The sequence below is a fragment of the Centroberyx gerrardi genome, chromosome 12 (assembly GCF_048128805.1).
Source record: "Centroberyx gerrardi isolate f3 chromosome 12, fCenGer3.hap1.cur.20231027, whole genome shotgun sequence".
Taxonomy (NCBI): Eukaryota; Metazoa; Chordata; class Actinopteri; order Beryciformes; family Berycidae; genus Centroberyx; species Centroberyx gerrardi.
The window spans coordinates 21,479,452-21,549,376 of record NC_136008.1 but is presented as its reverse complement, the minus strand read 5'-3'; the positions used below and the strand labels follow the sequence as shown (position 1 = coordinate 21,549,376).

At 43.1% G+C, this 69,925-nt stretch overlaps 6 protein-coding genes across 13 annotated transcripts in view; 2 read left to right on the top strand and 4 right to left on the bottom strand.

Annotated features, from left to right (window-relative positions):
* Positions 1-1,948: 1,948 nt before the first annotated feature.
* On the bottom strand, positions 1,949-11,026 carry dcaf13 (ddb1 and cul4 associated factor 13). The gene is made up of 11 exons (XM_071902458.2): positions 10,853-11,026; positions 9,678-9,877; positions 9,481-9,588; positions 9,307-9,396; positions 8,938-9,093; positions 8,098-8,175; positions 7,917-7,999; positions 7,638-7,802; positions 7,096-7,231; positions 4,445-4,608; positions 1,949-3,168 (listed from the first exon to the last, which is right to left on the bottom strand). The coding sequence occupies exons 1-11, from the start codon at positions 10,920-10,922 to the stop codon at positions 3,081-3,083; spliced, it is 1,338 nt and encodes a 445-aa protein (XP_071758559.1). The 5' UTR covers positions 10,923-11,026; the 3' UTR covers positions 1,949-3,080.
* Positions 11,027-12,357: 1,331 nt separating this feature from the next.
* On the top strand, positions 12,358-17,727 carry LOC139914200 (solute carrier family 25 member 32). Its single transcript, XM_071902457.2, has 7 exons — positions 12,358-12,814; positions 13,373-13,523; positions 13,835-13,920; positions 14,501-14,655; positions 15,349-15,462; positions 15,678-15,823; positions 16,309-17,727. Exons 1-7 carry the CDS (start codon positions 12,634-12,636, stop codon positions 16,433-16,435), a joined length of 960 nt encoding a protein of 319 aa, XP_071758558.1. The 5' UTR covers positions 12,358-12,633; the 3' UTR covers positions 16,436-17,727.
* Positions 17,728-17,831: 104 nt separating this feature from the next.
* On the bottom strand, positions 17,832-22,993 carry LOC139914206 (collagen triple helix repeat-containing protein 1-like). 3 transcript variants are annotated; one of them, XM_071902463.2, is made up of 5 exons: positions 22,859-22,990; positions 21,571-21,648; positions 19,481-19,699; positions 18,776-18,992; positions 17,832-18,314 (listed from the first exon to the last, which is right to left on the bottom strand). In XM_071902463.2, the coding sequence occupies exons 1-5, from the start codon at positions 22,967-22,969 to the stop codon at positions 18,172-18,174; spliced, it is 768 nt and encodes a 255-aa protein (XP_071758564.1). In that variant the 5' UTR covers positions 22,970-22,990; the 3' UTR covers positions 17,832-18,171. The 3 variants fall into 3 exon arrangements, with proteins under 3 accessions (XP_071758564.1, XP_071758565.1, XP_071758566.1); XM_071902464.2 differs by lacking the exon at positions 21,571-21,648 and having other exon boundaries at positions 22,859-22,993; XM_071902465.2 differs by lacking the exon at positions 21,571-21,648 and having other exon boundaries at positions 22,901-22,991.
* A 629-nt stretch (positions 22,994-23,622) lies between these two features.
* fzd6 (frizzled class receptor 6) lies at positions 23,623-38,026 on the bottom strand. Its single transcript, XM_071902415.2, has 8 exons — positions 37,896-38,026; positions 35,906-36,335; positions 31,141-31,337; positions 29,968-30,547; positions 29,416-29,835; positions 27,839-27,993; positions 26,667-27,110; positions 23,623-26,175 (listed from the first exon to the last, which is right to left on the bottom strand). Exons 2-8 carry the CDS (start codon positions 36,089-36,091, stop codon positions 26,013-26,015), a joined length of 2,145 nt encoding a protein of 714 aa, XP_071758516.2. The 5' UTR covers positions 36,092-36,335; positions 37,896-38,026; the 3' UTR covers positions 23,623-26,012.
* A 3,509-nt stretch (positions 38,027-41,535) lies between these two features.
* Positions 41,536-63,526, top strand: klhl32 (kelch-like family member 32). 6 transcript variants are annotated; one of them, XM_071902431.1, is made up of 10 exons: positions 41,536-41,558; positions 43,001-43,181; positions 47,764-47,871; positions 52,617-52,715; positions 55,687-55,902; positions 58,657-59,383; positions 59,604-59,662; positions 60,817-61,009; positions 62,666-62,760; positions 63,365-63,526. In XM_071902431.1, the coding sequence occupies exons 1-10, from the start codon at positions 41,536-41,538 to the stop codon at positions 63,524-63,526; spliced, it is 1,863 nt and encodes a 620-aa protein (XP_071758532.1). The 6 variants fall into 6 exon arrangements, with proteins under 6 accessions (XP_071758532.1, XP_071758533.1, XP_071758535.1 ...); XM_071902432.1 differs by lacking the exon at positions 47,764-47,871; XM_071902434.1 differs by lacking the exon at positions 55,687-55,902.
* A 1,956-nt stretch (positions 63,527-65,482) lies between these two features.
* Positions 65,483-69,925, bottom strand: part of mms22l (MMS22-like, DNA repair protein) — a 21,954-nt gene continuing 17,511 nt past the window's right edge. The window contains exons 20-26 of the mRNA XM_071902456.2: positions 69,143-69,299; positions 68,649-68,794; positions 67,820-68,031; positions 67,402-67,568; positions 66,637-66,733; positions 66,186-66,353; positions 65,483-65,992 (exon numbers count right to left, since the gene is read on the bottom strand). Coding sequence (XP_071758557.2) covers positions 65,917-65,992; positions 66,186-66,353; positions 66,637-66,733; positions 67,402-67,568; positions 67,820-68,031; positions 68,649-68,794; positions 69,143-69,299 — 1,023 coding nt within the window. The 3' untranslated portion in view covers positions 65,483-65,916. The remainder of the gene's footprint in view (positions 65,993-66,185; positions 66,354-66,636; positions 66,734-67,401; positions 67,569-67,819; positions 68,032-68,648; positions 68,795-69,142; positions 69,300-69,925) is intronic.

Here is a 69,925-nt window from a genome sequence, read left to right as displayed (position 1 = left end):
AAAAGAAAAAAAGAAAAAAAAGAAAAGGACCATCAACCAGCAGCATTTTAGGTGATATTTGAACATGTCATGCTGTCAAATTCAAAATTATGCGTCGGGGTTGTGGGGCTTAGAAATAGAGCTGGGGGCTCCATTGCCACAGGCTGCATGCCATCTCGGTTAGGACTGTCATATACAATACACTGTGCTGCAGAAATAAGCGTCAAAATGTTAATTACAGGCTTCATCCTCATCTATTAGCGGTCAGCATAAATGCTCATGACAGGGATATCAAATAAGCTGCAGCCTATAGCGCCTTGTGTTATCCCTGCAAACAGGGAATTCGCTATAGTCAAGCAATTGCAGGCTAAATCGCCTAATTTGCAGATAACACAGGGTATTCCAAAATAGAAGAAAACTGAGCATTAGAAATAGATGTCCTTATAATAAGCACGGTAGCACAGAGCACAGGCTATAGGCTACAACCTTCAGGTTACTAGTATTCCAACATGAGCCCCCATGCAGGGATGAGGAGTAGAAAAATACAGAGGCTAGGGATAAAAAAAAAAAAAAAAAAGCTCTTGCCTTTTATTTTGCAATCATGTTAAATCCTGTCTAACCCATCGCTGCCATCCTCTAGAAAGGGTTTACTCGCATGCTGGAATAAAGATGCCCGGTCCGTCCTTGTTTGTTTTCCTTTCGAGTCCTAAACCCCCCTCTCTCACTCTGCTTCTCGCTTTCCTCCAGGTTGGTAATTCTTGGAGATTTCTTAAATGCACAAAAATGGATGCAATGAAAAAAAAATCCAGATAGGAAGAGGAGGCGGAGCGTCAGAAACACGTAGAAGAATAAAGCCGAGCGGCTGAGAGGACGCACTGGATGTTCATTGACAGCAGGCAGATAGCAGCCGCAAAACACGGACTGGACACTCCGCAGCTGGAGCAGCACAGTACCAGGAAAGCATCATGCATATTTCATAACCAGATCAGGGGCTCGGTGAGAGGGAAATGTGAAGTGGCAAGGTAAATACAGAATATGAGTAGGAACAATGACTCTATGCGTGACTCCATGGTTCCCGTCAACCCTGCTTTTATGTAGGCTGCTGTAGATTGGCTACAGATGTTGCCAGTAGATGTGAGAAATTCAGTGTTGATAAGTAAATGAAAACTATAAGCCCAAACAATTAATCACACACGCCCTGTGGGAAGGGCCTGTCAGTTGTGTTGTTGTATTGTACAACGAGAATCAGACTTCATTGAGGCTTCTTTTGAGCATGGTGGCTGCAAGATTCATCAAGACCGTTTAAGATTTTAATTTTGCCATTGAAGTAAAAGTGAAAAAGAAAACAACTGTGGACATATTAAAATATAGGTCCACTTGACTGGGATCACCAGAAAAAAAACCCAACATTTATACCTCTAGAACTGAATTGAAGACTTCAGATTCTATATTTACCTTTAATCAACACCTTTTAAGGCTTTGAGTTTGGATAGTAGGCCTATAACTTAAAACATTGAGTTTTTCAGGACCTTCACACACCCTGTTTTGGATCAAACCACTTTTCTTTATATCATTGTGTAAACTCAAGACTCCTTCACAAAGCCTCTCGTCCATCTTTGCCCCTTACCAAACCCCATACTCATTAGATTACTTCACCCCTACCTCTTATTTCTCAGCTCTGACCCCGGCTAAAATCCCTCCTCTTGATCCCCAACCCTTTCCCCAAGTCAAACCCCTCTCAGGCTCCAGGATTGATAGGATTATCAAAGACGGCATGTGCATGGAAGGTTAAAGCCTGCAGAGATTAAGAGGATAGAGTCTCTGCCTCATTAGGGCCGCAAGTAAATTAGCACCAGTAGAGTGATTTGCCTGCAACAAGTCAAACAACAGAGGGAACTTGATGTCAAGTCAGCATGCTGAATGATTTAGCACATGAAATCTTCCAAATGACACAAATAAAAAGCATAAATTAGTTTAGAAGTTTATTTACAAATACACAAAAGTAGGTAAGCTATCAAATCCCATATTATAGTTTACAAGTGTAGTATTTTCTCGGTCAAAAAAGTGGTGAAGACACATTCCAATGGTCACGATAATATATCATTACAGTCAGTAATGATTTGCCCGTGCTTTAATCCAGGGTGTTTATGGGAGTTTCAGAATGAATATTTCACAAAAACCTTAGGAATCAATTTCCGGCAGACTGGCAAGTGTCACTTAAAAAGCAAGAAAAGGGAAACAGGAACTCCGCCGAGAGAAAACACCTCCCAGGGGTTATCGAACGTACCACCGATGGCAATTTTAAATTTGACTGGAACACATTTGGTGAACATCCTACAAGTAAATGATACCAGTATTGAATGAAACCATGATGAAAATGAATTGTTCCAAGTATATTAATAGGTACCACGTAAGCTCACACTCTTATGTACTTTGTTATTTCTTTTTATGTGTCAGAATTGGCATAACCAGATCAAAATAATGTAATCTTCTGAAGTTGTTGTGGTGGCTGTGGCTTCTGTGATGGCAAGTGGCCACTTGATAATCTTAATGACAAACCTGCTCTCACTCACTCCCTCTTTTCCTCCAAAATACAAGCCAGACTTCTACATGGACGCTCACCCAAATAGCACAAGGCATTGGAAATAATTTTTTTCTGGACTCACCACATCAAGGCACGGTGTTATTAATAACAATGACACATATTTCACATGAGGAGATTTAGTTGATCTTGGAGGCTAAAGGAAAAGCTTTCCCAGTTGTGTGTTTGTATGCATTTACAGTGTGTGTGTGTGTGTGTGTGTGTGTGTGTGTGTGTGTGTGTGTGTGTGTGTGTGTGTGTATGTGGACAGAACAATGCAGTGGTCCTTTTGCCCTGTATAACACGTCACTTCAGAGTCCCTCGCACAATTACAAGATGCAGCTCACTCTCAAAATTAAAAAAAATATCTTGATTGTATTCAGAACCTTCCCTAAGACAAATGTCACCAAAGAAAGTTTTTTTTTTATTTTAAGTGAGAGCTGCGTTAATATGTCCCCATGTGGATGTCTTGGGCTCCACCTCATCTCTTGATGGCAGCCACTGGCTCTTCTATTCTCTTCTATTTGACCACGGTCACAACGTGTTTCTCCTTCTCCGACACCACTGGGACAGTTCCGGGTTTGCTGTGTTTGCGAACGTTCATCTCCCTGGAAAACACACAGAGGAAGAGCCATGAATAACCCAGCCGAGGAGATCTGCTGGTGAGAATATTCAGGAACGGACGGAGGAGAGAGGGAGGAGGACATCAGCAGAGTAAACAGATGGAGGAGGAGGAAGAGAGCGAGTATGAGACTGAACGAGATTGTTGACCTAACACCTACGTCACACTAACGGGTCCTGAAAATAATACATAAACCATAGATGGTAAATCATTCACAGTCCAAGCACACGTCTGCGTATCATAATAGTGTCAGTATCTAAAAAAACAAAGAAAAGCCACGGACTGAGCTATGACTCACTGGACAGCAGTGCAAACTGGGACAATCAATCCACCATGCAAGCTGTAAATGAGTATGTAAGGCCTATCTAGACCAAGTCATAGGGGACAGTCCCATCGGTAATATTTTCCATTAGGCTGGTGTGACTGCGTAGGTCGGACCCATCCTGGCAGCAGTCCAAGTCACCAAACCCGCTACATGGACACAGTGGGGACTTCCTGCCACTCCTGAGCAAAGGTCAGGATGACACTTACCTATGTTGAAAACAGGGATTTGAGTCGGTCTGCACTGGTGATGTTGGCCAAAAGCTAAAATAGTGGCAGTAGGGTTACTCTAGTTCACTTTTGTGCGACTAATTTCCTCAATCTTCACCATCTTCAAAAGCCAAGTGAGTCACTGCAGTTTCAAAGGTTTAAAAACGCTCTTAAGATAAGACGACTGGTTCTATGTCTTAAAGTAATAATCCAGGATATTTTCATGTAAATGTCCATTTTGCTACTCTCTACCATCGATTGAAATTGAGTTCATGGAAGTTGAGAAGACGGTATCTCGCACTTCAGCCAGTCCACAAAGAGAGACCAGTGCTCTCAGTGTAGGACAATCCAGCTAAGACCGGTCTCTTCACATGGACTGACCTAAAGGAAGCACTTACCAGTTCATGTAAGCTTTTACCTTTACTGTTCTAAAACACCCGGTGTCTGGTAGGTCTTTCCAAAACAACAACAAATAAAACCAAGCGACAGGATCTCGAGGATTACCTTTAAATCTTATCAAAACTAACATCATAGTAATTAGTTGTTGTGATATCTATGGCAGCCAGTGTCTGTTGTTGGCTTCTCACACTCACTGATCCGGTCAAGATGTTGGTGGTAACAAGACCCATTTCACCAAAGTGTCAATGCCCTAAACACTCCCTAGTATATTTAGACAGGGAGCCGCCATGCTGAATTAGTGAGGAGGAGGAAAAAAAAAAATGAGTACATACTTCCTGCGGCGAGCCTCTTTCATGATTCGCAGCTCCTTGGTCTGGCTGAAGATGGACTTGGGTAGATGGCGGTGTCGAGCGACGCGTCGGATCTGAGGGTGGTGCTGGAACTTCTCCTTCAGCTTCTGACTGTAGTTCACGGCTTGCCTCTCTCGGGGGGCCAGCTACATGGCGGCGGGGGGGGGGGGGGGGGGGGGGAAGGAGGTATGAAGACAGGGTGTAGAAGTGAAGAAAAAGAGAGAAAATGATGGGAAAATGAAGAGGGAATGAGAGTGGATTTGGAAAGAGAATAAGACAACAAAGCGAAGCAAAGAGGATAAATATACAGCACTGATCCCTCAAAACACCTCGACTTTTCCAGTGACTAACAGTCTTCACAGTGATTAGTTTCAAAGGTTTTTTCCCTTCATTTTTTGACTGCAGGAGAAAGTGGGCAAGATGCTTCATTATCTGGTAGGACCGCTTAACTGAAGAGGGGAAGGATGGAAAGTAGATAGCAGTAGAGCAGATGGATGGCTAACAACAGAAATCAGTACTGTTCATGTATGCAGATGCCTCATTTGAATAAATTAATAATCTACTGTACAGACACGAGGGGCAGCTTCAACAGAAAAAAACCTGGAAGTTTAAATACAACTATATAAACCTAAAGATCAGTAGCTTATATCCCTTGGGAAATTCAGCACAGACAATGTTGTCAGCAGCAAGATATGCATGTTAAATACCTGTGTGTCATTTCACCATTAGTGACAGTTACGGTATGCTGGTTCACATCATAAAATGTTGGCCAGTACAGTGAGCAGTAACTTCAGCTTGACAACCTGCACATTCAAATCTGAATCAATGTCTGTTAAAAAGCGAAGACAACAGCTCAACAACCTCCCTCCCTCTCCATCTCTCTCATAAAAACCATCAGCCCCTCTGACTCTTCTTGGCCGAGGCTCTGTAAGTGCGCCCTCCTCCAGGGCTTTTATTCTAATTAAAAGCAGTGATTTTTCTCAGATTCAATTTGTTTGAGAAGAGCTCTTAGCTGCTGATCCTGTTGGACCAAACTACTTCCCCTGGACACACTGGTCAGCCCGTTCAACGTTGTTCAGGAAATTCTCAACCACGTGGTGATGAGACAGAAAAGGAACAGGGTGACACCGACTGGTCCTGCCATGTCAGGCCTTCGAATCACAAGGTTCAGCCTTTGTTTAAAAGAGTCATATTTAATGAGGGCCTACATTACCATACTTATTTAGCAGAAACGTTAAAAAATAACATAACGAAAATATAAATTTTTCTGACAGAAACCTTCAAAAAATCCTACATCCCCCAGAAAAATTGCCTTTAAAATAGCATACAACACATTTAAATATGACATAGTGACATAATGAGCATTTTAACATGAAAAACTTTGCCCTTCAAAGATAAAAATCATAGGAGGTGCTTCATTCGCCACCTTAAAAAAAAAAAAAAAGACTAATGTACACTGTGGGGTCAAATGTCACTCCATGGAAAGTCGTGAGAAAACAGTGATATGCAGCAGCTGATAGAGGAGTCAAGACCAGTCCAGTGTGATGCCTTCAAACAGAGACATAGCCTTGATTCAGCATTTCTCCGTAATTAAAGACCCCTTCAGTACAACTTGATTGTTAATGCTTCATTATGTTCAGAGTGCCCCGCTTTAAGTGATTGGCCGATTTAAACTGCTGATAGGAGCAGGGCTTGTCTGATCTATTTAAGTGCAAAGCTTGCGAATAAATCTCCTCTTACACAGTGACAGTAAAACAAGTGCCAAAAGTTGGCCAATTTTCCACTCTGAAGCTGCATTAAGGGAATAAGCAAGAGTGAATCCGATTAAGAATGAAAGATGGCTATTGGAGATGGCACACAAGATGCCATTGATCTTTATTATTCATCCATAACTGGCATTTTGGGTATTGGAACACTTCCCAGCATTTTAAAGAAGCTTTATTAGTCAGTTGGGCAAAACATGACATTAAAGCCTACATTTCTGCTGACATAGCCTGCTTATGTTATCTGAAAATCATATACATGTGATGCTCACAAACTAAGATATTAAAGCCGGTGGAGATTTGCCTGAAACAGGTTTCAGTCTCGCAGCTGAGTCTTTCGGAAGTGATTTGTAGAACAACTGCACAAGCTTTTGAGTTTTTTGGACTTCCATCTGCCACGAGGGCCGCTGTGCCAATTGGTACATTGTACTTATTGAGAGTGATTCTGCCCTAAGTCAGCATCCATCAGAGCACTTGGCAGCAGCACCGCCGCTGCTCCTGGCACATTCGCCCATTCTTACCCTGCTGAGGTGGGCACAGGGCCACGGCCGTGTTGAAGAATGCAGCTAACTCATAAAACAAGGTCAAGCACAGGTAACCCACTAGAGGGAGTCCGGCAGCTTGTTTAATGCATTGACCATGTGGTGTGATCATGAATTACTAATCAATAATTAGTACCTGTCATATGGATCACATAAAGCTGAAAAAAGGAATGTATGGCCAACTAGCCAACCTGTGCTTACATCAACAATTAAATATATGCCAGAACTTAAAAAGGTGCCATCGTGGTCTGTTAACCGGCTAAGCCACTGGATCTAATCCTGGTGTGACATCTCCCCCTGTGTTGAGAGGAGGAACGGCAGGACTCACCACTCCCAGTTTCTCTGCTGCGTTGGCTTTCCACATTCGAATGTTCATTTCATCAGAGCCACTCAGGATGTACTTGTTGTCTGCCGACCACTTGACGCAGATGACGTGCTGCATGCGTTTGGTGTGGTAGACTTCCCTGATCATCAGAAAGGCAAACACACACACACACCAGACACACTCAATATGGTGACAACAGCTAATGCTTCATAATGACTTCTTTGGCTGTTATAAAGCAGCCAAAATATGCAGTTATACACAATCCTGCTGCACGATGCACGGGATTTATCATGCTGGACAGGAATGATCTCCCACTCATCATAAGCATCCTATATAACTGATGAAAATAATGCATTTGATTCTGGTAATGGTTCTTAACCCACATCTTGATGAATCAACGAGCAAGAGTAGTAAAGTTTAAATACATGTGGCAAATCTATAATGAAGTACTGTAAAACAAAAGTATGTAACAGTAATACTATCATAATAAAATGACAAAGCAATGATTATGGCAATTTTTGCCACGTGTTAATGGTCATACTGACCTGCTGTGGCCGCTGTCCTTGGGGAAGATGCGAATGGTCTTGTCAAAACTGGCCGAGACAAACTCCCTCCCAGTCGGACAATAATCAATGTCCAACACTGCGGAGACGTGGTCCATGTGCACTGAGATCGGCTGATCCAGGTGCCTCATGTCGTATGTGTACAGACTGGTGACAGACAAAAAGACAGCCAAATTAGTCCTATTAGGAATATAGTTCTTAAGAGTCAATGAAGAAAATACATGTGCTCTCACTCTCTCACTCAAGTAATCCTCAACTCACTTGTAGTCCTCATTGGAACATGTGAAGTAATATGCTTCCATAGGGTTCCAGCATAATGTGTTGCTCCTCAAATTCATGATAACCTGAAGAAGAAAATGAAAACTTCAGTATGTTTACATCACATCCCCTCGTGGAGAAAAGATAAGGGGAAGAGCTTGTACAGCACATGGTGGAGGCCTACCTTTTTAAGTGGTGCTGATTCTCTCATGTCATACAGCACTATGCTTCTGTCAGAGGCGCAGCTTGCAAGAAGTTCAGTCTGAGGAAAGACAAAAGCTGTTACTGTCTTAAACTTTAAAAGCATCAATGGGATTTTCATTTATACGTGTTGAGGTAAATGCCAAACGCTGCCTTCCCTTTCCTCAAAATTTAAAAGCAGCGGTTTCCTAGTGTTTCTATTATACTCTGTCCCCTCAAACATACACAAAATATAAAAGACAAAATAACAGAAAGGACTTAAACTTTGAAGTAAATCACTACTTTTATATATTATATTTTCAAAACAATGGGGCAATTAACAGAGCTCCAAAGAGGCCCAATAGAAAGGGGTCTTGAAACAGTCTTGAAAATCTTGACAACACACGCAAAACAAGTAGGTCTGGCTCCAACCATTCAACAATTCAACAATTCAGATATGCGTTCATTAGGTTGACATTCAAAGCTAAATTTAGGATTCCAATGCACCGTCTCAACAAAAACTATACTTTCGTGAGCTTCACAAAGCTGGTATTTACGGCAGGGAAGCCATTTAGTCACCAGCGTATCCAAGGCCAACACACAAAAGTGCACATCCTGGTGTAAGGGACACAACACCGGGACCCCTGAGCAATGGAAACCAATGTAATATAGCCTGATGAGTTCACACACAGTGCAGAACTGAAGCTGTTCTGAAGGCAAAGGCTACTCCTTAATAAGTACTTGATACTCATATAGGGTTAGGTGTTTCCATTATTTTGTCCCGCCTTGTAGATAAACGTCTATGTTAGGAGGCTGGGCTGCCTGTTGTGATATGGTGGCTCACCTCCACGGGGTTGAAGCGGACCGAGCTGAAGCTGTCTACACCCCAGGTGAAAGAGCGGATTGGGCTGCTCCTCTGCTCGTCCCAGATGTCCACCTGCTGGCCGCATGTCGCAAACACACCGTCCTTCTGGTGGTGGTCCAGCCCCGTGAAGACCGACTGCAGGGGTGAAGAAACATTTCAATCATCGTAATAATGTGATACTTTATTGATGCCTGTAGGATCACTTGCCACCCCCTCCAGGGAGGTCAGAGGTCAGGGCGAGCTACAGGACAGCCTCTGTGGAGCTGGCAGGGATTCAGTGTCTTGCTCAATGACACTTCACAGTAATAACTTGACAGTAATAATGATGCAGATGCCATCCGACCATACCTTGCCCAGGATAGTGTTGAGTGGTTCCTCTTCCTCTCCATAGCCCGGTGCTTCCATTTTCCACTGTTTGATTGTTTTGTCGTCACCAACCTGTAACACACAACACACCACTGTGTAAAGCATAAGCTGTCAGTTGAAAAACTCTTAACAATCATGAATCTTCTTAGCAGTTACCGTAAAGAAGGAAGTGCCACAGAAGCGGACGACCATTCCCCGAACAAAACCTTCATGTGCTTGGAGTGTGCGGACACATTCGCGTTTGGTCAGATTCCACACTTTCACCTGAGGAGCAAATTAAACATTTATCATTGGAAATCACACCAGGATCAAGAAAAATGTGCAAATACTGATGACATTGTATGCATATCTACCTCCCCGTCACAGGAGCCAGAGAGCAGGGTGGAGAGGCTCTTGGTGTGCTTGGCCATGCAGTTCACTCCGTCTCTGTGGCCGTCCAGGGAGGCCAGGAAAGGCTTGGCAAACACCCTCTCCAGCTTAGTGGCATTCAGGGCCCGCGTGTATTCTCTGGGCACCTCAAACGGGTGGAGGGTCGGGTCATAGTTTCTGGGGACTAAAAACACACAATAATGGGCTATCAGGTAATAATCAATGTATTAAATACTTATCTTACAAAAATAACTCATAAGATGCTGCCAGCAATACAAGTTCAAAATATTTGTTAACTAAATATTATCATGCTTTGTGCCCCTTCTCAAATTTTTTTTTTTTTTTTTACTCTGTAAATTTAATATATATACATATATTTTTTTTTACAACACACACCTAAACACATACTGTATCGAAGGCTTTCTGCAATTATATGCATACTTTACATACCCTGTATACATGCTGAAAATTCACTTTTTTTTTTTTTTAGGAATTTTCCTATATTTTCACACTGTATATATTTCATTTTTTGTTTATCATATGAACATATTTTTCATTAATTTCTCACTTGTCTCAGTTTGCTCTACTGCTGTTATTTTGCACTCTGTGCGTTATAATTCATAGTGTTTCATTCATTAACATTAGTTAATGTGTTGTAATATTGTTATTGTCAGTTACACTATATATAAATACGATCCATTTGCTTTATTGTTATTTATACTGTATTTTCCTTTGCAGTACCCTGGTCTTCTTTGCTGCAAGAACACAATTTCACCACAGAGACCACTGAAGTTTGTTATCTTATTTTCGTCATAGCTTAATGGACTGTGTGTATCTTACAATACAAATTAATGAGCAGCTGTCAGCAATGCAAGTTCCAAAAATTAGCAAACTAAATATTATCGAGCCTGCTGCCCCTTCTGTATGTAATAAACATAACGTTATCGATTGTAAACGTGATGTTTGCATGAACATTTGTCGTGTGACATTGTAATTCATCCATTAATCTGAAGTAGTGAGGGTATCTGACTCTTTAATGAAACATATTCTTAGCCGGTGAGAGAGCTGAAGGTTTCATGAGGTGGCTAGCCTAACGTTATACGTCTCAGTATTGCTACTGGCAAACTCTGGTTAGCTTAGCTTAAAGTTTACCACTCACCACGCTGGATATCCAGTTTAGTCTCCCGGACATAATCGTCCGGATTCCTGGAGAGAACTTTGACTTTCATTTCGTGGCTGAACAGAAACGGACGTACTCTTAAAAGGTTTAGGTTTTTAAATATATTTATATAAGAAAAACTAGCAAGCGTTGGCTTGTTTGGCCATGTGTTGGTTGGTGTAGGTGAAATCACGTGACTTCATCTGGCTGTGTTGCATTGTGGGATATCCAGTCCTCCAGGTTGCGTCACTTTTCCTAGGCGCAGAAGGATAAGAAGCTGCGTCAAGTTACTAAAATTAGCAAGCGCAAGGCAGGAAGCGAGGTGATTTGGCCTTCAAAATAAAAATGAAACTTGTATGCTTTTGACAAAAAAAAAAGTTGTGTTTTGGTCATGAGTGTCAATTCACTGAGACCCTGTATCTAATATAATTTGGCAGCAAAATTTCCAAACCCTCTTATTTTGACTAAATTTCTGGGGACAGGCACGTAGCCTGACGCGTTGCAGTTAGTGTTTGCTGCCACTTAGCGGCCAAATTGTGGAACTGCAATCAAAGTAGTTTCTCCCATCGGATTGTACTTGTCGAGACATTTTATTTGGCGTGCTGACTGACTGTCGGTGTAGTCAGTATCAGAGCCAAGTGGCATGATTGACTTGACATTAAAAATAAATCTGTTCCTAGAATGTATCAGTTTATTGGTGGATATTTATATGTATTCACATTGAGAAATGCTGTTTGGGAAGGACATTGTGGCCAAATACACATTTTATCACAAAAAATGACTATTTTAGGAATAATTGGTGAAATCTACAAAAGAAAAAAAAAATAGTACACCCAGAAGGCAAAATACCCCATTTGTTTACTTGTTTGGCACTTGGAGTCTTCAAGTGTCCTTTTGGTGAGGCCGCCTAGACATAAAAGCAAAATGGTCTCCTTTCATTCAGAAATAATCAAAATTTGAAAATGTACTGATGTGATGTTTGGGAATAGAAAATGGTCTCCTTTCATTCAGATATAATCAAAATTTGAGAATGTATTGATGAGATGTTTGGGAATAGTTAAGCTCACCACACAAAGCCTCATGTAGTTATTTACTCTCAAAAAAAAATTTTCCATCCAGAAAAAAAGTTTGAATTACAATGTTTGAATTAGGCTACTGCTGCTCTGATCTATACTGTGTTTCTGACAGTTCAGAAAAAAATGTTGTCTGGTGGTTTCGAATATATTTTTGGCAGCCCTGTAGCATATGTGGCATCTTGCATAGGCCAATATGGTTGTTAATAGGCCTATATGCTATGAAAAGGACAAACGACACAAACTGTATTTTTACATTTACTACAGATTCCTGTCCTAGGTCTTTGTTTTCACTTCTGTGCTCTTTTGCTACTCAAAAAACGTCGAAATACGTGTTCGTCAATAAGGGTTTTATTTTGAAGGTTGTAGCCGGAAGTTTTGTTCTTCTATTCTAGCTGGCTTGACACTAGTACCAGCAACAAGGTCGAGCTGTGGCACTGCTTGACATGCATAATCTACAGCATGTAAAAAACGTGGTTAACTAACATGAGTTGAAAATGAAGAGGCTACAAGAAGTTAACAGCGTTAGCATGCATTATTTACAGTTGACAGCAGTGTCATTGAAGTGTTACCGTCAACCGCTTCAAAACTAAAGAAGAAGAAGACGACTTGTTACCGTCTGTATGCGGTAGAATAAGACCTTTGCTAGCCACTGGAGTAAACAAGGTGTAAACATAGCTGACGCTAGCTAGCGTTAGATAGGTAAACATGAGCTCCACTACAGGAGCAGGATCCTCCAGCCAGTCCGACTCGGGTGTCTCTATAGTCGGACACATCCAGCAGGTCTTCAGCCATGTGAAGATAGAGAACCTGGTTGCAGGACTCAGTGGAGGAGTGGTGTCAACACTGGTGCTTCACCCTCTGGATCTGGTCAAAATCCGGTTTGCAGGTGGGTGTGCACTGTGCAGTATGACATTGTGCTAAAATAACTGATGATTGTGTTTTGTAATAGTAACTAAGTTATCTATTGCACTATAGTCTTGCCAGTTGCTGTAACGAGTCCTGTTAAGTATTAACCTAGCCCGATATGTTGCGTTCTCTTGAACGGAAACACCTGTAACGGTACGCGAAACTCCATTAAAAAATATGGCATTTTAAAGTTAGCTTCCTTGGCAAACGTATAGACCTGGTAGAACATAATTTAAGACCTCTTACGAATCATAAGGGTCTTCTGGTAAATTCGGAATAATTTAATAATTAAACAAAATCTAAACTTTTAGAACTATTTTACACTACTCGGTGAAGAGAGAACGGGTACCTATTGCGGTTGCTATTCCTCATACTTCAAACCGAAACTGCAATGTTCAACATGCTTCAATGCACGCGGAAGTGTTTGCTCCATGTGTGTGTAGTCCCATGTGTGTGTCACACACACACATGGGACTAGAAACATACCAAACTAACTTGTACATGCATTGACAGTGATCCTCAATCTCCTTTCATGTAGTAAGTGACGGGCTGGAGTTAAGACCTAAATACAATGGCATTTTGCACTGTATGAAGAGCGTCTGGCAGCAGGAGGGGCTGAGAGGACTCTACCAAGGAGTGACACCCAACATCTGGGGTGCTGGAGCATCATGGGGTCTCTACTTCTTCTTGTACGTAAGCTAAAGGCCTCTCGGACCATATTTTCCCCAAGCTGCTCAAGGACACACATGGCAGAGACACAGCACTCTTAACTCTTTCATCATTGCGAGAATACTTTGTCCTTTTCCTGACTTTATTATGAACAGTGATGACACCATTACAACATGATTATCGTCACTTGCGTTATGTTCTCAGTCACTTTGCTGTATGCATGTATGTGCGTGTTTCTGACCGTGCATGCTTGTGCACATGTGCTTATGTGCTCTGCTCGTGTCTGCCAGCATTGTAACGTGTCTTATTTCCCACGCTATCTCTTCCACAGCTACAATGCGATCAAAGCATACACAAAGGAAGGTCGTCAAACTGAACTGAGTGCCGCGGAGCACCTGGTGTCTGCAGCCGAAGCAGGTTAGCGCTGCCTCTATCCCACCACTGCTGCCCTACACTGACACACTCATGATCAATACTGGGTTCACAATAACAGCCAGATAATACTGCAGTGAGCTGGCCGCGGCTCACAGAAGGCAAACACGAATTAGCCCATAGCCTCTCTGATCATTTTGGTCTCACAGAGTCACATGGATCAGTTTCCTGCACGCCTAACCGAGTTAGGGGTTGAATGTAAGCCGCTCAAAAGCTTAATTGATAAAAACTGGTGAAGTCACGAGAGAGAGTGACCTCTCTGTGCTATGACACTGATACGTTTTAATGAGTTAGGTGTGAGTGCGGGATCTGAGGTCATCAGTGCTACACAATACCAGCTTAGAAAAGCAAAAAATGATTCACATGTGGTTCATCCTTAACGTTTGAACTTTCTAACCTAATTTAATCCCAGCAGAGCGTAGATTTGTAATGCGTCTGTTAGGATAATATGACTGTTCGGCTGCATAACTTGCTGTGGTCCCATAATGCTGCTATCATACATAAGAGAGCCTGTGTCTTTGGCACCTATTGTCAGCCTAATCTTAATAATGTACTACTTGTCTAGGTATACTGACACTCACCCTAACCAACCCAATCTGGGTGACCAAGACCCGGCTGGTGCTGCAGTACAATGCTGACCCAACCAGGAAACAGTACAAAGGGATGCTGGATGCTCTGGTGAAGATCTACCGCCATGAGGGAGTGCCTGGACTATACAGGGTAAGACTTCAGTGTATCTTTGTAGTTCCATGTCACACTACAATACATGAGGCGCTTTTCAGCCACTGTCAGCTAATACTGAAGTTATTTTGTAGAGGACTTAGAATAGCAGCAGTGCATCAGCCTTTTTGCCTGCTGGGTTGAAATCAAGTTCCGTACTATTCCATGGATTACCACTAGAGGGCACTACTTTTCCATGTTGTAATAAAGCACACATACTGTACACATGTATGATGCAAAGTGCAGCATTGTAAGTCTTTTGTAAGGCAAGGCAAGTTTATTTATATAGCACATTTCATACACATCGGCAATTCAAAGTGCTGTACATAAATAAAAGAAAAATAAAGACATAAAAGAAATAAAAAGTGAAAGTGCATTAACATTACATGTAAAAAGACAATGCAAAAAGATTAAAAAGATATAGAAGATATACAGTATATATATAAATTAGTAGCTATATATATAAGTTGTAGCTAATTCATTAACTTTATGTAAATTTGATTTAGCCAGGCAGCAGAATTGATTCCAAATTCCTCAATGACAACCTGGCCAAGGGTCTTTTGATAAGACCGGACTACAGCTACAGTGTGTGGGACTTTGCTATTGATGCGTAATGCTTACTGTGGATATTTGCTTGAAGTTGAAGGAGCATGTCCGGCACATATGACTAACGGAGCATAATGCTTGTCAAAGGGCTACATTCCCGGTCTGTTCGGTACGTCTCACGGAGCGCTGCAGTTCATGGCCTACGAGGAGCTGAAGAGAGACTACAACAAATACAAGAAAATGCCTTCAGATGAGAAGCTGGTGAGTCATTAACCCCGTAAGCCACAAACGGTCTGGAAACATGTTCAAAGTTTACATGTAACCCTGGGGCATGTGGCTCGTAAATCTTCAGATTAATAAGAATGAACCCACAATTGATAACTAGGAATAAAAGTGACTCATTGGTTTTCCTACTCTGCTCTGCTCACTTCTCTCTCTCTCTTTCTCTCTCTCCATCTATCTCTCTGTGTATACAGAATCCATTGGAATATATCACAATGGCGGCGTTATCCAAAATATTTGCTGTGGCTACAACATACCCGTACCAGGTGGTGCGAGCTCGCCTGCAGGACCAGCACAATAAGTACAACGGGGTCATCGATGTCGTCAGACGGACATGGAGGTAGAACACCGATCCACTCACACTGCCATCTTAGGCAAATTCTCTAAAGTTGGGTGCCTAAAAAAAGAAAAAATGGTATTGTCCGGTTTGAACACACTTTTTAGATGCTGCACTTAAACTCTCACTGGATATTAAAATTCTGCATACCCTTTAAAATTGTCTAGTTTTTATTTTCTTGAAGCATGAAATGAAAACCTATTATATCAGACTTTCTCACTTTCATTTGGATATAGTAACCAGCAAAATCAGGGTAAAAACAAAGGCTACTAATTGTTGACACTGTTTAAAAATGGAAAAGTTAAACACCTTAGTTAACTGCTGTTACTGTACAGTGTCATGCGATTCCCTTAATCTGTCATCTGTTTGAAGTTTTTCCCTGCAGTCTACCGGGGCCAGAGGGAGCAGTAACTTTTATGCGGCATTCTTAATTATTACCATATGGGGTTATCACAGTGCGGTAATTATTTTTCCAATCTCTCCCCCAGGAACGAGGGCGCCGTGGGTTTCTACAAAGGCATCATCCCCAACGTGATCCGCGTCACCCCCGCCTGCTGCATCACCTTTGTAGTTTATGAGAACGTGTCTCGCTTCCTGCTGGGCCAAACCAAATGAGGCTCGACGACAAAGCACGGACAGCAGCAGGTAGTCCGGGCCCACGCCGGCATGTGGGTGCCATGACGGAGATGGAGAGAAGAAACTCGGCACTGGTTACGCATGCATACACAGAGTCACCCCGGCTTTTGACCATACTCTGGTTCAAGTCTTATTCAGGTTAAGCTGTTGAACCTTCGATACCCAGTGATTGAGTCTCCCTGTTTCCATCAATAAACCAATTAACAGACTATTCCTGTCCCCGGATAGAACAGTCCGCCTGCAAAAACGGATGAAATGATGATCCAAATTGTAATAATAGTAAATGTTTGTCACCATGGTTTTTGTTGACATCAAAATGCTGTGCATAAGCCAGACATCTTAAACAGGGTAACCGGTATTCGGAGTACCAGCTCACCCAGGTTACATGCATCTACGTAAAACCGTGTTCTTTGAGTAACCGGGTTACGAACAGAAAGCTCTGTGCGTGTAAGCGTAGCCGATGTGTGAGCCATTCATTTGCACTGAAGACTTGTAAAGTTGCCAAGTAAAGCAACCATGTCAACATAATTTCTGCAAGACTAACCAGCAGCAAAGTCCAATAATATGGAGTGGATTTTGCTCTGAACATGAACTCTGGATTCTCGGTGAAATATCACGGTGTTGACTGAAGAGAGATGTCTGTCTCGCAAAACACCTTTGACTTTGGGGAAGAAGGATGCTGTAACGCACATTGGAGGCTGCCATGATGGTAGTCATTTTTTCAAACTATGACATGTAAATAAACATGTCATGCCCATATTAAAGGAGGTGGATAACAATTCAAAGATTTCATCATAGTTTTGTTTACATTATATCCATTCTATGTGACAGAAGAAAGGAATATAGGCCTGAACGCACAATGCTCCCATTCTATACAGCAAAAGACATCTTCTGTTCTCAGGTTTCCAGCTGCATGTATGTGTGATATTAATTTGTTTCTATTTAAATTATTGTTGTATGAGCAAACGGTAACCATAACGTCTGAAAGGAAATTAATGGAAATGGCATTTGGTCCCAAACATCTTAGTCCCTTGTTTTCAGAGGAATCACAAGTCATTCAGCATTTGAATTTAGCATTGAACGTTTATCCCAAAATATTAGTTTTTGTGGAGAAATACGTTTTTTTTAAATCATTTTTTTTTGTTGGGATCATCCAATTTTGTGATTGCATTGTTTTAGCAGCATTTCTTATGAACTCTGAATTGTGCTTACCAGCTTTATCTGCATTTTCTCCTGTTTGACACACTTGTACATTAAACGTTTTATTATTTTGTGGCTATAAATGGATGAATTCAAAGTATTTCAAAACATGTTAAATAATGCAGTGATTACAAGGAGTCGCATACTAATTTGATTAGTTAAATTCTTTAAAAAAGATGACTTTATTAACAGTAATAATGCATATAAACAGGACACATTCACTGCATACTCTAAAGCATTGCCAAAAGTTTTGCTACAATATTTGTTGATTGGTTATACCAACAGTACCCACAAGCAGAAAGACTACAGTACAAACTTTGTTATTTCTGGTAGACAGAATGATACAGTACTCTTGTTTATAAGCCATCTAGTATAGTATTAAAAAAAAACATTCAAGTTAACATCAGTCACGCTGTTATGCTTCAGCGAACCACACCTGATCATTTTGGATGGCCAGATCACATACTGCTGTACTTCCAGGACCGATCCCTCCCTTTCAGTTAGGATCTGTGTCTTTATTTAGGCAGTTCCTCGATGATAACCCTGGATACTGAGTTCCATCCCGTAGATGCGTCACCTCTTGGATAGTCGGCGCAGGTCCCCACCCAGATGGCCACGTCCACCAGCCCCGCCTTGACGCCTTCACACATCCCCTCCACTGGTCGGGCAAAGAGAGCACAGTGCAAATTAATCTCGGGGGAACGCCCAAACCGCCTGCCGAGACGAGGGCCGTTAAGTGGTTTGTTTTCTGACACAGTGGTGAACTTTCCAGCTTCTGAGAAACAAAACGCCTAATTGGAAGAGTGTCACTTTGCTTTGAAGTCTGAAATGTGTTGTAAACAGACAGGCAAAGTTTTTCCAGACGGGTTACAGCTTCACTGTTGTTGGATTCTCATTTGTCAAACTTTGGGGAGTCGCCACATTGGACTTTTGACTGGACTGTGAAGCATTGTCAGTGCATGCACTAAAATTCAGTGAGCACCGAATACATATATTTACACAAGAATGCACAAGAAAAACTTTCAAGATCAGACATTTCCTGACCTGGATGTGATCGTTGTTGGTGCATTTACTGTGTCACAAAGCATACGGCCTCAGCTCGCTCCGCTCCGGTCTTACCTGCGGACGTTCTGTGGATGTTGATGGTCGAGTTGAGCTCCGGGCTGCCTTGGTCCAGGTAGATGATAGACTCTATGGGGAGAGGTCCCGTGCACTCGGCCCCGTTGAAGGTGAAGTACCACCTCTGGCAGCACGCGTTCTTACACTTGAGTCTGAGGGAGCCGCTGAAGAGCACTCTGAGGGTGCTGTCCGAGCGCAGCTTGGTGAACGTACAGTCCTGCAGCACGGGGAGGGAGAGGGATCAGGGATGGAGGGAGGGAGGACTCTAGCCCTGCAGAGTTGCCCTTTCATTTATTTAATTGATGCAAATTGCTTATTTAGGTGAGATCCCCTCACAACCCTCTGGGGGGGGGTTTATCTCACGATTTTGTACTAGCCTAGACTGAAAAATACTTGTGGTATGCTGGTGGCTAGTAACATTCCCACCCCTTTAATGGATACAGAGGAGAATGTAAAATATAGCACAATTAATGCCCAAAATGCAAAGGCACAGAGAGTGGTGGTGTTTTTGTAGAACAAATTACAATTTTATTCTATTGTTGGAGTGCTGTACAACTTGTGCTTTGTGCTGCTTTAATGCATTGTGGTGGTTTTATATGGTATCACATTTCTGTCTTTTTGTGTGTTGTAAAGTGATCAGTGAACTGCATCTTTACACCCCCATTTCCCCAAAAGCCTGCCATGCTGTCATATCAGGACACTTACAGCTACTTTACCCAGGTCAATCCCATAATTCAGGGAGTTCCAGGCGCACTGCTTGTAGTTGGGTCTCCATGGCTCCTCGAAGATCTCGCTCACGCACTCGCCTTTCTCCCCTTTAACCCCGTCCCGCCCGGGGATGCCCGGCGTCCCCGGGATGCCGTTGGTGCCGGGGTTGCCCTCTCTCCCAGGGGTGCCGGCTGGGCCCTGAATGCAGCTGCCGTACTGGAAAACCAGGGAGAAGAGGAAGCGGAGGTGGTGGGTGATGATGATGAGAAGGAGGAGGAGTGCAAGAAAAAGAGGAAGGGCGCACAACAGTGTCAGCAGTGTCTATTGTTGTCCAATTTCCTGTTCCAGACTTTGTGTGTTTTTTTTTCCTGGAGTATAAAGCCCTGTATGGGCTGCATGCTCTGCAAAGACCGAAATGTTGCCATCCATTCAACCATCACGCACAAGAAGGCGGATTATACCTCATTTACAAGTCATATAAACAAATAGACTGCTGTGGGGCTGATCCCGGTTCTTGAGTGTAAATACGATAAGTGTAAAAACAGATGTGATCAAGACCAAGCCAAAGCATTAGCCACAGCATTAGGCCATAAAGTGAGTGAGTGACAGACCGTGTTAATGAGGAAGGCCTGATGACAGTCTAAGTGAGTAGGTGTGTGGTCAACGTCTAGCCACAGATCTCTCAGTGTGATTCACTGTCCTGCTGAATGTGTCCTGCTATGTTTAAACAGATGCTGCCTCTTACTCAGGCTGACTCAAACACACACAGATAGACAGACTAGCCTGCCAAAGTAGCCATACCACATACAGAGAAAGACACAATGCAGATCCAGCATGACTTTACATCATGTGGCCTTCAAAGAGAGATTTAACAAGAGGCCACCAACAGAATGCAATATGTAGGTTTTTCATGCGGAGATGGATTTTATTTCATCAGTTGGATGATTTAAGTGCCATGGACCCATTCCCTATCAAACAGAAAGTAGCAGGACAGACATAAACTGACACGTAGATGTCCAGCCTTGCCCTTAAGCAAACACTGATGCCAAAAGGATTTGGGTCTGGGTTTGTGAACATTGTTGCCCTTTTGTTCAGCATGCAGCTGTGCAGGAGCAGGGGCACGTGGCCAAAAGGCAAAGCAAATGAGTCCCCAAGCAAGAGAAATAACAAAGGCCTTTGACTCCAGTTTCAAAATCCTGTCCTGGCTTGAGTCTCTGGGGTGAGGGAGGCAAATCTATTTCAGATGATGTGAATCTGAAGAATGCAGCAATCTAGTATAAAGAAAGGATAGAGAATTACAGTATTCCAGTCTCAGCTGCTGTGAGGCAGATGGCTCAGTGAGGAGCCCACAGTCTGTTTTAGCCATTAAGTGGCCATGCTGGAGCAACCTGGAGACGTGATCTGCTCTGGTGGAACAATGATGTCTGACATCATCCATATATAGGAAACTGGGGGAACTGGAGCCTGTGATCAAACCAATAGATTATGGGGTGGTGTGCATATGCTGTAATAGACCTGGAATTTCTCCTTAAGAAAATGCACTAAACGCCCAGGACCCTTGGGAAATGGATCGCATAATGTGGAAATGACGCAAATACTGTACCTTGTCTATAGCTCCGCTTTGAATGAATGACTCCGCTAATATGGCTTGAAATGCAGGAAAGTTAAGGAAACGTCTCGGCGTTTTATTGGGGTTTGATTTGTCTTTGGAGACTTTTCAAAGTAGAATAATGAATGGAGCCTCTGTCCATTTAGCTACACAGCTGACTTTTATATTAGCTTCCAGTCTGGTGTTTCTATAGTGGTGCGGCCTGCCTGAACAAATTACACTCTAGCCCTACTGAATATTAGCAACAAACAGACCACTGCTGTAGCTCAAGCATAGAGGCTGCGTTTGCCTCAAAGCATCGAGGAGTCACTTATTTCATGCATTCGGTTGACACTGAAGCAAGGGCCAAGAAAAACTGCCCATGGAACATGCAGTGCACAGATTTAATGCAAGGCTTTTAGTGTTTGGGCAGATTCAGAGCTTTTAGATTAGTTTTCAGAGGATTAAGAAAGGATGCAAAATAAGATATTCTGATTACCATGTTGTTCAAATTAGTAGATGCTGCTTCCTCAGAGTGTCTAGTGCAGTTTGGCTTTTCTGCATCATTTCCAGTGCACTAGATACAGATGGTGACATAACATGCTATTCATTATACCCTCCCTTTTCTACTGCGGCGAGCAAATTGTACCCCAACTGCTGCATATTACTTTGAAGGTTAATGAAGAGTAATGGAAAGTGCTTTAGCTCAGCGGTGGCCAAAGGAGGGTCTGCGGCCCTGTAGGGGTTCTTAAATTGGCTCCAGGGGGTCGCCAGCAAAATGAAGAACAGTTTCACTTTTATTTCACTCCCAAGAGGTTAGCATAATGACAGGATGTGTAAGGAGTGTTTTGTTCAGAGGTTTCACTGTGCTGTCTGCTGCCTCCCCACCTACAGCATAGACAGTTATGTAATTCTGTATAAAGTTATATTTACCAACTAAATGCTCTCAGATGAGGTTCCTTGGGACTAAATCCTATCAAATGGGGGAGTCCCTGACATGAAAAAGTTTTGAGAACCCCTTCTATTAGCCATTAGAAATATCATTATCATATAAGTGCCAACCTTACTCCACCAATCAGACTTTCCCCCCCCAAAAAATCAAACTCCCATAACCTTTTGCAAGCTGCTCAGACAGGCAGATAGACAGAGAGGCAGACAGACAGAGAGCCAGACCCTATAACTTCCTATTTAGGATTCTTTCTGTCCACTCTGTCTGCTGGAGTGCAGCCAAACCTGCAATAATAGAGTACCAGCGGACCATACAATAGCAATAAAATGGCTTTTCTCATCTGCTGCTAGGACCAGGTCATTTTGGGGGGGAATTTTTCCAAGTGCTGACCACACATACTGCACTGTACATGTGGATGTGAATCAGCTTAGAAGTTTTCCTAGGAATTTACTAGCCTACTTATAATTTAGTATATAATGTATAATGTAGTTATGTCCAGCAAACAGGAATTCAGGATTTAAAACACCTAGGAGAAGAGCTATAGTAATCCTATGCGTTTTAGAAGCACACTATGCAAATATCACATAGCAAAACTGTAATGCCTTGTATGAATATTATAGTGATGCCATAGGAGATAAAAAAAAAAAAAATACAATAAAGCACGATAAGATCACTATAAACACACTACTGGTTACCACAGACACACTTTAAGTCGCTACAGGAATATTTTAGTGATTTTTCTGTCCACACAACGTCAGTCTCCGGTGGAATGCCGCATATCTAGTTTTGACTTTTATGAGAGCGGCTGCATGGTTTTATTTTATTGAATCCGCCTTACCTTCTCAAACTCAGCATCCTTTCGATACCCTCTATTTCTCACCTTTTCCACTCCGTATAGGGGTAAAGCCAAGCAGGTGAGAAGCAGCAGATGGGCAACAAGAGGAGACATCCTACAGCATCGACTGGCTGCTCTTCATGTGAGGTTTGAGGCGGCAGTTTGACTCCAACCAGACAGTTTCAGTCCAGAGGAGGGCAGGGCAAGAGGGAAGGAGCCAGTCAACTAGCAGTAGCCCAAGGAAAATCCCCTATGATATTTCTATAATATTCCTATAGGGACTTAGAGTGTATGTCGTACTCAGTAATGAGTTTATCGCGACCTTACTGTACTTTATGGTGTTTTTCCATCTTATGTGCTATCACTATAATATTCTTATAGGGACTTACAGTGCATCTGTGGTGCTCAATAATTTATACTGACCATACTTTTTAATCTCATCTGGTTTTCCTATAGCCTAATATTCCTATAGACAGAGGTTCTGCCATCTTCATGTCAGGGAGATGATAGTGGTCAAGAGTGAAACTGAGATTAGAATAGTCATTCTTTTACATTGTCTAATTGGGCTAATTAGTAGTGAATTAAATGATAATGAAATTAAACTGTCATTTTACTGGGGACCCACTGTCCTATGGTATTACTATAAAATTGCTATAGCGACCTTTAGTTTTGCTGTGATATTTGTATACCATCACTAAAAAAGTAGTAAAGTAGTAGTTGATTTCTGATAGTCACTGTAATGCAGGATTGACTCATTCATAAAGACACACATTATAAGTTTTATTTATTATTCAATGATATTTTATCAAAAGGAAATTGAGTTGATACAAAATTCATATGAAAAGGTATAGACTACATAAAAAAAACAACACTAAAAAAGGTTCACAAAAAGTATAGAGCAATTTCATAGATGATCTACACTAGGTCTAGGTACATCATAAACAGAACCCCTGTCCACATGCCACAATAAGTACATCAAATTATCTCTGAAATAGACTGACAAGCATTCCCTTTGTAGTGTGTAACTGGATTGTCCTGTGACTCCCAAATATAAAGGCATTAAACATAAAAATGTGAAAGACGAAAGGTGGTGGGATAATCAATCCCCTACACAGCAAAACATACAGTACAGCATGAAGGATACAGGGTGATTTTCAAATAATCACATAAAGTATTTGTGGAAATACTTGCACAAGAAATACATGATCCATAATCCATATATTATAAATAACCCCTGAACAAAGCCCCAAATCCCCTTACGTATTTGTTAAAGACTGTCTTATATTTAGGTTATTATACTTAATGAATAGTGGTTTGTGCTTCTAATGGCAGATAGTGCAAAGCCCCTTTGACATCTTTCCTCAAACCGATTCAAAATCATATGGATTTGACAACTACACCAAGGCTAGGTGCATATATAGAATAGCCATATCACACATGCAGAACATCTGTCGGCTCTTTGAAGATGAGGAGTCAAAAGGAAGGCACATTCTTTCAGGATACTATAAAGCTATATTTTACCCCAGTTCACAGGACACATAATTGAAGACACTTGGAAAGGGAGGAAATTCCGCAGAATGCAAAGTGTATGTACAGCAACTAAGTAGGACAACAAATAAACACTGTAGTGAAAGTAACATTTTTGAAAGAGAGAACTTTGTCAAATGAAAATCACAGAATCAGCATAGTCTAAAAATCAGCTACATCAAGAACATGCCTTTTTCAAAGGAGTAAAAAAGTGGCACACTATGAATATTGCTAGATGAGGTTTCAAGACAAAACTGTCTTTCGAACAACAAGAAAAAGAACAGACACTCAAAAAAAGTTTACCACAGGAAGACTTTCCTTGCGTCGATTGTTTGGCAATAACATGACCTTCCTTATCAAAACAGTGTAGTGACTAGTCCAGTGAAAGACTTGCATTTCTAAAAAATAGAATATTATGTACATAAATATTGCATTTGTTTACTAGTGTGCTTTCTACATGATTGAACTACCAATCTACAAAACAGTAGGCCTAATAGCTTTTAATGTATACTATAAAATGAAATGACCATTGGTTGTTGTATAGTAGGAATACAGCTGTGCTGCTGAAAGGCTTCCAACATTCATCTTTATACTGTATGGCCAAAAGCTCAGTAAAGCTGAGCGACACAGCGGCCACCCAAACAGAACCACCACACTCCTTTAGACTCTCCTCTGAAACCCTCAGATCCTCCTCTGAACACTTCAGTCCAAACATACCAAGTTTCAAATACTTGAGGTAAGTTAATTTGGCTGGAAATGAACATTCACTTACTACAATGTAACCAATACAATCATAATCGGATGTGCCGATCTAAGATGCAGTGACAGCTAAACTAAAGGTCCCATATCGTGGAAAACGGGATTTCCCTTGCCTCTTTGATTATAAAGGAGTTGATGTGCGATCTCAACATGGTGAAAGTATCAAAACGCACGGTCGCAAACTAAATCCACACAATCCATATTAGGAAACCGAGCCTCTAAACGAGCCGTTTGGACTTCCGTAACTTTGTGGGGTCACAACGGTACGCTCATTATAATTTGTCCGCACCATGGCTTTGGTAAGCCTTGGTGGTTTGTTGTCTTCTGTTCTTTCAGATTCAGGATCTGACTCTGGCTCAAACATGTATGATTGGATCAAATTAGTTGTTTATTTACCTGTAGTTTTCACTACAGTTAAACCAGAGTTAAGCACCTGTGGCTAGCGGAGCCGTGGTGTCTCACGTTTCACTCTTGAAACGGTTAGCCAATCAGAACAGAGGGTCGTTAATACTTATGAGCCTTAAAGACACAACAACAACAACAGCCTGTTCTTGGTAAGGCTCAGAGAGATGCTGGAAAATGAACGTGTAAAAATGGATTGAGAGTGTTTTTGGTACATGACACCACACAAATATTTTTAATGGACCTCAAGACATAAAATGAAACACTGGAAAGTGTAAAATATGGGACCTTTAAGCGCACACCGAGGTACAAGCATGACGACTGGTGTTTGAAACAGGTACATGAGGCAGCGTGTAGTGGGACTTAGTTGTCTCAGTGGATTTAGGATGGATGGATGGATAGATGGATAGATGGATGGATGGATGGATGGATGGATGGATGGATGGATACATTTGGATGGCTGGATGTCTCAGCAGCTGCTGTCCTTGTTGTCCTTGCTCTCCTCTGGTACCTGGCACACCAGGTGGGGGGAGGGGCCTTGGACGCTACCGCTGTGTGATAGGCTTAAAGCTGGATGCTGCTGTCCACTGGGAACCTGCCTGGCCTCTGATAGGTCGCTCCTGGGAGTCAACCTAAAACAACCAGGACAAATTTAAGGGTTATGACATGTACAGGTGTAGCCTGTTGGAGGTTTTACATGCTTCATCAGACAATTTCAATTTATTAGACAAACCAGGTAGGCACTGCGAAACATAGCTGCAACAAACATTTTACTCATGATACTCCAAAGGTCTCGATACTGATACATTTTTCATTGCACATTTTATCAAACGTCAAGCCAATGTGTTAGGATGTTAATATATTACTATTTTGTATCTATTAGCATATGCTTAAAGGAGCATCTCAGTGCCCCCCACATCTCAGTGCAAGTAATTGTTGAGCCAATGGTATTGATCAACAACCCTATCAAGCCCCCAGAGATATATTATGGTCATTTTGTACTATAGGGCTGTAAAAATCTTACTTATTCCCCCTTTAAAACTTTTACGAAACCTTGGAAGTGGAAAGATGAAACTTTTACCACACAATGCTAACAAAAGTATTATACATCGGCCTCACTTACCTCCCATCTGGGAGTTTGCGGAAGCTCTCTGAGCGGCTGCTGACCTTACTGGAGCTTCCCGCTTTGCTGCGTCTCTCTCCCCCCTCCCTCTCCCTCTCCTTCTCCCTCTCCTTCTCCCTTTCCTTCTCCCTCTCCCTCTCCCTCTCCCCCCGCCTGGAGCTTCGGCTGGAGGCGGCCCGGTCCAGATGCTCCCTGGCCGAGGTCTCAGAGAGGGAGCCGTGGGCGTGGGGTTCGTGGTTGCCCAGCACGGAGGTTCCTTGGTTGGTGGTGGCGGCGGAGGTGTTGGTCGGCGTGACACCGGTGCTCGTGCCCATGGACTTGGAGATGACCTTGAGCTTGTGGGAGCTCGGCTTGTAGTGCTTCTTCTTGTGCTGCACGCGGCTGTTGTGCTTGAGGAAGAACTCGCAGGACTCCTGCAGCACCCGCCGGCTCTCACTGATGGGGCTGCGGGGCAGAGAGCATGATGGTGATATGGTGGGTAATCTGGAGGGTTATTTCCTCAGAGAAAGTGAATGTGGACTAGCAACACTATGCATACATTACATACATATACTAGGGTTATAACAATGTGTTGGCCAATATTGGCCTTATGTTAGACAAATTGGAAATATCATCCAGTCAGTGTCGCCCACCTCCAACATGATAGATATGATGCAGTTTGGTTGATTACATATTTATTGTAGAATTGATCAATACTACACTGGATGTCTATGGGAAGCCCTTAATTAATGCAGCATTTTGATGGGAATCCACACAAGTCTATCTTATATGTTATTATTATTATTATTATTATTATTGTCCTGGCTTTCTATAAAGAGTTTTAGTGTTCCATCATTTAAATGCTTTTTCAGCCGAGAATAAAATTCTAGGGGGAAAAAATATTTTTTGGGGGGCATGAAAATGATCAAACTTTAAGATACTGAATATCAGCACTGAATATTGTCTATGAGCAGCTTCAGGTATTGGTATTAGCCTTCAAAAACCCACATCGGCCAAATCCTAACATGTTATTCATGAACTAAATTGATCTTGCCTGTGAGGTTACACCAGATCAATGACATGATCGATGAGCATGATCGGCCGATCAATGATCAATTACCCTATTTGCACTCGATCAATGACTAAGTAAAAGCATTACACGTGTTCTGTAGTGTTGAGAGAAGTGGTCTTACTCTGTCTTGCGGGTCCTGTTGAAGAAGTAGGCCCACTCTGAGCAGGTCTTTTTGCTGCTGACCCAGAACACGGCAGATATTCCAACCACCAGCGTCATCAGGTATTTCACCAGGAACAGGGACAGGTCAGGACGGTCATACTCTGTCGTCTGAAACTGAGAAACAATTACCATAATAGAATCCTTGTGATTTAGACAGTGACTGTGTGTGTGTGATATTTGTTACTTGAAACAAATAAATCTAATTTTGACCAAAGCATAAGATCCTGCTTTTTCTCTGACACTTTCCCTCTCTCTCTCTCTCTCTCATTGTTTTCCCACTGTGCTTCGGCATACAGTATTTTATATTTTACACATTACATTTCTTTCCATTGCTCAAGGGTCCAGGTTTACCAGGTTATGCATCTTTGTGTGTTGGCCTTGGGTAAAGTAGTACAAATGGCAGCACTGCCATAATTTTGCAGTGTTTGTGACTGATGCTTTTTTTTTTTTTTAAAACTCACATATAAGAGAGTTGATCGTCAGACCTCATTTAAAGCTGACACACACTGCTACTTGGCATTGAACTTAATTTGACTGGCCTGTGTAGCTTGTAATTGTGATTTAGTTACTTTAACGCCTCTGCTCCACCCAGATAGGAACAGGCCATTTTGAGGACTTGGCACAATGAGCCACTTCTCCGACTGGCTGACTGGACTGGAGGTGAACACCACTCCTCTAGCACTGAATGGCTGATTTTTATTTAAGTCCAGCATCTACGTAGACACTGAAGCAACATCTAAATGGCTGGTAAAAGGGTGTGATTTTTCCGATTAGGTACTAAAAATGGCAGTGACTACAAATTTCCATCTTTCATTGCCATTTTCATAATATTGGGAAAAAGGGCACTCTATTGCATTGCCCACTTTAAAGTCTTTCTTACTGTGTCGTTTCCTTTACTGTGTCCAACCCCTATATACTATCGATTATGGTTTGTTTTCATTGACAGGTGTGCCACTGAAATAAAGTAGGCACTGTCCTGATAGATGATTAAATAGGGTTAGTGCTGTCCTTCCCTGAAACAAATTCTTACCAAATATTAAAACCCAATGGAATGTCTTCCTGGGTTTATTTCACACATTGGAGAGACAGTAGCCATGTATAAATACAGGATGGTTTGCATAGCCTGCACCTGATTGGATGAATACACCACTCGTTGGGCTGCCCTTGGTATCTGTCCCCAGTTTCAAACTGGAAAAACATGGCGGCTTATTCAGATAGGTCATGCAATTGCTGAATCTTGATCAATTTTAGATCTACAACGGCTAGTTTTAAAGTTTGTTCACAAGGTTTGGGAGTTTCGAGAGGCAGCGAGTCACGTTGGATGCCCCTGATTGGCATATTTGTCTGGTCAAATTTACTGTATGCAAATGTGGGGTGGCAAATGTGACACACCACCTCTTGAAACTCGCTGTGCCGCTACCAGTATGAATTGCATGGCTGCTCATGTCGCTGGAATTGGTCAAAACGTACCACTACTCTCCTCTCAGTTAAATGTTGAACCTAAATACCTTCAGTGAGTGTATAAGCCACAGCTACCTTGTGAGAGCAGGGGATGCTGTACTCCTGACAGCGGTCGTTGATCCAGGTACTCTCCCAGGTGCTGCGCTGACTCTGTTCGTAGGTGTAGCAGGCCAACAGAGTGACCAGCGGTACCAGGTACAGGCCGCTAAACACACCGATGCGGATCATGAACTTCTTCAGCTTCTCCTGGTTGCGCTCGTCGTGCTGGATGACCTGCCGGACGTGGTTGAGAGAAACGATCCCGGCCAGCAGGAGGGAGAGGCCCACGATGACGCCCACACACAGCGGAGCCAGCACAAAGTAGCGCAGGGCGTCCAGGTCGTAGAGACCCACGAAGCAAACCCCGCTGATGTTGTCCCCTTCGACCTTGTTCAGAGCCAGCAGCATGATGGTCAAGGACCCGGGGATCCCCCAGGCTGCAGAGTGGAACCACACCTGCAGACAGAGGACACACGAAACAAAATATTCAACTGTCTTTTGGCTCAGGACCTTTGCTTCCTGTGATCTTCTCTGAACACTCTCCACCGTATGCTTCTGTATAAAGCTTTAAAATTTTAAGAACCTTACCGCTTTCTTTTCAATGGCCTCACAGCTCCACTTGGGTCCAGCGGCCAGGAACCAGGTGATGGTGAGGATGACCCACCAGACGATGCCGGCGGTGGAGAAGAAGTAGAGGAGCATGAAGAGCAGAGTGCAGCCTTTACTCTGAGACCCCAGCACCACTGTATCCACACCGGCCGGATGGGAGGCCTTAGTACAGGCTGCGTTATTCCCCAGCAGGAACCCGATGAAGTAGATGAGCGAGACGAAGCTGTAGCAGACGGCGTAGAAGATTATGGGACGTTCGGGGTAGCGGAAACGTTTGACATCGATAAGGAAGGTGAGGAAGGTGAAGAGCGTGGCGCCCAGGCAGACGATGGAGCACACGCCAATGAAGCTCTTGGCAAACTCGATGTCGTGGGGTTTGAAGTACATGTTGGAGCAAGGAGGAGCGCAGTCCTGGGCGCCCAGGAACAACGAGCCCTGGCCCGGCTTGGTCTTCAGCTGCAGCGGGCACCAGAAGCCCAGGTCCCTCTTAGCTGATGGGGAGTTCATGGGGGTGGTTGGAGGGAGAGCTGAACCACCAGGAGAGCTACATGTGTCCAGTCTGTAGGATGACAAAACACAGAACGCATTGATATCCTTTATATGTCAATATGGAGAGTTAATTCCCAAAACTATATATATATATATATTTTGAGTTTTCAGTCACTACAAGTGTTATAATTTTGTCAACCAAGGAATTAAGTTACCGACTATGCTATGCCCATTTTGTCTTAATGTTGTGCATTAATTTGGGCATTTATTTTGTAAGAGTAGTTGTCACTTTGTTCAAATGGTCAATATCTCATTTTGGAATTAATGTCTTCACCGGTAAATAGTATCCAAGCCGAATGCAGCTAATAGATCTCTAAGAATAAAGACACTGCAAACACTTGAAAATCAAGACATAGAGGTTGTCTATATCACTGGTTCTTAACCATGTGCCATCGAGGCCCATGAGTATGCAGGTTTTCACTCCAACCAAACACTACAACTGCTTAGCACACTTTCAACCAAAGAGTAGGAACTAATCAGAGAAATGAGCTGCTGTAGTGATTGGTTGGAATGAAACCCTGCAGGCTCTTGGGCTTCGATGGCACGATTAAGAACCACTGGTCTAGCTCTCGTGGGTTGTTTGTAGTTGTGGGTTCTTCTTACCTGTCACACTGCAGCTCAGGAGGCCAGGTGATGCCGAAGGTAGCGATATCATTCCTGCAGTCAGAGAGCACATCCTCGCACTGCTCTCGGCATGGACGGATCACCTTGGTCTCCTCGGTGCATGCTGGGATAAAGGCTTGGCACAGGAAGTGGTGGACGTCTGGAGAGCAGCGCAGCTTTGTAAGGGGCATGAAGGGCTGGGGATAGAGAGGAGAGTAGAAGAAACTGAGCATCCTACGTCTGCCTTTTCTTTTATACTGTAGGCATAAAGAAGGTCTCTCTGGGGCTAAGAGAGGAGATTTAAGAAGATTTAAGGAGATTTAATTAGAAAACCAAAAGAGGCCTTTTGGATTTTTCATTTTAAAAGCTCTCAATCAAATGGAATGAATGAGGAATTTAATTTTAAAGATTTCCTTTAGATGTTTTGATATGGTACAATGTTTGTGCCTGTGATGATAGCATTTGTTTTGCTTTGTTTTATTAAACTGGCATCTGATTAGTCTGTGGGCCCTGGGGTGGCCATTTTTGATGTCATTGAATATTTTTTATTGTTTGTGCATGCAATCCTGTTACCATGATGAAGGTTATTGGACATTTTAAGACTTTTTCAACTAATGTTTTTCAGAAAATATAATAGTTTTTTGTTCATACGAGTGGTTGTTTGCCTTATGATGATCACCAATTGGAGCTCATAGTTTACCCACCTTTTTTATTTATTATTATTTACCAATTTACTGATCTGCTGCATACCTTGTGATGCTGACGGAGTACATGAAGGTGACCCAACCAGGGTCCTCTGCCATGGGCGACACCATAAACAGACCACAGTTTTAATCTCAAGCAAAAGACAGATCTCTACAGTAAAGTACAAACTGAGAGCTGCTGAGCTGCTCTACAGCGCCACACAAAGGGTCCCATTCACTGGCTGGGAACCATATTCTTCAACAGACTGGTGGAGGACTGGGGGGCCGAGCGGGGAGGGGAGGGGGGTTGGGGGGGCGACTAGTGGGCATGGGCTGCAGGAAATGACTGCATGGACGTTTGGAAACATACAACGACAGGCCAGGAAGGCTGGAATGCAAAGAGGTGTTGATAGGTTAGGCTGCCACAGTATTACTGTGTCTACAGCATGTGTACCATGAAGGATTAATGTGGATTTACAGTGGCATACATAGTTTACACTGGATAAAGACAACTTCACCCCAGTTAAAGCAGTCCAAATCATGTATACGTTGTTGTTTCTTTATCCATAGATTCTTGATAATAACTGTACAGCGTCTTCTACAAGAGGGCCCTATATTATTGCATCTAAGACATTTTATGTAGATTCCAACTGTGTCACCAGAATGATCGGTTTCACCTCCTTTTTTCTGTTTTCTGTTGTCAACATAAAGAGATCCTATCAAGCCAATATACTAATGTAGTATCAAAAAAACCATGAAAACTGATGCCATGCATTATCACTATATCAACCCATTAACAATTATAAACCTGCATCAAGGCAATCTATCCATATGAGAGTTTTAGAGTAGTCAGGGACTCTTGATTTGAATTGCATCAACCATTATAAGACCTTCATGTCCAGGTTACAAATGCATGGATGTAAGATGAGAACTGCTGTTACTTTTTACTTTACTGCTAATATTTGTACACGAAACACCCACATACACCACACACACTCCAACACAGTGCAAATCGAACAAGTCCACTATTCAATGTTTTCTCTCCCCGTTTTCCTAAACTCCAGTCTGGCAGTAGGCCCACGTCTCTCTGGGGCCTGGGCTTGCTCCCTCTGACAGTAAGAGTCCTTGTTTCTCCCCCGTGGAGGTCCTGGGCTCCTTCTCAATGAGCTCTTCTTGCTGGACAATCTGACTTTTATTTGCTTTATGGCAGAGCTACTGTAAAAACGGCACTCATTTCAGAAACCTTCAACCGGGATCAGGAGCAGAAGTCAAGTCGACTCATTTTAAGAGGCTAAATCCTCCACAGAGAGTTTCATACCAAAGTACTTCAAGGATTAAAAGATTCAAAAACATGGCTAGACATTCACTTTTGAAATGTTTGCCCTAACTTTTAAGATAAATTGTTCCATGTCGGTTACAGTATGGAGGTCATTTACTTTTTCCATTCTCTTTGTATTCAAACACCTCACAGGTTGTTTCAAAAGCTGGCAAACACCGTTGGAATCTGGGAACGAGGACGGAAAAAGGTTTGCCCTCCTCCGGAAAATCCTACTGATAGGGCTGTACTGAGCCCGGACCAAAGCAGAAGTCTGCTTGATTACAGCGTCAGGGCTTTGTAACAAATCACTGCACACTTTCACAGAGAGCTATGTATAGTATGTAGTGTTGAATGTAGGCCAGTATGTGTAGGCCTGTCACCTGGGAGACAAGACGACGGAGGTAAGATTGTGTACAGGGGAAATGAGTGAGTGATTAACAGAGAGAGAGAGAGAGAGAATACTCATTGTGGTATGCAGGATAGCCTTTGTGAGAGACTGGGTGTGTCCCTCCCCTTCCTCCAGAAATCAAAGGCCCCACACAACAAAGTCGACTAAGTTCCCTGTGGCCAAGGTTGCTATGAAATAAGAAGCCTATACCTCTGCCAGATGCAACACAAAAGACTCCTTCAGCAGATCACTGTTCATTCGCAACACTCTCACACCAAAAGTGTGTAACCCAAACCTCGGCCTGCTGGAATGCCAGGACACAAGACGCAACGACCAGAGAAAGTGAGTTCCCTGCTGAAGGGACAGGCAGCACAGCACCTTGTCTAAGTAAGCCTTTATCAATTTGTAGTAATTATTCCTCACAAAACTAGAGATTTCAGGAGTAATGGCTTGACGTAGACAACACAGAATTAAAACAGACAACTCGCACTATTTAGCTACGCACCTATTAGGACACATCATCCACTTGAAAATTCTCCATACGCATAAAGCAGAACAGAGCAATGGTTAAAGCTGCACTCGGCAAGATTCTCCACCCACAGGGAGTGACGAATCGAATCTTAGGTATAAAATACAAACTGTCTCCTAAACAGCAGCAATCGAGCTCTCCGTCCAGAGGACGATGGACTCATCAACGTTAGATCTTTTGCCTCGTCCCTTTGGTATCCTTTGGTATAAAACATCACAGACTGGACAGGCTGGTAAACATGAGCATGATGTGTAGTTCACTGACATCAAGTTACGTGATTTCTGGGTGTTGAAGTTCAAATAGTTTTCAAACAGTTAGCTCTCGCTGCCTTTGGGGCCGCCAAGTTTCCTACTGCAGCTTTAACTGGAATTATTTCAATTAGGCTACTTGAAGAGTTTGCCTTTTGTCTACTAAGTGTAAACGGGTGTTGTCTAGACTTTTGGGATAATGCAAGTGGTTCCATTGTGAGTCGAGCTCAATCCCAGGAAAGCAATTCCATGTCAAATTTTAATTCAGCGGAGGCTGTACTGAGCAGCTCACAGGCCAGAGTTTGTGTAACCCTGTAACTGCTCTCCGAGGCTAATCAACTTTTCTTGTTAAATGTACCTTAACACATAGGTCCAGTATGAAGATGTCTCCTGGTGACTGAGTAGGCTTAAGTACCCACCATGTCCTCAACACTGTAGGTTTGACTTAAACTCACAATCTTTGTCACATGTCGCCCCATCGCTCTTCAATATTTTCTGTGTTCTCTATGGCATTTTGTACAACAAGATACAAGATATACATACAAGATACAGATTCTGTGCAGGCTCACAGCACACAGACAGAAATAGAGAGGAGCTCCCTATTAATGCCAAAACGTACCATTTTCTGTCTCTTCGTGCTGCAGCTGTCATAGCTTTTTCTGCATTCCAGTACGACATATTTGTCTTGTCTTGTGTCACATATTTTGATGTTGTTTTTGAGAAGCAAACGCATGGCCATTGAAATCCCCATGTCCTAAACCATTAAAATGTTCCTTCCCTCAGTTTCTATGTGGCGATGACATATAGTTGTATCTAAATTTGTGAAGAGGATTGTGGGAGTTGAAAATTCAATGTACTAAGGTGTGAAGATTCATAATTCACATTAAATTTTAATAGTAACATAGTTTAGCTCCCTTTTATTAATTAGACACTACTCAATGAAGAACAGACATGATTTGTAGAAAACAATTTTCTCAAGTGCTGTAAACTTTAATGAATTTGCCTCTTAATGACCACACCGCCATGGAATTCAGTGTTTGTCCAAAATGGATTTTAAGCCAATAACGATACCGATATTTATAGACTGAAGCCGCTAATTTGTGCCGATATTCAATATCTTTAAATTTGACCTTTTTCATATCAAAAAATTACAAGGATTCAGTGTTTCCCCAAGAATTATATTGTTGTCAGGGTGGAAAAGCCTCTGAAACAGCATTTAGACCATGATGAGAAACTAAAACTTCCATTGAAACCCAGAGGAATGAAATTCTTTTAGTGTTAGCAGCTCTTTCAGGCAGTGACCCACCTCACCATTCAATGGTAGGTAAACTCTGGGATACATGAGGCCTTTAAATGAATGATTTACAAAAAGCGTGATTAAACAATTAAATGAATAAATAAAATGCACAAAGAAGATCAAATTTCACTGTAGATTTTACGGACTGTTATGGACAGAGGAACCTCCACCATATTGCCGATGGATGACACTGACTGGCTGTCATCCAAGGCCAATATCAACTTAATATATCGCCAAACTAATATATCGGTCTAACCCTAGTGGTAATAAATAATATAGTAGATAATGACATGAGGACTCACCTCCATCTTACTGGCTGCAATCTCCTGATCATAGTGCTCCATCATGTTGGGGAAGAAGGTCATGTTGTAGGGCATCCCCAGGCACCGGTGCACTTTGATCGGCTCACAGGTAAACAGGCTGTGCGCCCTGCAGCTTCCCACTCCTATCAGCGCCAGGCACACCCACAGCGGTCCGGGCATCAGCATTGTGGTGGCTGGTTGATCGTGAGTGGATTTTTTTTTGTATACAAGAACAAGTTTCTTTTTGGCTCAGTGTGAGGATATCTTGGCCCAAACGCTGGATTCCCCTGGCTCACGCTTTCATCCACATTCCACGTCGCCTGGGGTCATCTCAGTGGAGACGGTGGGGCTGGCGGCAGGTAAAACATTCCCATCAGCCCTCTGTCGGGTCAGCACGTGCCTCTGGATCACAGCTAGGAATCCCACAACCCTGAGAATAAAGCAATTTAACTGAGTTGGGTTTATGCTTCCATCTACACAAGGTGTTGTTGCGTTGGCTTCGGGGCATGATGATGATGGTGATTAAGACTTCTAGACTGGTTTTATATTTGGGCTTTTCATTATAAGACCGTAAAACTTTTACAGGCAAGGAACCACATGAAGATTTGCATTGGACCACAGCCCATAATTTGATAACATTTTGTCCTCAGGAACCCCATCTAAGATGATTGTTGTACTTAGTTATTATTTAGTATAGAATTGCACTGAATGTCAGTTACCTAAGAGATAACAGTGTGGTGACTGAAGCCCTATCATCAAAACAGTCTTTCATACATTCTGTGCTAACATCTAGAGAGTGAAATAAAGGTGAAATGAAACTATTCCTCATTCTGCTGGCGACCCCTGAAGGGCTCCTGAGGTCCCCAGACCACACTTTGGGAACCACCGTTATAAGATGTATCAGTCAGACGGAATTAAGGGATCAAAATCCAGTCAATCCCCTTGCAGAGAGTTAAGTGCATGCAATAACACAGGGTGGGGAGTACTGAGGAGCCAGGCTGATTCAGTAGAATAAGTCTCAGCTTGTTGATGCACATTAAACTTCACATTAAAGTGTCAGAGTTTCTCACACACTTGCACAGGCAACTATCCTAACAATTATGCACAGCTGAAAGTGAAATGCACAATTCACACACTGAGTGCAGGGAAAAGTTTCAAAAAGTTTAAGTTAGCTGTTGGTAATCCTATAGGCAGGGATGTAGTGGACAGTAAATCAACTTAAACTCAGTTTATCCTTTATATTTGCAGAATAGAGGGTTGTTTTTTTTTTTACACCAAAATAAATCTTTATGAGATAAATGCACAGTATGCATCATGGCAAGTAGTATTGAACTGAAGTGAGTTATGTGAGGATAGGGTCGTTTAAGATTAAATAAATTATAGGCTAATTGATTTTTGTTTATATATGTGGTTGTTTTCCTTATGATGATCTTATGACAGTTTACCCACCTTTTTTTATTTAGCCCTACATCACTACTCATAGGTACAGCAACCATTCCCTTGAAAAAGTGCAGACTGCAGGCCTAAACTTATTTCAACTGTCCAAAAGAATTTAGTATAAACAAGGCAAGGCAACAAGGTTATATTGGGAGATGCAAAGAAGACAGTGTATTTTCAAATGGTTAAGGAGGAAATAAACATTCACAATGGAAATATTGTATGACAAATATCACCAATAGGCCCATGGGTATAACTATATAACAGGACAGTAAAGTGGTCGTTAACGAGTTCATGGTAGCACACCCCCTTTTTACCAAAAGTCCATTATGTAAACATTGTAAATATTTTTAAATGTATCAGGTCCAAATCTGGCAGTTTTCCAGACTACACCGAGGGCTGGACGACCGTTTCCCCACAAATCAGACGCCAACTGCGGGGAGAGAGTACAGTAAACATCCCTGCCTCGGTCGGTGGTTTGGGACGGGCCCAGATCGGCTTCGGTACAACAAAGTTTGAAAACTATATCAGAAAATGAGACACAGACACTTACCCTCGACTTCCCAGGAGTTTATTAACAGGTAACTACATGGATACTCTTCGGAGCAATCCTTTGGGGGATTTGGTAGCGTGTTTCCTGCGATAAACTCCCGCAGAGTCCCTCTGTCTTTTCTTGTCTGGCGACTCTGGACTAATGCTGCCTTCCAGTGCTGTCGGAAATATCCAAATATTAACATAAAAGCATATGGACGGTTCGTTTCACTCTTATCAGTTTGACATTCCACAGTAAAACGAAAATAGAACCATTTTGAAAGAAAAACAACAAACATAGTTTTTGTTTTTCGTTTGGAAAATTGGTCTCGGACACTAATGGTAACACAACAAATTTGTCTGATAAAACATACACACATGCCTCATCTCATGCACATTTCCAAACTTTGTTATGCTGCTGTAACACGAAGTAGGCCTGCCACAAAACAATAGCTACCAAAACACGTTTACTTTCTTTTTGGTTACCAGTTAGGATATATAAACTGATTTTAAGGGGGGCTTACACTCACAAATGGAAGAAACAACTTCTCAAATTGAGATATCTCAGTGCAAATTTTCCATTTTATTTTCATCAAGTAATGCCTTCTTATGAAGCACTTTGTAAACTCTGCTTTTACACAACTGTTGTTTAAAGTTTTTTTTTTAATTAGTATTAGTATTAGTATTCGTATTAGTATTACACTTGACCGACCAAAAGCACTTGAATACACCGACAAATTGTATTTACGACTTACAAGCTCGGACGCTAACTGGGAGCACTTGAAGGCAGCATATGTGCAGATGCAGGATTGGTCCCTGACGCGTGTAAAGGAAGCTGGAATTCTGAATGTAAAGTAGCCTAAAAAGTGGGAAAATGGTTGACAACAGTTGAGTGATTTTTTGGTTTAGTGATTTTTAGAAAATCAACTTTTCGATTTATTTGATTTTCTTGCTGAACTCCGTGAACTTTACATGTAGCAATTTCATGTCTCTATTTCACATCCTACCGATACGAGGTGCTGTCTGCGGTAACACAGAAAGAAGAGGAGATGTTTGGGAGAAGAAGAAGTCATATTTTCTGGTAGTTGTCCTAAATCCCGCTAGATGGCAGAGTTAAGTCACAGATTGATCAAAAGTCTATGAAAAGATCTATAGTAATATAGTAAAATAAATTCTGGAAGGAAACTACAAGTATCACAACAAAACGTTCACCTAGCATGCAGTCACTATAAGTTAAAAAAAATTGGCTACAGAATACCCTATAGTAATACCATAAGAAAAAATAAAAAAATAAAAAAATACCATAAAGCATGATAAGGTCTATAAACTCAATATTGAGTGCCACGGACACACTTTATGTTCATAGAGGGATATTGTAGGAATATTATAGTGATTTTCAGCATTGAGAAAGTGCCAGTGTTAGCTTAGAAATTATAAATATATATATATATATATATTAGGAACAACATACATATATATATATATGTTGTTCCTATTACTCCGCCGTTAGTTGAGCAGTAGTGACAATTACATTACAGTGATATTAAACAATTCAAAATTTCGCTGGGGACCCCCGGGAACCCTCTCAAGGACCCCTGGGTGGACCCTACTTTGAGAGTCATTATAATATTTACGCCCCCCCACCCCCTTTCCCCCATCACCACCACCACCGCCGCCACCACACACCCACCCAATTTGCCATTCCTCAATTATCCACCTAGGGGCGCTGTGTCCCCTATATGTTCAAATTCATGTGACCGCTGTGGAGAGGCGGGGTTACAATGTAACAATTTAGGTGCTACAGTGTAACCAATAAAGTGTCCGTGATAACAGAGCGCATCTGCTCGGCTTTGCACTCTTCTCTCCATCCGCCGCAGATGTACAAGAGATCAAGCTCGGACATCAAATGACATTTCTAACGGAGGCGCCGCCGAGGGGGACGGGACTGGCTCACAACACGTTCATATGAGGTGCGTAAGCCTGTGGCACATTAAGAGGGGGAATAAATACATTCCTGCAATAGCCATAAGGTGCTTTCAATGTAATTTGGTGTGGACTTGCTGCGTTTTAGAGGGGGGGCGCTCTGCGTTGCATGCAACAGGATTTATGGTTTGATACGGCGGACGTTATTCTTTGCAGGCTGCGTCCTCTTAGTTTCTGGACCGAGGCGCTGGCCTGTTGCTAGGAGACCTTTTGACAGCTGGGAGATATAAAAAAAAAAAGTGACAGTGAATGCATGAATGATGTCTGCTTATCTGGCAACCCAAACCTTCCTCGTCCTCAATCCAGTCCGCCCTGCGCGCTATTCGTGCGTAAATCCTAATTGCCTCTTGTGCGTAAAGGACAACAGTTACCTCTCTGGTTGTTTCCAGTCTGGAGATTACAGTACTGTGCAGGGAACAATGGCCTGTTTGTTGTGATTTCTCAGATCCTAAATATATTCAGCTTCCTGATATTTCATCTTTTCAGAAGCAAAAAAAAGATATAAACTCGTGTCTGGAGGAGAGTCAAATCAGAAAAAACCCTAAAGGTATGGGCAATGTCCCTGCATCATTTGCCATGGAAACATCCAAACCTGCTTACATCAAGAACAGTTCTGGGGACAAAGTGGAGCAATGAATGATGACTGACAAGATATTATGATTTGGTCAATGTGATAAATTATCAGACATGTAGGTCACCAAACTATTATCTTAGAAGGAATATTGCTCCTAATCTCCTGCCCTTACGTGAGTTTTTAGATATGGTTTCCAAATACATTTCTTGCTTGATCTTTGCTCTCCATTATAATGCCTAAAACTACAACATCAAATTTGGACTTACTTGGGCTAAGGTATGGCAAGTGCCCAATAGGCTGTGTTGGGCTGGCTGGAGTTGACCGGTCCAGGCAGGAGTCAGCCAGGAGCTCCCTCTCTCCTCTCTCATCAGCCAGTAGCACTGTCTTGCCTGCGGCCGAGCGTCTGAAGGTCACTCCTGAATGGATCGATAAGTAGATCTCCCTGAGGACTGTGCACGCAGAGTAGGCGCTAGTACACTCAGTCCTGCCTACACTTTAGCCCAGCCGTATATACACAAGCTTTACTCTCTTTGAAACAAGCCTATAAGAGAAGACCCGCGCCGTCTTACTGTATAGTGAGTAAGGTTTCAATCAGTGTATTCGGAGCGGCTTGGGTTTCAGAGCGCATCAGACCTGACCTCTGTTTCAGTCTTGTACTGCTTGGGTATTATTTCGCAGCAGACTGGGGGGGTATCATATTCAGGTGTGTAGCACATTATGTCAAGGTTGTAGCTACATCAGAAGGACTTGGTGTAATTTGGATTCCCAGCTTGTTTTGAGAAGTGCTGAGCTTGTTTATTGCCTTCTCTGAAGTGGCCGCCTGTGTAGAGTTGAAAAGGCCTCGAAAAGAAGCAAACCTGGAGCGTCAAAGTCGACACTTGGCAAAGGTGTGACAAGGGAAAAGAGTCACCGTTAAGCTCGGCGCGCGGTTGCATCACTTTGTGGCACCGAGGCTGGGTGGAATGGATGGATTGACTGAAAGTGACGCGCTCTTCTGTCCTATCAGGCTGATGTATGTGCCCAGTGAGGAGACTACAGTCCCCAGGAGCCACATAGCACCACCCCTCCACCTCCACCTCCACCTCTTCATCTCTTCTCTGAGGGCATGCCTTCTGAACCTAGCCTCAGGTAGGTTGCCCCGGTCACTCCATGCATACATACACGCTCGAGACTCATGGCTCATGGTACAAACATCCAGTTTGGATATATGCACATCAAAGTGGTGCTGGGTTATTTCTGCAACCGTGGATAAAGAGACACTTACATATAAATAACTATATAAAGGGGTGGGAGCACTTTTATTAACTATTTTGACCTGATGAAGATCCATTCAGGATCGAAACATTTAATAATGGTGTATGAATGGAGATCCTAGTGTGCGGCCTCTACTCTCTTTATCTACAAACAGCCACTTTCCCATCCATTCCATATTCTTGGTATGTAATTTAGTGGCCCACACACTCTCACTCTCTCTCTGTGTCTCCATTTCCGATCCTTTCTCTCTCTCTCTCTCTCACCCTCCATCCCACTCCCTTTCTCTGGATTGTTCAATTCTGTCATTTCCCCTCAGTCTGATCCAGCTGGGCAATTTTGTCCCTTTTCTCCCAAGGCAGAGTCCAACCACCAAACAAACACCCTGACTCATCATTCACCCTACTTCCATCCCCTACCACACACACACACACACATACACACACACACATGCGGACAATGTTTCCTCTGTCTTACACCCCATCACCATGAAGGTGACAGAGCAAGCCTCTGGCAGACAACAGCATTTAGAGTGACAGCCAGCGAGGACTGTAAGTGGACAGAGACAGATTTGGACGGACAGGGTGGCGTGATGCTGATGGATTGGTACAAGCGGGAAGGGACAGAGGATGGGTTGGAAAACAGACTGTATTTGCTGCTACACCAGCCAACAGCATATTCAGTCAGTCAGTCAGTCAGTCAGTCAGTCAGTCAATCTGTCACAGAATCTGCCAGACTCACACTGCAGTTGGTGTATTTGTCTAATCTATCATACACAGGGTCTGATTGTCTGACTGGAAAACTGTGGACAGACACATGGACTTGTGGACAGAAAGTCCACCTTCTTCTTCATGTCTGTTTGTAACAGTGGAGACATAATGGAGAGGGCAGAGGCTATTCAGTCCATTAGTGAATTAGTAAACTGTCTGTCACTTCTCTGTGTTGCATTTCACTTTCTTCCCCGTTGTGTTTTTTTTTTACCTTTTGTGAGATTGGAGATTTCTTTTTAGATGAAAAGTCCATTGTAAAATAGTGCTAATAGTAAGAGTAGTAGTAGTAGTAATAGTAGTAGCAGTAGTAGGAGTAACAATAATAGTTGCAGTAGTAATAGTAGTAGTAGTGATAATAGTGGTGGTAGTAGTAGTAATAATAATAATAGTAGTAGTAGTAGTAGTAGTAGAAGTAGTAATGATAATAAGAATAGTAGTAGTTGTATTTTTGTTATGATTATTATGATTATTATTAAATCTCAGCAGAGTTGTGTCCCATCCAGAAGTCCTACTCCAGCCTAACCACATCTCCTCTCCTTGTGTGTGTAGCGGTAGGGAGATGCTGACAGGACAGAGGCTCTGCCAGTCAAAGTCCCACCAGGACTCGGTCCTCTCCGCCCTCAACCAGCAGAGGAAGGACGGCCTGCTGTGTGATGTCACCCTGGTCGCCGGTGAACAGAAGTTCCACGCTCACAAAGCCGTCCTGGCAGCGTGCAGCGATTACTTCCGGGTGAGTCCTGGACCGTGCTCGACCTGTTATTATGAAAAAAAAAATATTTTGTGGACATAATTTGTAACTGGATAGCAACATGTTTTGGATTGGTCCATAAGAGACATGCTTTGTTTGGTGTTTACTAGCGTTAGACTGGTATATTGGTTTGTGGGTATATCAGTCTGATATTGGCCTTTCAATAAAAATCATATATCAGCAAGGCAATGTTGCCCACTGCCAATATGATGTAGGTGAAGATAGGATTTTACACAACCATCTTCAGGGATGTCAGTCTGTAAAACCTGCAATGAAACCTGCTTCCCCTCCGCCTTAAGGAGCTGCTAACCCACCCGGAGAATTTCATTATTGTGGCTTTTAATGGAGCGTTTTAGTGTCCCTGTGCTGTTTCAGAGGCTTGTCCACGCAGCCGCACACGTGAAACACTGAATCCCTGTAATGTTTGGCATGAAAATGGTCAGGTATAAATATACAGAATATTGGCACAGAATATCATCTATCGTCAGCTTCAATCCAAAAATCTCCCTTCAAACCGGCTGAACCCTAGTGTTTCCATTTGCATGCTGTCTTTTAGCGCATTCAGTGTGATTCTAAATGCATGCTGTGGGCGTACAAGCAGCCAGTGAGGTGGATTCATGCAGGCAGACAGCCAGACAGGAGGAGATTTGCTGAGATGGGCCGCACAGGGAAAAGGGCACCGATGAGATTTGATTTAGGGACACTGAGCAGATTAGGAAGTAGAAATTAATCCCTCTTGAAAAAAATGAGAGGCAGATTATATGTCCAAGTTGCCCAGGGATTATTCCTTCTGTGTGTATGGGGGGGGGGGGGGGGGGGTAATTTTTACTTATCTTTCTCTGCAGAGAGTTGAGGGTGGGCGAGTCACACTCCTCTCCTCCCTTTGTCACTTTTGTTCTCCTTTTGTTCTCCGGCTCCCATTTTTAAACGCCGCTCTTTCAAGTCCCAGCTGAGCCAAGCAACACTGTTGTTCCAGCACTCGGGTTATTAGATCAGTCTGCTACAGTAAGCAAGAAAACCCACTCTGCTCCCCTGTTCATCTGTGGGGGCTTAACAACATTATCTTGGGTTTGTCATCTGACTCCACTGCTGTGTTTCATTTAGTTCATTTACTGAGGAGACGAGGGGCTTCGGAGGGTTCTGTGTGAATAGCAACTGTTGTTTTCTCTCGCTCTCTTCCCATCGCTTTCTCGCTCGCACACTCTCTCCCACACACACATAGCAGTGATTACAACACATTATCTAGCCTAGCGGACATGAGCGATTGTAATGAGATACCTGACCAAGCGTGAGTTGTTTACCTGGGAGCTGGCCTGACTCTGTCACCTGCCTCTTCCAATGCCATCGCATTACTAAGGCGTCTGGACAGCTCAGGGAAATATGGCCAAATATATCACACCGACTTCACACACCGCCCTCGACGAGAGCACAAGCCCACACACACACATGCATAAGTCTTAGTCTGCTTTCTTAGTCACACAGAGAGATATTACTGTCTGCTCGCCTGCAGCCGGGACAGTCCCTGTATCAATAGCCATTATTGTCCCAAAAGACTTATTTCACATATTATTGTATATAAGCAGTACCACATAGAACTCATTGTTTTGGTATTGCTTTATGAAATAAGTGCTTTTTCAAGATTATACAGTACTATAGGCTCCATATGACTTGCAGCTGATCACTATTCTGTGCATTCTGTCCTTCCCATATCTATGATTTGATGGGTTGAGGTGATCTGTATTGATCGCCAAGGGGAAACTGGGGATTTGCTCCAAAAAACATTCAGTACCATCCACACAACTAGAGCACTGTTTAACACAACTTCTATTGAAGTCACCTCATAGCAATCTGTTTTCCACAATTTTCCATGCCTATTTAGTTTTTCTTTACAACATTTGAGAAAGAATAGCCTGCAGTGACAACTGCAGTGCTGATGCAGGATAAATGCTGGATTAGGGTTACACCAATATGTTGGTTTGCATATGACGCAGTTTGTTTGATTCCATATTTATTTAATTGATCAATACTACAGTGGCTGTCTATGGGAAGACCTTGAGCTGAATTGATTCTAATGTGAAATTTTGATCGGATTCCACACAAATATGTATGGATAAGTAATTATTGTTATCATTATTATTATTATCATTATTGTTAGTATTAGTAGTAGTAGTAGTCCTATCAGTATCCTTATATCAGTATTCTGGGGAGTCTTAATGCTCTATGGTCTAAATGCTGTTTCTGAGAATTTTCCACCCTGCCAAGAATAAAATTCTAGGAGAAACACTGAGTCCTTGTAAATTCTGGGAATTTCCCGGCATGAAAACAGTCAAATTTAAAGACCTTGAATAATGGCACAAAATACAAGCAGTTGCAGCTTCAATCCAAAACCATCTGTACCAGTATCGGCCTTCGGAAACCCATATCAGTCAAGCCCTAGGCGGTATAGGAGTTTTCAATGTCAGATACCACCGTTTCTGTGACCTACCTGCTTGTTTCTGCATCCACATCCCCTTAGAGGAAACCTAAAGCCGAACATTTATTCCACTCAGACATGAAAACAACCTCGCAGAATACTTTAATGTCTGGCTGGGCGTGTGAGGGAGTCACAGGTCCCCTCTGGTACGATCACTCAGAGCCGAAACACGTAAATGTGTGTTGGCAGGTCAGGCCGACTGCAGCACTGCAAACCCACTGCAGCAGCTTGGCGTGAAGGGACTGCAGTGAGCCTGGCTCTGTGGCTCAGTGTGTGTCTGTACTGGGTCTATATGTACATCCCAAGTCAGAAGACCCATCCGTCACCACCGCCATCCCCCTCCGCACCTCCAGCAAGGTCAGGAGCAGCCGCGCTCAAGGCGAACGGCTCTGCAAACTCTCTCCGGGTGTCCTCTCTCAACCTCCCCGCACACACACACACACACACACACACACACACACACACACACACACACACACGAACATGGAAGGATACATGCAGAGTGTAGGCAATTTCTCTCTGTCACACACATACTCTGTCCCTTTCACTTTCTCTCTGTGTTCCACTCTTGCTTTCTCTCTGTGTTTTACTCGCACACACACACACACACACACACACTGACCACAGCTCAGCCACCATCACACCCCAGGTTGTGCCACTGGCCTGCCTGTGCCCAGTCAACCAGTGGATTTTTAATTAGCGCAGCGGTGAATCAACAAAGCTCAGTTCTGAGGAGAGATGCACAGGCTTTGGTTAAAACTCAGCGTGGCCTGAAGTCGACCCTGTCTCACACATCACGCTCACAATACAGACGAGCCATTTGCTGGGGCGGGGGAGAGGGGGCGGAGGGCGGCGCCTGGTTAAAGTTCATGTGTATGAATCAGGGAGATTTTGATGAGTTTTGGGAGCAAGGCGAGGAAGGATGTCGGTTTCGTGACAAATAGAAATGTTACAGCGACTGGACGGCCCGAGGGCTTTTGATGCCCATAATGCTGTTACGCACCAATCTCCGAGTCCAGATAGTGTGGAGGGACTGCGCTGCACACTGCCGCTGTGTGACTAAAAAGACATTCGAGATAGGAAGCTGGCTAGATCACTAACCTGAGGCAAGTTCTTTTTCAAAGTGAACTGTGGGGGGAAAAAAAAAGGTCTGCAGCGGCCTGAATGAGTTTTAAAAAGTTATCTTAGCGGTATCTTTGCCCCATGACAATCCAGTGGAAAAAAATATTCCAATCTTAATGCTATGATGCTGTTGTGAAACGGTGCAGGGTAAAGGCCTCAAAACCTTGCCGTCTCTGACTGAAGATACAGATTGTAGATATAGAGGTGCTGATCTTCATTATGGCCTCATCTGATCCGTCACCCTCCTCCACGCCGCTGTGCTCTGCTGGTCGGCCCTGATCGATGGCTCCGTCATCCCCTCATGGTGTGACACCAGTCAATAGCTTTGATTAGCGAGCAGCTAGCTGGACTTGTGCACAGCAGGGTCAGCCTGCAGATGGCTAGTCCGCTGCTTTGATTTCACGTGCGTGGTGAGTGTGGTGTGCACATTTGTTTGTGTGTGTGTGTGTGTGTGAGCGAGAGAGAAAGAGAGAGAACAAGAGAGAGAGAGAAAGGGAGAGAGGCTCTATACCAGGAAGTACTGATTTTGCTATTTATTTCTGCTGACCTCCGGGTCTGAGGCAGGCAAATCAATAAAGAAGGTTCTAGTATTTTGCGTATAGCAGGTTTTGATGAATTACGATGCTGTATGTGCAGCACATACACACACACTAAACCCATTTCTCAGTCCCTTCATGCTTCAGAAATATATAGATATTAAATCATCAGCAGCCTACAGAAAGTCAACATTTAGGGATTGGAAAAGAAAACCCTCATTGATTTCCCCACCAATGCCCATGTTTTGTTTTTTTGCCATTTCCCAATGCAATATCAATGGTTTGACGTGGTCCCAGGGTTATTTAAACAAAGTTGGTAGACACTGTGTCTCTGCGGTACACTGATATGCCATATGTGCTAAATATGTGGTCATATTTGCGAATAAGTGGTGTTCCCTCAGCTGACCTCCATGTTTTGGCTGTGTGTCCTCAGGCCATGTTCAGCCTGTGTATGGTGGAGAGTGAGGCGGACGAGGTGACTCTGCAGGGAGTGACCAGCGTGGGGCTGAAGCACGCTCTGGACTTCGCCTACACTGGACAGGTGAGCCTGAGTTATAGACACTATAGTGTGTTAATAATCTGTGACATTTTCATATAAATAAATATCCATTTTTCTACTCTCTATCACTGATTGATATAACCTAATAGTGATTCAACCTCTAGCCAGTTCATGAAAGCTTTTACATTTGCTGTTCAAAACACAGAGTGTCTGGTAGGTCTTTCCTGGGAAAAATCCTCTGGCACACATGCGTTTTACATTTTCACTGTTTTTGGAAGATGATGAAAAGAACCTCACACACTGGCTATAAAAAGAATAATCCAAAATAGACTTTGTTTGGAATAAATAGAAGAACTCGGTAGTTAGCATGAGCAGTGATAGCCACCATGGCTGATCAGGCAAAGAAAAGAGCGCCACCTAAAGAAACTCAGACTCCATCAACAGAAAATCCAAGGAGAAAGACGTCCCAGTACTGGACACACTGTTTGATTGACAGGTGATCTCTGGAAAGTGCAGTGCAGAAACACCACAGCAAAGAGCACTTAGCAAAGATGTCAACAATAAAACAAAAAAAACAAGGACCTCTCAGATTACCACTTTAACCTTAGACTCAACAGTAGCACTTCCAATTGCAGGAGGACTTATATAGGACGGATAAAACGTTATAGGGGAGTATGCAGTTGCCACTCGCCTCACTGCTGAGCAATTTCCTGAGACGTACATAAGAAGCAGATTTATATTCACCCTTAAAGGATAAGGGTGGTGTTTTTTAATGCATTTCTTATCGTCAACAAATCCTATGAAAATAACAAAATCAGCAATGATTTTGTTTTGCCAACAAGTCTCGTCCATGTAGCCGGTGCCCAATGAAGCCATCTCCCAGCAGCCATAGAACTCCATTGTATTAAAAAAACTATTAAAAACACGTCAAAGAGCCATGCCGTTGCTCTGGGCAGCATATTTCATCATCGCGATGCACCGGGCCAGCCGAGTTTTTCCTCAAACAACTTAATAAGCCGACCGTAAACACGTTTTCCATCTCAGGAAAGTAGTTCCGTAGCACTGAAAATAGTCCCCGGCGTAATGAAGAATTTGTTCCCATTTGAATTTGATTTGGTAATAACTACAACAGTCTGACTTTTCATGGTAACAGTTAGCGATTTTAAAAATTGAAACTATGTCTTTGTGAGCTGTATTTAAAGGTTTTTAGCTTACAATTGGAGCCAATGACTTCCGGGTTGACGGCTAAAAACGGTACGTGGGAAGTCAGAAAGTAACGGGAGTAGAGCAAACACATTGTTGATTTTGTTACTTTCATAGGATTTGTTGACAATAAGAAATGCATTAAAAAACACCAGCGTTATCCTTTAAGAAAGCATATGACTGGAACACAGCACTGCATTTCGATACTAAAGCAACAAGACCAAGTCCTGTGAGTCAGGCCTGACTCACAGGAAATGACACTTGCACGTCATTGCCCTGATGTCATTTCACCAGCACAAAACCCCTGCAACTCTCACCCCGTCAGTACAGAATGAGAGTGTGATGATTTCTAATAGCCTTCCCTGACCCTTTTAGTGCCAGTGATGCTCGGTCCAATAAGCAGCCTAGTGGCTCAATAGCCTGTGACTCGCTGTGCAGTATACGAAGAGGAACTTTATAATTACTCCTAATTGTATTTCCACAGTGGAAATGAGCAAAGAGGGAGTCGGTCCGGCTGTGTAAGTAGGTCAACAGCAGGCTAGCGAACCGCTCTGCTTTGCTCAGCTCCTGTCTGCCCAGAGGAGATGATAGCAGATGAGATGAGGGCAATATGCTTATCTCCACACTGTAAATAATGACCTACTAAAATCCTCCAGCCACATGTCATAGGCCAGCAGGGTTGGGAGGCACACTGCCGCAGGAAATGCTCAGAGAGGACATAAGTCGCTAAGTATGCTGCGACACATCACTGAAATTTGCACTGCATGCCAAAAAAACGTAGGCCAATCACAGCAGATATTGCTGTTTTTAAGGCGATCATTTAAACCATGTAATTACACTCTTATCTGCAGTGTTACTGCCACAGTTTTTAAGAGATTGACCACAGTTATGACATTTTTCAGAAGAGCATAAATCAGCAATATAGTGGAGTGAACCTACATGGGCCGGGTGCTCGGTACATGAGACGACTAGAAGCATTAATGAAGATCTATAGTCTGTTGTGCAAGCTTCTTTTTTCAAAATTGTACCTTCTGCTCCAGGTAAAAGCGTGCAGCACAATAAATGGCGGTGTACACAAGAGCTCGCTGCACTCCCACACAGCAGAGAACCAGCCAGGTGTTATAAAACTGACTTCTGCTGTGTCAGGTTGAAGTGCTTTAACTCTAGTGGACCAGTGGGGTGGAGAGGAGAGCAGGATATGAAGGGCATTCAGTTACAGTTATTATTTTTAGTTGCCTTGGTTTCTGCTCACTGCCAGATCCCACAAAGTGCAGCACTTTGAAAAATTGAATGTTTTTTATACAATATTGACCTGGGCATATATTCATCGAATAAGAGTAGTGGTGATCTTTGTGTTTTCCTCCTAAATTAAAGTATAACTGTGTTGTCATGTGATCTGACCAGTGATCAGACATTGAAGTGTTCCTATTCTTACAAGCTTGATGCACACAGATCCTACTATTGGAAGCAAAGAATCATAGCTTGCTGTTTCCCACCTGAATACATTAAGGATATGGAAGACACTGCTGGTGGTTGACCCATGCCCATGCCTGGCTGGAAACCATGCTGTGATAAATGGGAATCTGCAGCTACAGTTCCACTTGGAGAGCAAAAAAAGATGCCATATCAGCCAGGCTTGCTAAGAATTTGTCTGTTTATATGCAGAATATTTTTATCATTGCGACTGAATTACTGCTAAATAAAGTGACTGGATAAGGTGTGTGTTTACATGCACCAAAGCATGTAATCAGCATAGATGTAGAGGAGTTTTGGACATCAATTACTGTAAGTGGACAAACCTGCACAAAGAATATTATGTATTCCAACCAAAGAAAGAAGACAGTTTAAAAATGTACATAGATATTAGACACTAATATTCTGCTCTGCCCTACAAATACAAAAAACAGTTCTGCTTTTTGTGTGTTTTCAAGATCAAAGGTAATGAGTATAGGATTTAAATTACATAAAAGCAAAAATTGGTCCAATAAGCAGTGCTGCTAAACAATACAGTCCACTTCTGTACCAACGATGCTTTCATTGGAGATAAAAGATGAAGTAATGTTTCTCAGTTTCACTACTGATGCAGTTACGGTTCTTTGGCTATGTAGGGCAGTGCTACTGAACGGATTATCAAAGGTTTATACCTGCCCTTTCTACCAAACCAAATTTCATTGGGAATGGGTTGCTCTATTGTTTGAGGTGGTAACATGAGGGATGCTTATTCTGATTGGGCTATTATTCCGATGATTAATGGAATATTAAGCTCCATGTAAACCCAGATAGTGTGCTCAGTATAGACACAAGACAGGACATCATGTACACATATACTGTACAAACAGTAAACCCTCCATACAAGACCCTTTACCAGTGACAGCAATAAATACACAAATCAGTCAGGCAAGGCCAATTAATAGTCCTACAAAAGTGCAAAGTGAGAGGTGACAAAATAAAAACAATCAATGAGTAAAATCAATCTAAATGTTACAGGATCAAGTGTGTGAGTGTGGATATGTCACTGGGGTTATAAAGTGGTTTCCTAAATCACAGATGTTTCATTGAATTAGGCCCAGGACCCCCCCCCCCCCCTTCTCAACACCAAATACAGCTAAAGTCAACTCCACTACCCTGGACCTATACACTTAGGCAGGCTATCCCTAATTCCCAACATTACTCAATAATTTCTAAACTTGTTATTGATTTTGACAACCACAACAACAACAACAGGCTAATGAGAGGGACTGACGGTCTATTCAGCAGTTCACAAACCAAATAGTATCAACAATAGGCTAAAGAGATGGCTGATTCTGCTGGTTTGAGACAGTTTGCTCAGACACCAAATTAAATCAGCAAGTCAACATGTGAACACTCTAAATACTGTATATCAGCAAACATGCTACAAACAGCCAAAACATGCCAACAAGCCAACATATTCATACTATAGAGTCAATAGCAACCATGCTACTAACAAACCAGATCAACAATGCTACTACCAACCATTTTGTCTGATAGAATGCTACTAGCACAAGCTAACAAGCTAACATAACAGTCAACATCCCAACAAACATGCTACTAATACACAGCCATAGCAACCAAGCTATTGGCAAACAATGTCAGCTAGCATGCTACAAACAAACAAGAGCTAACAAGCAAACATATCAACACCTGGTTCCTAAACTTTAACTAAAGTAAAATAAAAATGCTCATGGACTATTTGTAGTTTTCGTTTTGATCCTATCCCAAGTGTGGAGAGAGCAGTAATTTCTGTCATGGCAGCAATTTATTCTCCCAATTTAAGGGATTTCAGTTTAACTCATGTAAACAACATTTAACCTACTGACATTTCTAAATCTGTAGTAAGTAAACATGCCACAAAGTACCATTCCCTCAACGTGCTTACTACAAAAAGGAGAATAAAAAATAAGTAAAAAATAAAACTAGAGTAGGCCTACTTTGAAAAGCTAAAACTCAACTAAAAACACACACTAAAATTCAAAGGAATTAAAGTGGAATTGAAGCTAAAATAGAAACGAAAACTAAATTAAAAGCATGAAACAAAAATAACCTTGGTCCTCTCCTCTGGCCAGATCCTGCTGGAGCCGGCGGTGATCCAGGACGTCCTGTCTGCAGGCAGCCACCTTCAGCTGCTGGAGCTCCTGAGCCTCTGCTCCCACTACCTCATCCAGGTACTCACACACACACACACACACACAGCTGTCTGTGTGTATGAAATGGAGGCGTATCTCTGGGCATATGCAGGCACAGGAATAATAGGAATCCGATTCATAGTTTTCATACTACAGAGAGGCGTATTCCACACAGGGAAAGTCTAGGAATTTGATAGGAATATAGTGGAAGTTATTGTACAACTTGTTTCACTCTTGTGTTGCATTAGATGGAGGTTTTCAGCCCAAATGTAATGGAAACCAGACTGTTTACCCCTTTAGACAAACAACATCAACAAGCCAGTGAGGAATAAAATTTCTAGGTCATGAAAGTGATTTAGTTATGGAAAGTCATGGAATTTTATATCAGCACCATGGTGGGAACGGTGATACTGAATCAGTTGTTAAATGAATGCAGTTGACATTTCTTGTTGGTAACTAAACTACATGCCAAAAAGTAGCTACTTAAAAAAACTGCTGTCATTCAATTAAGGATAACTAACGCCAAATTACTGCAATCTTTAATTAAAGACCAACTGTAGGCCAGTCAGTGTAAAGGCACAAATAATAATGTAATACTCTATTGATCCCCTTAGGGAAATTGTGTTTTTGCTTGCTTGCCCCTCCACAGAGAGGTCAGAGGTCAAGCTACAGGGGATTCAGTGTCTTGCTCAAGGACACTTCGGCAGGGCAGATGCTTGCTGACTCAGGGGCTTGAATCCGGGTTGTCTGGTTGAAGGACGTCTCTCTAAGCACTATACCGCCCTGCTGCCCATTTCATGTACTTTATCCCTAACCTCAAGGTGGATCTGTTGGACGGCAGCAAATTCTGCCCGCTGTCCTAGGGGGAAACAGCCAAAAGCTAGCTAACGGCAAAACTAGGCTGAGGTTGCTGCAGAACAGAATCACCTTGATGCATTACATACTACATATGAAATGTTTTCCCTTCTCCCATTAAATGCATTTTGCAGTTGTTTGATAACGGTTTAATTACATATTTTGAACGATACTGACACACTCTCACCAAACTCACATGGAATCACACACAGGAAAAGACACACACATGCGGCATGGCACTGTATCTAATCTCATGTTTGACCATCACACCCTTCCATGTTTATTTGAAAGACAGATCAGCTAAAACTACACAAATCCCTGCCACCATCCTAGATACAGCATGTTTTACCACCCCAGTCATTACACAGTTACATCACCATGGTAAACTGTGCTCTTACATGCCATCTGGTGGTGGCAATATCCTCTCTCCTGTTGGTTGCTATTAATGAGCTAGCCCATATTTCATTATGGACAACACTGCAAAATCCGGAACAATGTCAACAATGTTCTGTTTGTTCATCTGTTCGTCTACTTATTTGTTTGTGTGCAGAACGTATGAAAAGTGCCTGTTAATATTTTGTTAGTGTGTGTAGTAGAAGGTAAGGTTACACCGATAAATTACGCCGATGACATCAGGCCGGTATTAGCTGCATTATTCAAAATCAGATATCAGCCAGTCAGTGTCATCCATCTCCAATATGATGGATATGATGTAGTTTATAATCTAGTTATTTGATTAGATTATTATATAATTGATCAATACTACACTGGTAGTCTATGGGAAGCCCTTTATCTCAATAGATTCTAATATGACATTTTGATCAGATTACACACAAGTATGCATCAATATTATTACTATTGTTATTGTTATTATTGTTATTATCATCATCATCCTTGTTTTCAATGGAGAGTTTCAGTGTCTCATGGTCTAAATGCTCTTTCAGAAGCTTTTCCACCCTGACAAGAATAACATTCTGGGGGAAACATATTGTATACTGGTACTTTTTGGAAAATTTTGGGGCATGAAAATAGCCAAATTTAGGCTATAAATCTTGAATATCGGCTATCAGCAGCTTCCATCCTAAAATATTGGTATCCAATTTATAATTTTTTTGCCATTAAAATGGTCAAATTTACTGAATGAAAATACTGAAACTATCAGCTATCGACATCTGCCTTTAAAAACCCTTAGGGGTCGAACCCTAGAAGTGGGGAACGTCTGTGAAAACACATTGGGATTAGTATTTCATGCATCTGTTTGTATAAGGTGAAGTACAGCCAGTAGATGGCAGTCTTATTCCACTACTGAGAGCTCATCTCTTTATCACCCCCATCCTTTCTATCTATCTGTCTCTGTCTCTCCATCCTTGGCATCTGTAATATCAGCATCATTTGACAATGCAACTGAAATCAGTTCATCAGTTTAATTTCATGTGATGTATAATATAATAAATGTACTGTATAATACATGAGAATGAGTGTTCATGTCTAACTCTTGGACACACATCTGGGTGAGTTTCATTTCAAAATGAGATATCTACAGTTTGAAAAATGGGACATATCCTTATAAAATGATTACTGGCATTAAAGTAAAACTCACTTTGGAATATTATTGAAGTTAATTGCTGCCTGAAGATATCTGCTTACAAAGTAGTGACATTTTAGAGCATGTGATCTCATGCATTTTTGAAATACTGAGGAGAAAACACACTAATCATTCCAAAACATTTTTTCCCCAAAATGGACACATAGCAATTTCAAATCAAACCATTAATTTATTCTCACTGCACAAAATTATACAGAATTAACAGGGAGTGTTTGGGAGGAAAAGCATTGTTGGTTGTCGATATTTCACTTAAATAGGGGGATTCATGTCATTGCGTGTGTTCGCAAGAAGGCTGCCATCTCCATTTTCCTCCCTTTAAAACCCCTCCCTTTGATGGGCTCTGAGAATAATGTGTGTTAGTGTTTCATCTACCATTGTATAGGCAAAGTGAGAAGACAACATTTCATCTGCTGGTTTCAGTGACGTATTTAAGGGTCACATGGTCTGACAGCTCACTCCGGATCCTTTCCACCCAGGTTAATGTATGGTGGGAGAGGACGGCGATCTGTATGTACTGTGTGTATGTAAGTGTGTAACCTTCCCTTGCAGGAACTGAGCAATGTGAACTACCTGGAGCTGTACCGCGTGGCCGACCTGTTCCACCTCCCCGCCTTAGAGGAGGCTGTGGTGGGCTTCCTGGTGGAGCATCTCTCTGAGCTGAGCCAGAGCCGGCAGGACGAGGCCCTACAGCTGCCCTACCGCCTCCTCAGGGAGGTGCTGAAGAGCGACCGCCTCACCTCCCTCAGCGAAGAGGAGATATGGAAGGTACTGGAAGTGTTTGTGCGTCTGTGTGTGTGTGTGTGTGTGTGTGGTGTTGTTTTTTTTCCACGCATGCCGGACTGTTGGAGGCGAGGGAGAGTGGAGGCGAGGAGATGTTATGGTGCTGGAAGGTGTGTGTGGTTGCTGTTCTTTGCCTACTATACAGACACATGGGGTAGATTGGCGGTGGGAGCGGGAGTGTGATGCATGCTCCTTGTCAAGACAATATTTTAATGAAAAAGAAAGTGAGAAACAATCTTTCTAAATTTGAACAAATTGCATCCTGGCCATGAGGAGGAGTGCACACACCAAGCCATATAGCGCACACAAATAGAAGTGCATGTCGCAATACATAACAAACACAGTGCATCACACACACGCAGGCCACTAAACGATAAGTTAAACAGTGCCATCTGCATCTCATTCACTGTTTGTTTATATTGATGAGTGAATGCAAGAAGAAAGTACAGTGTCTGCCTGTGTGTGTGTGTGTGTGTGTGTGTGTGTGTGTGTCAAAGAGAAAGACTGTTGGGTTGTGTCAGTCCATGCATCCGAGAGTGTGTGTGTGTGTGTGCATGCATGATGAACTGCCGGGGTGTGGAGATTGCGGAGTGAAGCGGCAGTGTGGGGTGGGGACTGCCGTTTTGACTGTTCATTTGCACCAATCAGCCTCCCCCCCCCCCCCCCCATACACACACACCCCACATCTCTCTCTCTCTCTCTTTCTTTCTCTCTCTCTCTTGCTCCCCTTCTCTCTGATTAGGCCCACCGCGGCTCCATCAGGGCCCCAATCCCCCAGCTGTCACTCGGCCGCCCGTCTGATTGAAAACAATCAGGCCTCTGATGGCACAATTACCCTGACCCTTTAGCCAGCCGCCGCCGCCATAATCAGCCTCTGATTAGGCTGCTTTGGGCCTCCTTCACTTCGCCCAGAAGGTTAATTTGGGCATCAGACGGAAGCGAGCGGCAAGCGGGGGCCTGCCGTCCGAAAAAGGGGGGGAGCGGGTGGATGGGAGGGTTGGGGGGTCGTGGGGGGTGGGGGGGTGGGGGGGGGTGGTGAGCACGGCAATACCGGACCGATATAGTTTGGCCGTCAATCATCGTCACTCTGAGTTTTCGGAGAGTCTCTCACGCTCTGGAAATCACATTTTCTCCGGCTTTGTTTTTTTTTTTTTCTCTCTCTCTTCTTTCGTCTTTCTTGCCATCCTTTGCTCTGCCTTTCTGCCCCCCCCCACCCCCCTCTCCCCTCCCCTCCCCTCCCCTCCCCTCCATCACTCTCTCTCACTGTCTCTTTCCCTCACTCTCACTTTTGTGGTCTCTCTCTCTCGCGCTCTCTCATACACACACACACACACACACACACACACGCACACACACTCTCTCACACTTCCTCTTTTTCTCTCACTGTGGAGGGGAAGGAGGAGGAGGAGGAGTTGATTTATTCTGTGCCCTGAGGAAGTTGTGTGATGCAGCGTGACCTTCACAGTCAGCTGCCGTAGTGCACGCACGCACACACACACACACACACATACACACACACACACTGTCACTTCAGAGCTATGAGGAGGAGAACGGGTGTGGGGGGGTGAGCGATAGAGAGGGCGAGGTAGAGAGAGGAGAGTGGCACAGATACCACAGGAAGACAGAATACTGAGTTGCATGTTTGGGTTTGTTGTGTATTCACAGCGTTGGAGTATATTGAAGGGGGAATACAGAAAGAGCAATTGGGTTTGGGCTGGGTTGCCAAGATAATGTACACAACGAGTGTGTATGCATAGATACATGTGTATACACCAAATGCTGTATTGTGATTTCTGTGTGATATTGGAGCACATATTCAAGGTGAATATGATTTTCAGTCAGGACACAGCTGTAATCCTGAGGCTATGATACACAGGTAACAACTTGGACTGATGTAGATGGGCAATTTTACCAACCACTATGACCAGCAGTGTTTTTGAAATGATGCTTCTGTTATTCACAGTGATTTTGTCCCATTTGCCCATGCTCGTCCTTGTCTGAAAACAGTATGTTGCCCATCTCCATTGCCTCAAAAAGTTGCCTTTATGCTGCTGTAATAAGTTCCCTGTCTCTACACAGATTGTGTTAAAAACCACTTTGTTTCCCTGATAATGGTATCAGTGATCTCCAGCCATCTCGCCCACATTCACACCTCACTGCAGCTAAATAACCTTCCACCGCTCTCAAGTTCAATTAAATCCCTTCTCTGCAACTCAGTCTGCCTGCGTTGAACAAAGGAGTGTGCCTGTGGATATTTACAGTCACAGTCTGTATTGAATGCTCCTGATGAATACGTGTGTGCATGTGTGCGTGTGTGTGTGTGTGTGTGTGTGTTTGCAAGCCTGGATGTAAATACAGCGGCTGGCTCGCCTTGATCTTGCCATACTGGTCTGTAGGTGTTTGGAAGAATAATTATGATTAGCAGTCCTCCACTCCTGCTTTTCTCACCCACTCTTCTTTACCTCTCTTCTGCTGTCTCCCCTCACTTGTTTCCTGCCTCGTTCACCCTCTCCCTCATTCTTCTCATCCTCTGTTCTCCATCCTGACTCCCTGCCTTCCCTTATTTCCCTTTCCTTTCCTCTAAAATCTCCCTCATCACTCACTCTCCATCTCATTTCGTTCTCCATCTCCATCTCTTTTATCACCCTCTCCTTTTCTCCTGTCTTCTTCCCCCTTTCCGTCCTTCTGTTCCATTCCTCTCATCATCCTCCACTTATTCACTTATCCTTTCTCTTCTAGCTGGTTGTTCGGTGGCTGGAACATGACTGTCGCTACCAGTACACCGAGGACCTGCTGCAGCACGTCCGCTACGGCCTGATGGACGTCCCCACCCTGCACCACCTGGCCCGCAGCCACCCTCTGGTCCAGTCCAGCCCCACCGCCGCCGCCCTGGTGGAGGAGGCGTTGGAGTACCACCACACCACCTTCGCCCAGCCCCTGCGCCAGTCGGCCCGCACCAGGCCTCGCTTCCAGTCCCTCACCCTCTACATCGCCGGCGGGCGGAAGCGGGAGGTGAGCCGGGTCAGGGAGCTGCGCTACTTCAACCCGGCCGCCCAGGAGCACGTGCGCGTGGCGGGGGGGTCGAACTGGAGTGAGCTGGCGCCCATGCCCGCCGGGCGCAGCCACCACTGCGTGGCCGTCATGGGGAACTTCCTGTTTGTGGCGGGCGGGGAGGTGGAGCACGCCACCGGGAGGACGTGCGCGGTGAGGACTGCCTGCCGGTACGACCCCCGGGGGAACCGCTGGACGGAGATCGCCCCCATGAAGGCCTGCAGGGAACACTTTGTCCTGGGGGCCCTGGGGCAGTACCTGTATGCCGTGGGGGGCAGGAACGAGCTGAGGCAGGTGCTGCCCTCCGTGGAGCGCTACTGTCCCAAGAGGAACAAATGGACGTTCGTCCAGTCCTTCGACCGCTCGCTGTCCTGCCACGCCGGCTGTGTGGCCGACAACCTGCTCTGGGTCTCAGGTACACACAGATGGGGAAGAAGGACTCGAGACACACACTCCCACATTACCTTGTCATATGCACACACACTTGCAGCACACGTATACATGCATACACAAAACACATGCATACACACTCTTAACTTGACATTTACCTCAGACACACACTTTTCCATACACGTGTGCACCAAAACCTACTGCTCTCTGTTAAAAGCCTGGTGTTTTGCTCCTGTGTGTTTCAGGTGGAGTGACAAACACTGCTCAGTACCAGAATCGGCTGATGGTGTACGACCCAGAACAGGTAATTATGGAGCAGACCAGAGGGAGAGAAGAGGCTGAGATAACACTTCAGTTTGCATTGGCTTTATTCCAATGCATTAAATTATGGGAAAGTATTGGAAGTACACAGTCATACTGTTCTATAAGTACTTAATGAAAATCCTCCTAATAAAAGGGTGTAACACAATATCCTAAGTACAAAGAGTGCAAACATTATTGTTCAGACTTGCACTGTTTTGTTGCAGTGGTGAGTGCGTGATTTTCATCAAATATTATTGTGTACTTGCAATACTCACACTAGTTATCACAATGGAATAAGGCCATTATAAAGGTATAATGAAGGATATGTATGAGCTTTCAACAAAACATGAAAATGAGCACAGCAATTTCTGTTTGTGCATCTCTATGACCCAGCTGTGAATTAAGCTTGGATCCTACTACGGCTGTATGTTGTATAGGAGGTATGCAGGTGTGAGCGATTATATGTGTGTGTGTGTGTGTGTATATATATATATAAGGTGCACGTCCATATGGGTTTGCGTGTGTATATGTTGGCGTGGAGGAGAGGGAAAGAAAGAGCAAGTAAAAGAGAGAGGGAGAGAGTCTCATTTGTATTCACCACGAATCTACATTCACCTGCCAGAGCAACAGCAACCCCCCACCCACTCTACCCTCAACAGATGGCCACCCGTCAGCTCCCAGCAGACACACACACACACACACACACACACACACACACACACACACACACACACACACACACACACACTCTCATTCTCTCTCTCCCTCAATCAAGCACTCTCACACACACGCACACGCGGACACAAAATAAGCTTCGACACACTTAGTGAAATGTGCAGGGATCCTCGGTGTAAAATGGAGTGGCTGAAACATATGATTAGAAATAGGGAGGGAAGTCATTAGTAGAAACCAGAGCTCCAGTGTCACGTTATTTATCTAGCACTGAGCATACATCAATTACCCATGCATGGATATGCTTAAATATTAATCTTCCTATTCATCCTCCTTTCCCTCCTCTTCCCTTCCCACTCTCTCCGTTTCTCTCTCCCTCCCTCTCGCAATATCTCTCGCCTCTTTCTCGTTCTCCTCGCATTATTTTCTCCCTTCTTTCTTTCCCTTCCATCTGTGTTTTTTTTCCCCCTCCGTTCCTGTCAGAACCAGTGGCTGGCCCGCAGTCCCATGTTGCAGAGGCGGGTTTACCACGTCATGGCGGCGGTGAGGAGGCAGCTCTACGTGCTCGGGGGGAACGACCTGGACTACAACAACGACCGCATCCTGGTCCGCCACATCGACTCCTACAACATGGACCTGGACCAGTGGACGCGCTGCTCCTTCAGCCTCCTCACCGGTGGGCGGGGTGACAAGACGCACACGTGCAAACACGTATTCACTCACAATGTCGTACCAAAAATGTTTGAGAAGATGAATCAGTCAATAGTGAAAAACTGGTCCACATTCTTGTCTTGCTATGTGCTGTCCTCCTCCTAAAAACTAGATGCACTAGGCAAGATGTTTATGTAAACATACACTTGTCTTATCTGCCTAAATCACAAAATGGGGAGGCAACAGAAAAGAGCGTCCCATCCCCACTAATTGAGACGCCGTAGATTCGCTCTATTTGCCCAAATGAAATTCTGATGTCGGGTGTAGGCACTGATGAGAAAACTTCACACACACACACAAGTAGAGACGAATTCAAAGTTGAGAGCGAAATACACAAGCTACTCCTAAACACCAGCGACTGAGCGCTCCGTCCAGAGAAAGCTGGACTCACCAACAATGGCTGAACCTCTTCAGCACTCTCCACCCCCAACACACATTTAGTTTACTGATGTCACGTTACATGACTTCTGGGTATTTAAGTCCTCAAAATTCAAACAGTTACCGCTCTCTGCCATTTGGGGCTGCCAACACGCAAAGTTGCCTAGTGCAGCTTTAGCTAAGCACAGCCACGGCTCTTTGCCTTAACAGCTGCCTCATGCATAGTGACCAAGCTGGTACAGAAAGTTTTTCTATAAAACTACTCATCACAAAATTGTACATTTCTGGCTCTGGAAGTTACCAATTATTTTGGTTTGGGTGTAATTTGTACTAAAGTACTCCTTAGATGTTTTAAATTGAATATGTCTGCAACAGAAGGCCATATTTTGCAAGTTTTCCATTAACACCAATTTATTGAGAGCAGAGTTTTTTAAATAGAGCACAATAATAATAGAGTCTGAGTGAGTGCTCTCTGCTTCTCCCTTCTCTCAGTACATACAAACAACACACATAGTGCATACATACTACCTCCCCACTGGCTGTGGGAGGGTGGGGGAGTGCTATGCAGTGCACACACTGGATACACTCATGCACACACATATGCAAACATATATCCATACATCGGAGCAGTAGGCATGCTGCACCTTCAGCCTCCTGTCTGTTGGGGGAGGGAGGGAGTGCAAGCATTGGAGACACACACACACACACACACACACAGACACAATACCACACACAGTACTTGGACCTGGGCGAGTGGACATGTCTCTTTACCTTGCTCATCAGTGGGCATCTCACACACACGGTCATGCATATAAGATGTGGTCCAGTTCATATTCCCTCAAGGGACAGTGTTGATCTTGCAGTCTTCGGTTTGGTCCTCATCAGCTTGAAATAAGGGCTCAGTGGGTTCAAAGTTCATGTGTGCCGTGTCCAGCTTGTGCTGCTGACTTCACTGTTCCCTCCCTCCTGCCTTATTCCCTCGTGACTTTCCTCTTTTTTTTTTTTTAACTTGGATCCCTTCCTTGTATCATTTCTGTAAAAGTTTAAGACAAAGTCACAGGAAGGAGAGCAGGAGCTCAATCTTGGCTCTCTGAACAACCTCCCCTCCCTCCCCTCCCTCCCCCCCGGTGCCCCGTCTTTCTCCATTTATCTCTCCCTCTCTCTCGGGGGACGTGGAATCATATTGTCAGAACGCCCTCTGCTCGGCACAGTTGAAGCATCGTGTCGGCTCTGTCCTCCCCAGGTCAAAACGAGTCCGGAGTAGCAGTCCATGATGACAGGATCTATGTGGTGGGTGGGTACTCCATTTGGACCAACGAGCCTCTGGCATGTATTCAGGTGAGCGATGTGGCTGTTTGCACTTAGCTTTATAACAATTGTGACAGTTCTGGTGGGTCTTTACCTGAGAAGAGTATAAATCTATTTTCATTAGCCTGAATCTATAGGGAAAGATTAAACGTAGTAAATTTGAGTCACAGGCTAAAAAACAAAAAACTTTAAGAGCCTTCTGTCATGTACAAATGTTGAAAAGATTTTGATGCCATGTTTTAATGCTGCCTTCAAGTGCTACTAGAAATATCATAATTACGACATTAGTGCGCATTAACGATCTAACAAAATTGTAAATGTGACTGGGAAATTTGTGATTTTCTATGATATCCGAGTTGCCGAGAGGTGACGTTTGGGGGGCGGAGCATGGAGGCCCTGTCAACAACTGATGGTAAAAGTGAATTATACAGCAATCAATTCATTATGCTGCTGTAGTACAAAGTAACTCTGCACTGCTTGATTTCCAAAATAGAAGGGTACCTGAAAAGCTGCTCTGCTCTACCTGAAAAAGCATTGGAATACGCGACTAGTCACATTTACGAATCCCGTTCTTGAAGGGAGGAGTTTACTAGGAGCACTTGAAGGCAGCACAATATAACCTGCCACTTTCCAGGTGCTGGATGTGAGCACAGAGGGGAAGGAGGAGGTTTTCTACGGGCCAACGCTGCCGTTCGCCTCCAACGGGATAGCAACGTGTTTCCTCCCTGCTCCGTACTTCACCTGCCCCAACCTACAGACACTCCAAGTACCTCACCACAGGATAGGTGCCATTTAATATCACCGATAAACAAGATGTCAGAAAACATGAACACATAACCAGAGGATGGAAGTCCCTCAGCTCTGGAGCCACATGTGGCCCCTCCACCCACAGGTCTGGATTGAGGCTTTTTTCAGTACTGTGCCCCTGCTCATTGATTACCCTGCCTGGACAGTCAGAATTTGCAAAAGTGACTGACAGAAATGCACCCGATCACAGTAATCATTACTGAAATTGAGGTTGGAACTAGGCATCTCTGCCACAATAGTGTACAGGGATTTCTTTGAGATCCAAATCCAATAACAATACGTTATATTCCTGATCTACTTGTCTACAACAGCCATGCTATTCTGCAAGCCTCTGGGAAACTCAGAAACAAGCCACTGTCACAATAATCCAGTATGACTGTTAAGTCCTTCCCCAAAGACTGAGACCATCTTCAAGATGTCCAGTGAAGAGTTGCTGAGCAAGTTAAGAACGATGGCTCCAGAAGGATCGTAGATTCCCCAAGTGGACAGACACTAAACACCAATCTTGCCACCTATTAAGTGACTGTGATAATGACTGGATAGGGATTGCTTTGATCCAACTAGCGGTAAGCAGATGCACGCCACGCTGAACAACTCAATGGAAGCCAGACTGAATTGTCCATAAGAGTTCAAAAACAGCTCCATTTTTTGTAACCCATTATAGGGCTATAGGTGCTTGTCTAGCTAAAACCACTATATAACTTGTCATCTAATCCGCGATGCATCGTACCAATGGACCACATCATTTCCATCAAACCTCCATAATCACTGTTGTGGCCTGAAAAACGCTTATCTGCAAAAAGTATGTTTTTCAATTAGAAAACAATGCCTATTTTCTCATTGACTTGCATGTAGCTTTAACATTATAAATTGGGTTCTTAACAGGTTACCATGTAAACTTTCAGTTCAAATATGGAAACCACTAAAATTGCAGCTACTTGATTTTTCTGAAACAGCAGCCATATACTGTGTGTATGTTGTCGACCTGTGTAACTCTTGAGTGTGTGATTTCTATTAAGCTCAGGACCTAAGACTGTTTATGTTTAAATGAATGTCTGGTCATCGTTATCATTCAGAGCATATCTGCTGTATACTGTTCAAACTGTATGTAGGAGAAACTAAGCTATATGATGACACTATATTATGCTGATTTTCAAAAACCATCATTTTACTTTGACCAAAAAAGAGAAAAGAGAAAAGGTGACCCCTGAACTTCCCTTCTTTTACCCAAAACAGTGTATGAAAGAATACATGGACACTTCATCTTTGCAGAATAAAGAGATACTATATAAATAGCATCACAGCCTGGAATATATTGTTTGAGGTCTATTACTAAGCTATGACCGTGGGAAGATGAGGAGTGACAAGTCTTCCGTTAGAATTATTCATCAGCAATAGATAATTGAACACTAATTTAAGGCATCACCTCTACTACTATCCTCTTTTGCATGAATTCTCCACCACTTCCAATACTGTTGGAGAAAAAGAATACAGTACAGCAGAAAGCTCCAGCGAACAGACGCATTGCAGTTTGATGAGACTGGAATATGACGAGCAATGACAGAAAATGGGACTTGGTGATTGTGGGAGACAGGAGTGAGACTTGATGTGATTAGGTGCAAACTAAAGCCGGATTGCAAGAGATTGCTGCGACTGGAAAGGAAAAAGAGAAATGGAACAAACAGTACGCTCTCCTTGACTCACTTTTTTTTTCCTATTGAACTCTTTGGGCTCGCCCACGACTGTCATCAAATCTGTAATTCAGAGTGCCAACCAAGTAGAGACAGATCCAGCACCTCATGGTAAAAGCACAAATACTCTGTCTTTATTTCTATGCGCATATAACTCATTTCTCTCACTCTGTAACTGAAATGAAAAGGTAGTGAGACCAATATAAGCGCATTAATATTTATTTTCACATCTTATTTCATCAATAATGCATCTGTACAAATCCAAAATTGCACTCTCTCTACAATATGTACAATACATACATCCTAGTGATATTGGGCTTATGGTCCATGATTTGAAGAACATTCAAAGCTCAGTAAATACAACTGATGAGGCATTTTGAAACAATTTTGATACATGTATGTATACTGTGACTTACCAGCATACTACAACAGTAGTTTAGCGCTAATTAAATGTACTAAACTCTATCAATTTTAATACCATGTAGACAGCATGGCAGTGTCCATGTTTGATGCTCATCCAAAATTAGAATTTTGCTTTGCTATTGGCTAGAAATTTGGAAGAAAAAAAAAAAAAAAAAAAGAGAAAAGGTCGGTATGGCTAACACGGCATTCTGGGAGCTGAATCCAGGTCTTGTACTGTATGTTCTTCATATCCTGTTTTTAAAACCAACCAAGTTTTTTTTTGTTTTTAGTCCTCTTCTAGACAGATTATCTCTGCCTGGCCACTCTCCCCAAGGAGGTCCAGCAACTTCCTGTATGCACTCCTGTCACACAGAGAGATTGAGCAGGCGCATTATTCGTCTCATACAGCAACAGAATATGCCTAGTTCAGGGGGCAACAACTGCTTATAGTGTAGATAGTTTTGGTGTAAACAGTTTTGGTAAATTAATACTGTCTACATGGCATCCAGTGTGTGCACGTGGTTGTGTGTGCACGTGGTTGTGCATCCTACTCACCTCAAGGCAGCGTTCTTGCCCAGTCCTCTCTTGTGTTCAATGTTTCTCAGACTGAGAGACAGGCTGGGAATGAGAGCCTGAACAACAGAGGAATCTAAAACCGCCACCGTCTGCAGGACGCTGTACACCTGTCTGTCATACACGCCCTCATTCTCCTCCACAAATGACCTAGGAGCATGGGGAACATACACAAGTACATAACATGAAGGCTTTACTATAAATAATCTGGCTTGGATACACGGTGCCTACAGTAGGAAAATACATTCTTGTCTGCATTACAAATAACCTGACAGATGTTGTACAATAACCATTGCAAAGTAAAATACAAATCCAAAGATATATGTGGATGCGGTATGATAGAACCCAGACTACTCCTAAAAATGTTATTAACAACACCAGACAGCTGTAATACAGGTGCAGATATTTTTTGCCAGAGGTTATTGTCAATTACCGTAGGACAGTGATCATCTGGTCACATGGTCCGTCTGTAGATGCAGCAGCACATCGCTCCACCACAAGCTGTAGGGCATCTGTGCTCGTCTTCCTCACTGTAGAAAACACTGATACCATTAGACAGCGCCTCTATGATTACTGCAAACAATAACTTGATTGTCAAAATGCAGTGTTTTCTGTATTATTTGCCCCAAAGTGTGAAGATTGATGAAAATTGCAAGCATTAAGGACAAGTTTGTGACCATCAGCTTGCTGTAAGTACTGCGATTATAGTGCCTATTGTGTTGAAATTGAAGTGAAGCTGTAAAAATTGCAGCCCTCGTCGATTTTTTATTTTGAAGGACTTTAAAAAGGTAACAGTGCAGTGATTGGTCAAAATTGCAAGCTCTTGCAATATTTGTGTGGAACTGTTAAATTCCCCCCCCCCCCAAAAAAAAAATCTTGCAGTCAAAAAAAAAAAAAAGTCAAATTCCTGAATCAACTGGCTAGTACTGTAACAGAGACATATGCACAGAAATAGCACTAATTCATTACTCATTAGGCAAGTCAAATACACCCACAGACATAGAAACACACCAAGTCGTCACCACATTACAGACAGGGAAAACATAACATAACATATCATCCATACATCAAAACTTGGAAAACACTTAAACACTCAATGAGACAAACACTTAGACCTGAATTAGAGAATTTGGTAGAACGTACAAACTTCATAGTGTTTTGTATGTTTCTGGGTGTGTGTGCACGAGCACGGTCTTACCCTGCGGCTCATTGACCAGCATCAGACAGCGCAGCAGGGAGGGGAGGGGCAGAGTGAGGAGCGCGGGGTCTGAGTCGCCGTTTCGTCTCAGGAGCTCCAACAGGAACATCAGGACGGACGTGAGGCGGGGCGGAGGGGCGTGGCCTTTGAACTGCAGGAAGCTCTCGCTGTAAAAGCAGAGGAGATTTCTAAGAAGCTTAGATCTCTATTTACAGAAGTGAAACTATCATATTTACTTTAAGACAATATTTTATTTATTTTTATTTTGGTATGACATTATGTAGAGATTCATTTTAATGTCAGCAGTAAACATAATCAAGCCAAATCATATCTAGACACAATCTGGATACGAGAGGCAAGTTAATACCAGATGGAAAGTGAGTGAGAGGCAAACCACATCCCTGAACTAGAGACCTACCAGAGGACCTGCAGGATGGTCCTCCTGAGTGCTGCCCCCCGGAGGCTGGGGCTGGACTCACAGGCGCCCAGAAGCACCGGGTGGTTGGCTATGGCGCCAGTGGAAGGCGTAGCAGGTAGGAAATGGTCCAGATATCTGCTGGTGACAGAGCGGAGCTGCTTCTTCAGGTAGACGCCCTGAGACTGAGACACACTGGAAGCCACTGACAGACCCTGGAGGAGGAGGAGAAGGAGTTAACAGTGCCAGAGTGGAAACACCCCAACACATAACTAACAGATGAGTGAGTGGGTTTTTAAATGAGGCTTCCACTTCTGTATCACAACACACAAAACCTTGTGCATCAAGCCTGCAGTATGGCCTGATTGTCCAGATTTAGTAAAAGTGTTCATGTGTGTGTTAAGCTGCTTATCTCCTTGTAAGAACCAAATACCCAATACGATTGCAAAGAGGAAATGAGGAAAATCCTCAAAAGTGGGGACGAAAGGGATATCTTAAATTGGGCCCAATTCTATTTTTTTTTTTTTAAGATTATTTTTATGGCATTTTTACTTTACAATGGAGAGAGAGAGGGAAGATGGGAGGGAGGCAGGGGGATGACATGTGACAAAGGTCCAAGACCAAATTTGAAACCAGGATATTGCAGGCACATTGTGTGTGTCTTTGCCAACTGACACACCAGGACGCCCCATGGTTCAACATTTGACAATGCCTATTTAGGTTTATGGACTAGGGTTAGGGACAGACTGAAGTCTAATTGACTTAAGTCAATGGAATGCCCTTATAAATTCAATCATTCAAGACATGTGTGTTTGTGTGTGTCAGACCTAACCTGTAGATATAGTGGCAGGCTGTCCCTGAGTGCTTTGTCCTGCTGTGTGAGGTTGTGGGGAAGCAGCAGCCCGTCCACAATGCGGAACAGCAGCTGCTGGGCTTTAGAAGTGGCCAGCAGGGGGCTCCAGTGCTTCACTATGCAGCCTGGAACACACAGTAAAAAACATAAAAGGCAACCACAGTCTCAGTTACACCACTATGATGATTCCCTACTCCTATCTGTAACCTGGACCACAGTAAAAAACACAAAAACACCACTATACAACAACATACCATATTTTCTCATATTGGTTAAAATCCTTCCAGATTAGAGCAAGTGATGGGGAGCTACTGGAAGTGTTAAAAATAATTTATTTTTATTATTTCAAGTATCTAAGAATAGCAGTGCTACTATAAGACTATTTTATCCCTTTAGTTTCATACAGAACTGCCCTGTCATTCAAGCTCAGTACTCCTGGAGCTTTGTGTAAAGTATTTGGGCCCTGCACCTACCAACAGCCCAGTAGGCAAGCTGTATGCCCTCGTGGTTCTTGTTGACCAGGGCGGGTTTAATGTGTTTCAGGACGTCTCCGATGTAGTCCAGAGCTCTGGTCACCATGGCTGAACGCTCAGACAAAACCTGCAGTCCACTGTAAACACTTCCTACAGCCTGTACACAGAGGGAATCAGGGTGAGTAAGAAGCAGGAGTTGTAAGGAGGTACAGAAAGAAAAAGGAGAGCGAAAGTGAGAAAGAGAAAAAGAAAAAAGAGAAGGAGAGAAAAGGTGAGGGAGTTGGGAGGAGAGAGAGATGGAAAGGAGAGGAGAGAGAGGTGAGAGACAGAGAAAGAAAGACAATGTATGAGAAAGCAGATAAGGAAAGAAATGTATTTGACAAAATTTGCATGTAAATGCAAGCTGCCAGTCCAGTATTTGAAGTAGATACCACTATACTGTCACTGGGACTTCCCAGTAACCAGATATGACTAACGTTAATACGCTCAGAATACATCACATGTAGTGCACACTTATGGGATACATTTGACTTGGATATGCTGAGTATGTCTTATATGCACACGCGTAGGAAAATAGGACATCCTAGGGAAGTAGGACTGTAAATCATTGATGTCCTGCAAAAACTCCAAATTTTCTACTGTAGCTGACTGCAGGCATCATCTCCCACATGTAGAATATTTCATGATACATTAAAGCCAGGCTAATGTACTGTAAAATTTCAAAATACATTGAGACGTAAGGTTTCGCTGTGGATTGCGCTGATATATCGGCAGTTTATATGT

Excerpts from the sequence above, each read along its gene's own strand:
- dcaf13 (XM_071902458.2), bottom strand. The coding sequence starts at position 10,922 with ATGAAAGTCAAAGTTCTCTCCAGGAATCCGGACGATTATGTCCGGGAG. Across the intron at positions 9,094-9,306 it reads TCAACACTATCCTGGGCAAG|TCGGTCTTCACGGGGCTGGA; the intron begins GTATGGTCGGAT and ends TCACCCCTGCAG. Across the intron at positions 3,169-4,444 it reads AAAGAGGCTCGCCGCAGGAA|GGAGATGAACGTTCGCAAAC; the intron begins GTATGTACTCAT and ends TGTGTTTTCCAG.
- LOC139914200 (XM_071902457.2), top strand. The coding sequence starts at position 12,634 with ATGAGCTCCACTACAGGAGCAGGATCCTCCAGCCAGTCCGACTCGGGT. Across the intron at positions 12,815-13,372 it reads GGTCAAAATCCGGTTTGCAG|TAAGTGACGGGCTGGAGTTA; the intron begins GTGGGTGTGCAC and ends CCTTTCATGTAG. Across the intron at positions 13,524-13,834 it reads TGGGGTCTCTACTTCTTCTT|CTACAATGCGATCAAAGCAT; the intron begins GTACGTAAGCTA and ends TCTCTTCCACAG.
- LOC139914206 (XM_071902463.2), bottom strand. The coding sequence starts at position 22,969 with ATGTCTCCTCTTGTTGCCCATCTGCTGCTTCTCACCTGCTTGGCTTTA. Across the intron at positions 21,649-22,858 it reads AGGATGCTGAGTTTGAGAAG|TGCACTGGAAATGATGCAGA; the intron begins GTAAGGCGGATT and ends ATCTGTATCTAG. Across the intron at positions 18,315-18,775 it reads CATCCACAGAACGTCCGCAG|TGGAGGGGATGTGTGAAGGC; the intron begins GTAAGACCGGAG and ends TTGCCCGACCAG.
- fzd6 (XM_071902415.2), bottom strand. The coding sequence starts at position 36,091 with ATGCTGATGCCCGGACCGCTGTGGGTGTGCCTGGCGCTGATAGGAGTG. Across the intron at positions 30,548-31,140 it reads CCTGAGCTGCAGTGTGACAG|ACTGGACACATGTAGCTCTC; the intron begins GTAAGAAGAACC and ends GTCATCCTACAG. Across the intron at positions 26,176-26,666 it reads CGCAAACTCCCAGATGGGAG|GTTGACTCCCAGGAGCGACC; the intron begins GTAAGTGAGGCC and ends TGGTTGTTTTAG.
- klhl32 (XM_071902431.1), top strand. The coding sequence starts at position 41,536 with ATGCCTTCTGAACCTAGCCTCAG. Across the intron at positions 55,903-58,656 it reads GCGAAGAGGAGATATGGAAG|CTGGTTGTTCGGTGGCTGGA; the intron begins GTACTGGAAGTG and ends TTTCTCTTCTAG. Across the intron at positions 59,663-60,816 it reads TGGTGTACGACCCAGAACAG|AACCAGTGGCTGGCCCGCAG; the intron begins GTAATTATGGAG and ends CGTTCCTGTCAG.